Below are 72,089 nucleotides of genomic sequence, written 5' to 3' on the forward strand. Positions count from 1 at the left end.
TATTATACTAAAACTCTAATAATATATTCTTCTACAATATTCTCTGTAACATCATACTTTCGGTTATATTAATAAAATAAAGTTCGTTTATTTTATAGCGGGTCGTTATCAATTTAGTTTAATAGAATACGAGATGGACTTGTGTTGGGTGAATGGATATGGGTTATGGACTTGGGTATGGAGGAATGAAGGAAAGACCATGGGCTTAAGCCCATGATCAAAAATATATATACCATTAATCCTCCATATAATTCATTTACACATATCCCTTACACCATCCAAAACACACACTTAAGATTCTCTCTCTAGTTCTCTCTCTCTCTAAACCGATATCAAGAAGGAAACCGAGAACCGACCCGAGGTAATGATAGTATTTTATTGTTTGAGCTTAAATCCGTTAGATATAATCATGAAACGACGAGCCGACACCGTTAAACCGTTTAAGTCACGAGATCCGGGTGGATTCGGGTATAAACCGAAACTATGATGCGCTTAGGAGTCACCCTAGCTCAGATCTGGATTGAACGGGACGAAAAACGGTGAAAAACGAGCTAAAACCCGTTTTTCCAGCGAAATCGCGTTTTTCCGGTGGCTCTCCGGCAATGACGGAGCCGGAAAGGCGGCGCCGGAAAAGGTTGGTACGAGGTTAGCGATGTCAGGGAATGTTCTGACATTCCCTGACCTAACTAGCGAAGTAGGTGTGATTCGCCAGCCGATTCGCTAAGGAAAGATTAGCGAACTAGTATGTCATTCGTTAGGGAAATAAGGGCGAACTAGGCCATTCGCTAAGAGAAGGACGAATGAACCCCCTTCGTTATAGGGTTCATTCGTTGACCAGATCAGTTCGTTAAGGTCCAATTCGCTATAAGGACCAGTTCGTTAAGATGCCTGATTCGTTACAAAGGCAGATTCGCTATAATGGCTAATTCGTTATGAATTCCCATTCGTTAAGAACTGAGTGACGAATTAGAACTTTGAAAGAATGACAGAACAGTCCCTGGACTTAGAAAAGAATGATTTAATTACAAATAAACCCTTGAACTTTTAAGTAGCATATTATTCAATGATTCAAAATGCTAATGGAAAATGTGATAAGACAGTTAATGAAAATTAGAACTTTTAAGTAGCTTAACCCCAGCCAGGGGCTCTGCCCCTTGGACCCCGCTAGGGGCTGCCGCCCCTAGAACCCCGCTGCCAGGGGCGCTGCCCCCGGACCCCCGTTCGTTGAGGGTAATGATTAAACTAGAAAGGCGATATGTGTAGTGATAGTTTACTGAAACGTATAATTATTATACAGTTAGTCGTGCACAGCTCAAGAAGGGAATAACCGTAAACGGTGAACGCAACCGCATTGAGGTGAGTTTCTAGCCCCACTTTCTTGTTATGTTTTCGGGGCTGTGTGCATACTCGATGTGATAGTTAATACACTTATCTTAAGTGGTAAGTGTATGTCTTGTATGATTTATGTATGACGATTGTTTGACGGTGCGTGAACGATCTTCGGATATTGCATGTACCGTCAGGTGGTAGTTAAGAAATGATTGATAAGTATGATGAAAGATATGATGTATGTGTGAATATGTGATGTATGCATAATGTATGTATGTTATGATGATGGTACGTGAACGGTCTTCGGAGATTGTACGTATTGTCAAGGAAAGTATGTATGAACAGGTACGGTACAGCTACACGAACAAAGGGACCAGACCCTAATAATATCTGTGATGTTAGGGACCAGACCCTAATAATATCTGTGATGTTAGGGACCAGACCCTAATAATATCTGTGATGGTAGGGACCAGACCCTAATAATATCTGTGATGTTAGGGACCAGACCCTAATAATATCTGTGATGTTAGGGACCAGACCCTTATAATATCTGTAATGTTAGGGACCAGACCCTTATAATATCTGTGAAGTTATAGGGCGAAAGGCTCTTTAAAACGTATGATTATGTACGTAAAGGAAGTATGAAGGTAAGAATGAAAGTATATGCACTTACGTGTGTATGTAAGAAAGTTAAGAGGTTAAGTATGAAATGTAAGAAGGTATTGTATGATTATGTGATTAACTAGAACTCACTCAGCGTAGCTGACTTTTAGTATGCACGCATGTGAGTAGGATTAGGCAGCTCGCTTGAGGAGACACGTGGCACTGAATAAGGGGCTAGCATCGGAAGACTCAAGACGTTTAAGTTTAATGTTTTGTTTATTTTGAAAGACAAGATGTTGTTTTAAGACAAGAGGTGTTTTGTTATGAAATGTTTTATGAAAGCTTTTATATTCCGCGAATGTTTTAATTAACTCTGATATTTAGAACTGCGTTTATGAGTAAATCCAACACGAAAGTAGGGCTACCGGTAACGGGGCCTTACATTCTCTAACATTCCCCCGCAGTCAGAGCGGTAGGAAATCGGACGCTCAGACTGGAGCGTGAAGCTTCTGTAGATACACGATCGGCTGTCACGTAGAGCAGGAACTCGATCGGTAATAGGATCTAAGAAGATCACTGGTAGCATGACCGTGGTCAGGCGGCTAAGCATGATGATAAGAGCTTCGACTGCGATGGCAGGAGCTATGATTGAGTCGGCCGAAGCAACGACCTGATGGCAAAGAAAAAAAATTATATATTCTGAAGAATAAAACAAAAAAAGAAAATAAAAAAAAAACTTTTTTTTTCAAAGAAAAAACTAAAACTAAATAAAATATAAATAAAAATTTCCAGTCGTGTAATACTCTAAACAGAAAAAAAAAATATGAAAAGAAAAATAAGGAAAAAAAGTAAATATGGATAGAAAAAGAAAAAAATTGGGATTTTCAGTGTGTTGGGACTCGAACAGGAGGAGCATATGCAAGTAGCTCCAACCAAAGAGGGGTTCTACTCGTAATTGAACTGGAAGAATAACAAAAAATGGTGATCTAGAACGGTTGATCAATAAACGGCAGCGGGTAGATCGTAGTCAATGATATATGTGTCCCCGGGGCAGGACGAGAACAAGAAAAAAGAAAGAAATAGGCTAGAACCCTAAGGCTGTGATACCATGTAGAATAATGAAAACCCCGTAAGGTGTAATGTATTATTGATCAACTATATATATGGTTACAATGAGATAAATACAATGAAACACAATCAAATACAATCTCCTAATTAAGGTAACACTATTATACTAAAACTCTAATAATATATTATTCTACAATATTCTCTAACAGAGTAATTATGTAATTACATCATAGAGTAATTATGTAATTATTCTACGATGTAATTGCATAATTACTATACTTGTATATATAATTACTCTATTTGATTCTCACAATTAGTACGTTAATTTAATTTATATTTGATCCAAACTAATAAAACATATTTAAAAAGTTATTAGAATATGCATGTATTATAATTGTATTTAAGTATATGATATGTTATGTCAAATTTTGAGGTGAATTTTAGATCGGATTCCTATTAATGACTATTGCAACGTGAAAATTTTGATCACATAGGATCTCCGTCCCTGTAAGGAAACCCGAGAACCTGACTTGTAAGGAGTATTCATATACAATGAGGTATAAAATATTGGATTATCTAAAGGGCCTAAAAGTAAAATGTCACATGCACCCGCGAGGCAAACATAAAAATACCAAAAAGACTCTTAATGATGCGAAATGCAAAGCGTGTCATCAAAACATTGTCACTACTATTGAATGTGTCTTGTCATACAAGAATACATTTTTGTAAGCCCTCCCACTTATAAACTATATAACACAGGAAAAGAGGGAGAGGGTGAAAAGTTTTTCTTGTCTTTTAATTAGATTTTAAGTAGCTAATGACTTTATTAAACTCTTTTAACAACTTATAATAATGTACACATATTTTAAAGAGTTAAGGTTAAAGATAACACAACCGGATTTATAGAGGTTCAAGTGAATGTTAACTAATTCACTTTACGTCTTCTTCCCGATCATCGATCGAGAGTTTTCTTCACTAGTTGTCTCCCTGAAATGGTAGGGATCACCAATACAAAGTGTCGTTCTTCAAAGGAAGTGATCACTTTCTTCACCAAGCACACAAAGTACTTAGCTTTACAGTTTTTTCTAATCTCATTATGTCAAAACATTGAGTCTTCACTTAATATCTAATTAACTCTATATCAAGATAGAGTCCCAACCCAATATAAAACAACACTATATCATGATAGTGTGTTCCCCTCTCAACTCACCAACTAATAATGATTCCTCACTTGTCAAATACTAGAACAACCTCTAGTGTTAGACCCCTCAAGTTACAAGTAAGATGGCCGGATAATCACTTGGAAAATCTCTTCTTGTTTCTCTACACTTTTTGGTGTTTGTTTTTCTCTAAAAGCTCTTTTCCACCTCTTTTGTTTGTATGGACGTTGTGGTCTGCAGTGTGTTTCTTTTTTAGAAGACATTTCATCAAAAGTGTCTGCACGTCCTCTTATCTTAAAAAACCTGAACTAATGACTTCTAAACTCTTACTCAAACTTCTAACATATCGTTCCTCTCCTCCAAACCCAACCCCACCGTCGCCCCCCTCTCCTCCGCCCTCACCACCGCCACCCCTGCTCTCCTCCGCCCCAACAAGCACTACCTCCCTCTCCGCCACCTCTTCTCCACCTGTAGGTAACGTAACCGATTATGTTCCTATTACGTTATGTTTTGAGATTTATTTGTGCTTTATAAAATTGATTTGTGCCTTGAAAATTTGTTTTTGTTTAGGTTTGAATTGAGCACTTGGTTTGAATATATGTTTAGGTTTGAATTTAGCAGTCTGCAGAAGTTAAAATAATAAGCAGTCTTCTTCTTGCAGACTGCAGAGGTTTGGTCCACCTCTTCTTCTACAGATGTCTGTAGACGGTGGCGGATCTTGAACATCTAGTATGAATGAGCCAAAATTCACAAGAGCAAAATTTTCTTTTCCCCCTACTTCTATGTTTCAGGTCGGCAATCCGGTTCGGGTCGGGTCAAACAATAAAAACTATATTCAATCATTCAACTCAAATACTAATTCAATAATTTAACTTCAATAATTCAAATTAACGATCTTACACAAAAGAAATCAATATTTTAAACAAACAAAAACAAGATGCAATGAGAAGGATGAATACATGAAAAAGAATCACAACTCAGCCCGGCGACCTTTAAGCTCTTTAACCACATTAATTACAGAAGTTGAATCAAAACTTTCAGCAAGTTCTTTTTCGATGTAAATCGCCAAGTTATTCGCGAGATAATCATCGGACATCTTATTGCGAAGACGATTCTTGAATATTTTCACTGCTGAAAATCCCTTCTCCGTTGTTGCGGTAGAAACTGGAAGTGTCAAGATTAGCCGAACCACTCTATCAAGCAAATAATATTCGTCACATAATTGAGTTTCCACAAGAATTTTGCATAGGTCAACAATAGATGGTACACCACCTAGCTTGGGAATATTTGGCGTATGAAAATTAAAAGAATTCAGTTGAAGTCGTAATTGAATTCTTTCTTGCTCCGTGAAATCTTCGGGATAGTACTTCTCAACAAAAAGAAAAATCTGATCAACATCAATCACTTTTGGGTCTTTTTTAGAAACTAAAGTAGAACTAAGATTTAACAATTTCATCGTTTGATCATTGAATCTAGCATTCAACTCATGCAATTGTTTGTTCACTGTGGCTTTAAAAAGATCTACTCGGTAGTAATGTTCAAAAGTAACTTGATTATACTTTTTACGAGGCCGATACCGAGTAGAAGTATATGGAGCATTCATATCTGGCATATCTACTTGATGTTTGTTATAAAAAAAGTAACATTTGTAAGAAAAGAATCCCACTTGTTGTTTCTAAAATCATTTAGATCGTCTTTTGTGGCTTTAACCAACTCGATTACATTAAGAATATCTTGGGATTTCTTTTGTAGAGAATAAGAAAGTATCTTTGTACTTCCCATTACTTCCTTTATCAAGTGAAGAATAAACACAAAATTAAATGATTTTAAGTTAACATAACCTGCATCAGCATCTGCATGTTGAGTAAAATTTGTAGATGACTTATCAATAATTCCCTGAAATGAAAATGAGTAAAATGAGTTACGATAAAAGAATGGACTAAAATGAATAACATGTCAAATGGGCTAACCTGAAGAACAATACGGGTACAATCAAACATGTCAATCATACTTCAAACAGACTGATAGTGAGAACCCCAACGTGCATCACCCGCTCTTCTTAATGTCCCAACATGATTTAATCCTTTACCCGTTTTAATTTCACCAAGTTCAATTAACTCTTTAATCTCCTTTGCCTTTGCCTTTTGTAACTCATCATGACGTTTACTAGAACCACAAACTGTATTAATTGTAGAACCTAATTTATCAAAAAATTGACTCACTAGAACAACCTCCCTTGAAGAAGCTACCAAGGTAAGTTGTAATATGTGAGAAAAGAAGTGAACAAAATAAGCATAAGGACTATCCTTACGAACTAGTGCTTGTAATCCATTCCATTCCCCTCTCATGTTACTAGCCCCATCATAACCTTGGCCACATATTTTACTAACATCACATTAATATTGCAAATGTTGGTTCCACGGATGTGTTTTCAGGGTTAGTGCCAAAGTATCCCTAACATGAACCAAATCCAAAAACCTTTCTCGTTTGATCCTTTGTGCATCAAGAAATCTCAAAAATATGGCCATTGCTCTTTTTTTTAACTCAATCTATGACTCATCAGCCATGACACAAAAGAATGAATCTCCCACTTCACTAAGACTATGCTTGCGCACTTTATTGCAACAATACTAAGAATTTGTTTTTGAATATCATGAGAAGTATAATTTAAATTATACGGAGAATTTTCTAAAATAACACTTGCAACCTTATCATTATAAGAGGCTATAAATTTTAGTAGTTCAAGCAAATTACCGTGATTTATAGACTTATAACTTTCATCATGCCCTCGTAAAGAACAAGCTTTATATGTCAACCAACGAATTGCATCAATTGTTGTTGTTAATTGTAAGCGATTCGTCTCTAATTCCTCTTTATCCAGCTTGGATATGATGTTTTCAATGTGTGCATCCTGGTTCAACAAGTTTTCACTGTATACCATAGCATTTATGTGTTGTGCACTATCAACATGCTTAAGAAATGCACAATCTTTCCCGTTAACTTGTTTCCAATTGCCAAACCCTTTAACAGTAAATGTATCTTTCCCATTGCGGACACTTGTTTATCATTAAATAGATAACAAGGAAAACAATAAGCAGAATGTGTTGTTGGAGAATACTCAAACCGACCATGGAAAATATTAAACCATGAATATTGGAACCTACGAGTATGCTTACTTGTACCTTTATTCTTATATTCTGCAAGTTTTATTTGGAAAGGTCCTAAACTCAGATAAGCTTGTTTTACTTGTCCCCTCAAATTAACCAGGTACCCCCATATTGCTTTTCGTTTAACTAAATCTCTTTCTATTTGGTTAGGATCTATTTCATCGTATTCGATTGTGGTTGTTGTGGTTTTTGTCTTTGTGGATTTTCTTGTTCTTGCGATTGTGGCTCACTTTGTGATGAAACTTTTTGACGGTTATTCTCATCCTCTAGATTTTCATCAACCTTTCTTTTAGAAAATGAGTCAATCCTTTTCAACTTTACCATGCTCCACAACAAATATTTAACAAATTAACCTAACATAGTAACATTTATGAGTTATGGCATATCAACACATTCAATGAGTCAACGTATCCCTCAAATTAACATATAAAAATCCAAACCCTAACCTACAAAATTGGGAAAAAAAACATATGGTGAAATGCAATTGTAAACCTGGTCTTTTAAATTCTTCTATTGCAAATCGTTCATGGCTCCCTGCTAGTACCTCCTGAAATCCGAACCTCAGTTGCTAATTGAATTAAAGACTATAAAAGTCTAAAACTAACACAACGGCCAATCTATCTATTAGATTATCATCAAATGTTAGGGTAATAGGTTCAATTGGGCTTGGCTAATAAGTTGTTCAAAAAACAATTCCTTTGTTGGGTTTTATCTTTTAACTTTTCATGGCCAGCCCGAACTCAAATAGTATGGATGGGTCGGACTCAAATAACATGGTTGGGCCGGACTTAATAAATATAATTCTTTTTGAGATTTTTTCGGTAAAAATACACTACTAAACGAAAATCATGGTGGGGCCGCAGCCCAGTTTGGCTCAAACAAAGGACCGCCCCTGTCTGTAGATGTGGTTCGCAGACTGCATACATTTTACCTCTGAAAAATAAATTGCACCTTAATATCCTCTTTAAACAATTGAAGCTTTATTAGACTTGAATAATGGAAGAGATTAACCTTGAAGTGTGTTATAATTGTTGTAGAGCAAAAGGGTGAAAACTTATTTTGAATGGCTATTCTATTTATAGCCAAGTATGTGAGTGACAAGGCTAAGCGACCGGGGCGCTCAGTTCACTTTACATTGGTTTTACCAATAAGAGCGTTATGTGTGGAAACGTCATACGAGCCAAGATCTAGTCGCAATTGGATACATCAATGATATAAAAGACGATAAATAACGATGATCGAGCCGAATGATACTTTATTGATAACGTTAAGGATTCATACATACATACATACATACGGTTAAGCCCGATTCTAGAGAGAATCTGTTAGCATAACATTACTTGTGGAATAAATACGCACAGATCTCTATGCACATTCACTAGGGAAGGCCTATTTATAGACATCTTCCTCATTTGTGAACATCACTAACGAATGAGGCTTCCCATAACGAATGACCTCCTATTCGCTAAACACCCTTAGCGAATGGGCTCTTAACTTAACGAATGAGCCATATACGCTACATCCTTAGCGTTTGTGCTCCTAGGCTAACAAATGAGCTTAGACTATAACGAATGGACCCCATTCGTTATACAATCCATAGCGAATAGACCATATTACATTGTAATATAATGACTAAACTACCCCTAGCCTATTCGTTCAGCTACGGATAACAAATCATGCACTAACATTATTGGTGTCCATTGTCCTGGTAGTTTGGCTTCTAATATTAACCAACACATGTGAGGACATATCCAATCACTTCTCACTTCTCCATACAACACAACCTAAGTATTTCATCCATTTGGTTAAACATACTTTATTAACTTAACCAAAGCTTCAACATATTCCACATTTGCGTTTCACTTGCACCTTGTGTAGAGTTGATCGTTCAATGCATGAAATAGATGAAAGACTTACCAAGAGCGGAATATGTCTTTTAAATATGTGAAATTCAAATATTTTACATATTTAAACAATTGTGTTTAAATATATAATTTTATAAACTTATCCTAAGTTTATAAAAACTAACAACTTATCTTAACTAAGTTGTTAATTTATCTTCAATGGATTAATCTTGTGATTTATTCATCTTCATGTTAGTGTAGAAATATTGGTTTAACCCTTGGTAGACATGAACTTGATAATCTTTGATCTTGAGTGTGTAGTCTTGATTAAGTTTAGTGTTGCTTAATGCCACACCCAAACCTAAGGTGGAAATGTCGAGGCGTGAGCTGATTGCTCACAGCTCTCAAGGTACTATCATGCAAATATTAAAATGACAATATCTAATTATTTGATTTAAATATTCAAACAAATCCAAATAACCAAAGTACATAATTTAGAAATAAAGCAAAAAAATAATTGAAATTAAACTAGTCTTGGTTTATTCTTGATAATTTCTTCTAACTTAAATTCTTCACTAAGTCTTCACCAAATCTTACAACTAGTTCAAACAATAACCTGCATATGCGTATAAAATAGAAATGTTTGTCAACAACACATGTTGAGTGAGTAAAACACCAGTTTAAGACACCACAATAATAATATAATAGAAAACGCAAATTGTTCCTGTGAGATAAACAATTAAGCCATATCACATAAACAATTCACACAAACAATAAAGATAGGGTTAAACTGTTGCCATGCGAATCGAGCATTGGTTACCAAAGATGGGTTGTTAGTGAAACCATTGTAATGCGAATGAACGCCGGCTTCTATGAAGGTCGTATGATCATACTATTAATTGATGGACATCTCCGAGTGCGGTAAAATAAAGCCAGTAAGCAAATAGCAAGTTAGGCATAAACTGATATACACACAAGGATTAACAGTTGCACCTTTGAATACTTGTTAACAGATAAATATTGTAAATACGCATATGTCCCCAAAAAGGTATAAAAATAAGTAAAAAAGGGGGGGTGATTACTCACCTGATCAAATAAGCAAAGCGGAAATGAAAACGACAAGAAAGCGATAAATCACGCTCTTCGGGAATTACCGACGAGAGTCCTAATTACAATAATTACGAAAATTAAATATAATTTGAATAACGGAACTAAACTAAATAAAGATTCGGGAATTTTGATCGGGTGTTCTTGCGAAAATTACTTATCACTTTAATTTATTATTAATTTTATTATTATGCAATATCACTTTTATTTATCAAAGTTTTAACATAAATAATATGATTTTAATTATATAAAATATATAAAAATTACTTAAATAATTAATTATAAAAATTTATAGTTTATATAAAGAGATTTTTTAAATATTTCTTTAAATTAAAAATGCATTTAATATGTTTATATCCATTTATATTTATTAAAATCTTTATTTATTCTAATATATATATATATATACATACACACACACACTCACATACATATACATATAATTATAAATATACATATATATATATATATAGTTTTATGAAAAGACCGAAAACAACAATTAAACGATGTCGGTTTTGTAAAATAAAGTTTATCTATCATCCATATCAATAATATTAATTAATTAATTATACAAAACCAAAGACCTTTTTAAAATCCTTAATGTTTAAACTATTAACAATTTCTAACAACTATTATATATATATATATAGTTTTAACTAAGATTCGGAAAACGACTAGTTTAAGTGTCGTTTTAATAAAATACAAATTAATTATGAGTTTCGTTTTAATAAAATACAAATTAATTATGAGTTTTTAAATGTTTATAATATTAATTGGTGTTTAAATATGATTAAATAATAAATAAAAATTGTTTCTAAAAATAAAGGCGTTGGCCAGGACTCAAACCCGCGCCAGTGGCTGGCACAAGGTAACACACACCCACCATAGCCATCTGGGCTAGGGTGCTAACTGGTTACAAGATGGAACTGCTTATTCTTAATCATTCAGACGCGAAACAGAAATAACATGTATGAACCCTATATAATAATCGTTTTATCCCGTATGTATTTGATCAATTAACCATAGGGTTATTGATCCATATTAGATGAAGAAAAGAACCATATATTTAATTACCTATAACGATGAACAATGATGGATTAATGAGGCAATGAAGTAGACGGCCAGAAGTGGTTCCAGATCACGATACAAACATCAATGATAGCTTAATTATTTATGGGGTTATTCACGAAGATGGATAGGGGATGATGCAGTTGCAATTAATTGGACTTTTATTGCCTCTAAAGTATATTATCAAATTTAGGTTAAGGACGGTTTGTATATTCATCAATACGTAACACCAAGATCTTGTTTCCTAATTCACTATGTCGGTAGGCCGGTTATAGCAAGAAGAATAATAACCATAATTCAATTCCAACAATAGAACTACAATTGTGGCTCAAGAAACTTAAACAGGTATACTGGTTGTGAAACGGGTCGGATAGATGGGTTTGGTAATGGGTTAATGGGTTATACTATAACAAGTTTGCAGTTTAGTCCCTCTAATATGATGTTGGAAACAAAAAATAGGTTAAATTATAGTTTAGGGTAAACAATGTATATCTTTAAAAGTTAATTGATAATATAATAAATAAATATAATAAACAATTAAGAATAACATAATAATTACTCGATAAACGTGATAATTTTATTGATAAAAATTTCTAGAACATAAAACGGGTCGAGTTACGGATAAAATATTAGTTTGAAAATCCGAGTTGTTACACTTAATTGTGACTAATAATGATCAATCAAGTGTTAAGGGATATGTGTGTGACATATAGTTATCAATGATGAGCTAAAATATTTTATGCCATGTCATCTTAATTATGTCATTATCAAAACATTAACTTTTGATTAAAGTTTAAACAACTGTTTTCCCAACATAAACTACTTATAAGTTTATCATTCTAGTGATATGGGACAGCCCCATTTTCATAGTTTCAAAGTCTCAAACACACAACTTAGAGCATTGATGTCGCATTTATCTTTACTTCATTTTGGACAAGTTTTGATGTGTTGTGATTCTCTCACATATATGAACACGAATGTACCAAATAATAATTATAAAAGCAACAAATACCAATAATTACTTATGTCAACAGTAAGTGAAAACATATTTTTTTACTAAATTTCCAATAGTCCCTTCCTGATGAAGGGGGCGCCTAGCCATGTCACCACTCACCACTCACCACCAAACCGCTCCACCCCTCCCATCCCTTTCTCCTCTCCTCGCTTTCTCTCTTGCAAACCAACAATTTGATCAACTTGTGTTCCTCGCGCCTACTCCTTATCGGGAAAGAGTGCCACATCACCTTCTTATTATCGCTCGTGTTCCTCACTCCCACCATCCTAACTTGGTTTAATGCAAATATAAATCTTAAAATTTAAATTTGTATTTAAATTAGAAAACTTAGATATAAGCAAGTAATTGTTCAAACATTAATAATTTTAGACATGGATGAAATGCAAAGTTTTATCACCGGTGACATACTCTTATAAACATGACGATTTGTCTGTCAAACAAAAAATCATACCATTTAACTCCTAAGGGGAACGCTAACATATAAAGTTAAACATTGTATTAAACATGTGAATCAACTAGTGTAATTATTTTTACTATATATAATACATCAAACAAGAACAATTTAAGACGCATCTTTTAAGTAATTTACAACATTTTATACATGAGGTACAATATAATAAGGATAAAAAGATTATTGACACACTAACTATCACGTTCATTTAAAACTTATTCAAAATAATTACAATTTACATCCCTCAAAGTTACAATATACATCCTTAATCTATTACATATATATACTTTTATTTTCACTTTTAACCCAACAACCCCATGATTTTTAAACGGTTATAACTTTTTTATACGTTAATATTTTTTAGAATAAATGGCATCATGAAAACGAGCATTTTATTATCTTTAATTTGATTATAATATTGTTATAGTTTTCAAAGTAAAAAAAACATTTTATGCAGAAGCGTTTGTGGTTCGGTTTTGATGGTTTTAAATTAAACCAAGAGCCAACTTTACACGTTTTTTTATTGTCTGAAACCAAAACTGAACTGTTTTAAATTAAACCGAACTAAACCAAACCATTACTAATGATTAGGTTCCGATGTAGTTTGTATTTAGATAATAAATTGAGTTTAAAATAAGAATTATTAATTTGTCTATACATTCATTTCAAACTAAACATCAACTAATAAATTACTTAAAATAATCGTAATATAAACAAAGATAACTTTGTTCGTAGAAATGATAAACCTTATTAGAATAAATAGAAATCAAAATCATAACAAGAATAAATATTCAAAAATCATAATGGAAATTTGGCTAAATTAAAATTGTAATATACGCATTTACTCGTATTAAATAAAACTTTGTTTAACTATCTTTTAACATTATCTAATATATATTATAAAACATATCTAATATTAAATAAGTAAATAATTAAAATTAACATTTCATTATGTACAGTCAGCTCTGGTTTCAACTGTGAAACCAAATTAATGAACAGTCTCACAGTTTCAAACGGAATAATGAATACCCATAAATTTTTTACATGATTACTAAAATATGTGTTTCCCGCTGCATCGCGCAGGCACTCTCCTAGTATATATATACAAGTAGAGTAATTATGTAAATGAGTTTTTATATGCATTGTTTTGTATGTAGTGTAACTGCACTACTTGTATATATAAGTATACTATTTAATTATACGTTTAGCACGCTAATTTAGTTTGTATTTAATCCAAATCCAACTCTTAATAATGCTTTCCGTCACTGTTGGTCCATTTTTTTTTAAATTTGATTTTTAATCATAAAATATGAAAAAGTGTGTGTTTCATGCTATTGAATAGATATATTCACCTTCAACAATTTTTTTAAATTATCTTTCCTTTCTTTTATATATACATAAAGTATCTGGTAAATCCGGTATCGGATTCCCAAAATATCATCCTAGAAAGAGACAAATTGACTATAGATTTCTCCAAAAACTTTCGTCGGATCTTCCGAAATAATTCCACATGTCAGTCACCATTTCTAACTTATCCGGTTGCTAATGTTTGTTAAAATCTCTCAATGTTTAAAAATGTCCAACAATCACAGCTTTATTTAGTCCCTAAAGAATTACAAAAAAGTCTTGTATTTTATTTGGATTTGCAAAAGTCGTCCTGAATTTCTGGAAATTAATACATATCGTTAACTTTAGTAATCAATCAATATATCATTTTTTTTTTGTTTTCTACAGAAATTCTAAATGTTTTATTTTGAAAATCAGGTTATACTAATATGCACATTATGAATGACAATATAACAAAATTGCAATAAATCACATAAAAGAATTATGTAGCTGAGTTTATTTTTAAGTATGTCTTTAAAATGTACACTATTGCACATATGCATTATAAAAAAGTCGATGTATTGCATATAGGGCTGTGCAATGGTTCAGAACCGCGAGAACCGAACCGGAACCGGAACCGAAAATGAGTGAAAAATAGAACCGGAGCCGGAACCTATTATAGTAAACTGGTTTGGTTCCAGAACCGCTAAAACCGGTTCTCGCTAAACGGTTCTGGCTAGAATCGGTTCGATAATTTATTTATTAAATGAGTTATGCAAACTTTGCAAATTACAAAAGTTTATACAATTGTATGTCTTCTTTCACGGTAAAACTAATTTAGATTACAACATGAACATCCGTTATATTTTTTATTAAAACCTAAGTGAAGTTAAATAAATCATGAGCAACGATAAATTAATGGAAGATCATATCATTTTATATTAAATTACGTTGATAGCTTATTTCAAATTGATTATGGTTGCTAGTTCTTGAACGTAAAGAAAGAAGATTTGAATTAAAAAATGATTAAATGGATGCCGATTAATAAGTTACACTATACAAAATGGGGATTGGTAAATTTATTTAAAACGTTTTGAATATTTCGGTTCTTCGGTTCCAAGTCTAGAACCGCCGGTTTTAACCGGAACCGAACCGGGAACCGTTTAGTGCAAATTCTGAGAATCGAGAACCGAACCGGTACACACATTAGCGGTTCTGAGGCACCGGTTCGGTTCCGGTTCCTCGGTTCTAACGGTTCCTAACCGTTTTTTGCTCACCCCTAATTGCATATATGCATTACTCGTTAATTTTTTTATTATTTTTTTTCATTTTTATATTTTTTTTGTGGTGAAGAATAACAACATATAAGAAGGATGAAAGAAAAAAAATTTTAAAAATATTTTTTTTAATTAAATTAAAAATATTTCATTATTAATTCTCTAGTTCTCTTCATAAAAAGGAGTTCTCTCATGATCCTCTCCCTGTATATATATATATATATTAATTTAAAGTTTCTAGCAACTTTAAAAATACTATTCATAATATTTTAAAGATTGTATGGTATTTTAATGTATTTAGTTTAATTACAAATATACGAGTCTAAGATCAATTTCATGTAATTGGATAGTCATCATCTATAATCATTCACGTCTCAAACCTGTAATTTTTTTTATAGCTAGCCATAAATCCTCTCGTACTATCGTTCTGAATGTTTCAAAATTTCACGTTACATCCAATTATTCATCTAATCACTATCCATTACCAATCTTTATACTAAATAGTAATAGCAATTTGCAATCATAATACAATAGGTCTTTATACTTAATAGCAATTAGCAATCATAATACAATGTCATTATTTTCCTAAAACTATATTTTATTCTTAATAATTTTGAGCAAACTAAAACCAAGACTAACTGGTGGTTCATTAACAAAAATAAAACCTTTAAACATATGAGTTTAAGAGAGATAAGATCTTAAGTTCAAATTCCAAAAACGACAACAGTTAAATAAATTGGCGGTTCTAAAAAAACCTAGACAAACTACAAGCACAAAACACATGTGAGGGCTGAAACTGCAAAAGTAGCAAAAGATTAAGGTTTATTACACAACTATCTAGTTTAAGGACCTATAAATATAGGCCTGTGGAGTAAAGGGTCACCTTGTTTCATTGTGAATCATAAAGTATACTCTTGTTATTATTATTAATATTATTATTATGAATATGATGCCAATTTGTTAAGTTTGGTGATGATGTCTTCCATGCCTCTTTTCTAGGTTTCATCGATTTCAACTTTCCAGGTTCGATTCTTCATTTCAACCCTCATTTCGAATAACTTAAGACATGGGTTTTGTTCAAGATTCAATCTTTTATAGGGTTTCTTGCATTATTATGTATGTTAGTTCTGGGTTTCTGTAATTAACATATTTGGGATGTTTGGTTTCTTGATTTGGGTATTTGTTGTTTGTTTGATCCAATGTGAAAAGTGTTCATTTGTAGGGAAGATGTGCATTTAAAGTGAATTGCTTTAGTTGTTTAGCTTGATTTTTATGTTTGACCAGATCTGAATTCAAAGATTTGCTTGTTTGACTTTTTGTTTCATAAATTATGTTGCTTTAGGAATAAAGATCCAACCTTTTTAACATAATTAATTAACTGTTTATCCATATATGATTAAATGGGTGGTTAATGGGATAAGTGATCAATTAAGATTAGAATCATTCCCATAAATCTAAGGATTCATAAGTGATTTTACATTTCTCGTAATATAAAGACGATTATCGTAAACTGATTATTTGGAACCTAAATGATTAAAAAGTTTAGTTAGAATCATTATCAGCTTATCCAAATGCTCAAAGCTGATTATTGCAGCCTCAAATAACAATATTTAGTTTAAGTTTCACATCCTTTTACAGAAAAGGAGTCTTGGTGCACGGGGGTTGACTTTTGGTTTGACTGTTTTACAAATTGATAATCTTGTCTAATTTTAATTGGTGTTTGCTTAGTTATGTTTGTTTATATTCATTCATGATTCATCTATGTTCAGTTATATTCCTTTGTTAATGTTCATTTATGTACGTGAACCGCTTGTTTAACAGTTAACGAAAGGGCATGAAAACATTCATTTTCTTAATGAATGAAAACGAGCAGAAAAGCCCCGTTCGTTTAAATGTCCGTATTTGATCGTTTGTTTGGTTAAAGTTAAACGAACGAACACAAACATGCCCCCCGTTTGTGTTCATTCGGTTTGTTTACAAGCCTACCCCCGTCCCCCTGGGTTCCAAAAACCTTTTTTTTAACTTAAACATCGTTTACATGTTTTGTTTTTGTTGTTTACATGTTTCAGAATGTTTTTTTGAAAACTGCAGATATTCTTTTAAAACACTTATAAGGAATGGCTCCCTCAACAGTAGATGGGCCATCAAACGGTTCCGTGAAGTCAAAAGAGGAAGAAGGAAGCACAACTTTGTTTGAAATCGACGACTCGGATCTTTCAAGATTACTTGAAAAACCGAGACCACTTAACATAGAGAGGAAAAGGTCGTTCGATGAGAGATCGTTTAGTGAAATGTCAATAACCATGTCACCACCACGGAATAATTTTTATAGACAAAGTGATAATTCATCGCGTGGTGGTTTTGATAATCTTGATGGCGTTTATTCCCCGGGAAGATGGACGGGAACTCCAAGAAGCGGTTATTTTGAGCCTCATCCGATTGTAGGAGAAGCTTGGGAGGCGTTGAGACGGTCATTGGTCAACTTTCGTGGTCAACCTGTCGGGACTATTGCTGCACTTGATAATTCTTCAGAGGATCTAAACTATGATCAGGTGAAGTCGGTTTAACATCTTTTGAAAAGACTCTAAATTGGTCAATTTGGGTTGTACTTTGTTGGATAAAACGAGTCAAACAAGTTAAAACGGGTAAAAGTTAATTTAACTTGTCCACCATTTGATAATATCTACTATTTGCATAATATTGAGTTGCATGTTGCTCACATTTAATGGTCGATTCGGCTTGCATTTTGTTTGATATGGTAAAATATAAAAACGTAGATAAAAGATAAAACATGTCAAGATTAGTCTAACTTGTATGCAATTGCTTATGACATCCTAAATTATTTTATTTAATAGGAATTACATTGTTTTTTTTATAGAAATAGACAAAAAAATTTATTAGTTTGGCCCGACCCGTTTGATCCGCTCTTAAAAATTACCCATATTGACCCTGCTCGTTTGGTTATGTTTTCTTTTTTAAATTTCTTTTTGCTGTTAAAAAAAACTGTTTAATTCGGGTTGTGTTTTGTTTAATAACATGTAAAACATTAAAAAAAGTAGATAAAAATGAAGCGGGCCAAAATTAGTCTAACTTTATGCAAATGCATATATGCCCTAAATTGTATCCTTAAAAAGAGATTACAGTGTTTCTTTAATAAAAAAAAACTGAATAAAAATGGACTACAAAAAGTTGGTGGTTTGGCCCGATCCGTCTTGGCCCTCTCAAAAACTTCCCATGATGACCGCCCGGCAAATTAAATGGTGGGTTAAAGTTAGTCTTAACTTGTATGCAAATGCTTATAACATTCTAAATTGTTTTAGTTAAAAAAGATTGTATTGTTTACAAAAAAAAATGAATACAAGTTGGTGGCTTCGCCCGGCCTGTTTTGACCCGCTCATAAAAACCACCCATGTTGACCAGCTGACCCGTTTTGACCCTCTAAATCATCTCCACATTCTACAGGTTTTTGTAAGAGACTTTGTCCCAAGTGCATTGGCCTTCTTGATGAACGGAGAGCCCGAAATAGTAAAGAATTTTCTTTTAAAAACCGTTTTCCTCCAATCCCGAGAGAAGAAGGTGGACAATTTTAAGTTAGGAGAGGGGGTGATGCCTGCAAGTTTTAAAGTGCTTCACGATCCGGTTAGAAACACGGAGACCATATTGGCTGATTATGGTGAAAGTGCCATTGGTCGAGTGGCGCCTGTTGATTCGGGCTTTTGGTGGATAATTTTGCTTCGGGCATATACAAAGTCAACCGGTGATTCTACTTTGGCTGAGATGCCCGAAATTCAAAGGGGTATTCGACTTATTATGACTTTGTGTCTGTCTGAAGGGTTTGATACATTCCCGACATTGCTTTGTGCTGACGGGTGTTGTATGATTGATCGGAGAATGGTTAGTATCTTTAATGAATCTTGTTCTTTCGTGTTTATTAAAGTCAAAAGTTATCGTCTTTTATCAATCTTGTTGACTGTAATTGTAATCGTGACGAGTTGGCTGGTTGGATTGTTCAACCCAAACACGACCCATATTTTTATTTTTGTCAAAAACATCAACCCTAACCCGTACACACTTAAAATCGTGTAACCCAAACACGGATTCGTTTAATAAACGGGGTAGTGGATCGATCTGTTTAGCCACATAGGTTGGCAGATCAACATGCTTAACTAAGCGGGCTAAAGTGGTCAAACCGAACACGACCTGTCTAATAAAACAGGTCAAATATGGCAACTCAAAACATGATTATTTTTGTGTCGTTTTGAACATTACCACCCGACTTTTTTGTACGAGTTGAGTTGACCCAAAACTTTTTTTTTATCCAAACTTTTTGAAAAGGTTTACAGACAGTTAAACATAATTTAGAAGTTATATTTTTCCAATTTTGACTTTTACTTCAGGGGGTATACGGGTACCCGATTGAGATACAAGCATTGTTCTTCATGGCTCTAAGATGTGCATCGGTTCTTCTAAAGCGTGACGCCGAGGGTAACGAGTGCCTTGACCGAATAGTCAAACGCCTCCACGCTCTAAGCTTTCACATGCGAAGCTACTTTTGGCTCGACATTAAGCAACTAAACGACATATACCGTTACAAAACCGAAGAGTACTCGCATACAGCTGTCAACAAGTTCAATGTGATTCCCGACTCACTTCCCGAATGGGTTTTTGATTTTATGCCGACCCGAGGCGGTTACTTTATCGGGAACGTGAGTCCCGCAAAGATGGATTTCAGGTGGTTTTGTTTGGGAAATTGTGTGGCTATATTGTCGGCTTTAGCGACACCCGAGCAGAGTGCTGCTATAATGGATCTTATTGAATCGCGTTGGCAAGAACTTGTTGGTGAAATGCCTTTGAAGATTTCTTATCCGGCTATGGAAACCCATGAGTGGAGAATTGTTACGGGTTGTGATCCGAAAAATACGAGCTGGAGTTATCATAATGGTGGATCTTGGCCAGGTGAAAGCTCTCCTATATATATTTAACTTTTCTTTTATAGATGACTTGATTATTAGTTATTAATTTTGTTTCAATCGTAATTTCATTTTTTTGAACTTAATGGTCTAGGAAAAGTTTCCACATTTTCCACCTAGGGCTATAAATTTCTGAAAACAGGATGTGAACCTAATGCGATGTTTGTGGGTTCGTTTGTAGTCTAAGTCTAAACTACTATAACTGGGCTCGGTTTAGCTTCTAGTCAAACCCGGGAACATGTTTAAGCTAAATGGGTTGTTGTGATTCTTGGGTTGACCAGTTTATTTTTTACAAATTTAAAACAAAAGTATTTTTTATGCCGTAGCTTAAATTGGTGGGATATTTTTATGCCAAAATTTGAAAGATAAAAGAGACGAGTAATAATATTTTAGTTTTTCTTTATGTAATTGTTTTATACACCTTTTATTAAATGTACAAAAAACAAAATAATTGTGTTTGGGTTAAAGTGTTAAACTAATCGTGTTTGTGTCGGGTTCGGGTTTGGGTTCATGTGTTTGTCATGATTTTTAGGTTCGTCTAAATTTTTTTTAGTTAAGTTCGACCTTCTAACCCATAATCTGAGATCGAGTCAACTCGTTTCAATTACAATAGCTCAAGCTCGGCTTGTTTTCGAGTTCTCTGTCTAAGCTCAACCTCGAGATCAACTCGTTTATATATTTTATTTATTTATTTATATACAAAATTAATTTTTTAATATGTATTTAAAACTATAGTTATATCTGGCATTTTTTTGGGTTTTGACTGTTGCTTTTGCAGTTCTCATATGGCTTCTCACGGCCGCGTGCATCAAGGCAGGAAGACCCCAGATCGCAAAACGAGCCATTGAGTTAGCCGAAAGCCGATTACTGATGGACGGGTGGCCTGAATATTATGACGGTAAGCTCGGGCGGTTCATAGGTAAGCAGGCTCGTAAGAACCAGACATGGTCCATAGCCGGTTACTTGGTGGCTAAAATGATGCTTGAAGATCCATCTCATTTGGGTATGATCTCACTTGAGGAAGATAAACAAATGAAGCCTCAAATGAAAAGATCTGCATCATGGGCTTTCTGATTAACTTCAAGATATGTTTTCAGTTGTTTTTTTTTATTTTTCTTGTTTTCGGTATTAATACGTGTTTAATACGAGCATGCCCATTAATTCGGGTTCAGTAACAAAAAGAACGATGCAGAATTTTTGTCGGCGGATTGGGGTGTTCGGTTTGAATAATGATTTTGTACTTGGAGATTTTGCAATTCAATGGTCCAAGAGGGGAATTATTTGTATGTAGCATGGATTAGAATGGATAACATGATTTCTTCCATTTTAAGGACTTCTATTTTGCAAAATAAAAGCTCAATAATTATAAATAGAAATATTTTTTCTTTTTTCTAACTTGAAAGTAAAAACATTTTTTAGGTAACATGAGCTAAAATATGTGTCATAAAATTAGATGCTTAACATATTTTACATACAAAATGTTTCATTGGTTTACTGACAAAGGCCTTCAGCTTAAGTTAGATGTATTATCAAAATAATATTTGTATTGCTTGTACATGTTTTTATTAGTCTAAAACTAAAAAGTTATAAAAAGTGACTGTTGAATCTAAGGTAATCAATCATGTTACATTAAGGCTGGTGGTTGTGTATGATGATGAGGGGGTTATACCCTCACCACGTCAGCCACCCATTGTAAATGCCACACAATCAATCCTTCCACTTTAATTGTGGTGAGCCACCCATTGTAAATGCCACACAATCAATCCTTCCACTTTAATCTAATGCCGCTAACCATAACGCCACCCGGATACTGCTTGAAAACACCGCACCAACGCAATGTTTGGGTATAATGACGCCGCATTGGACCAATACCATGAAGGCGCTAGGGGCATCGTACGCAACGACCAACCCAAGATTTACATGCCTAAATGCCATTCCACAAGTTGTTAATGACTTGACCTTTTGGAACTACCAAGAATGTTAGTTGTGGAGTTATGCTTACACTTGATGTAAGGCCCTGTTACCGGTGCCTCACATTTGGGCGTTGGATTTACTCATCAACATAATTCTAATAATCAAAGTTAATAAAAACATTCGCGGAATATAAAAACGTAAACCATTCGTTACAAACATCCATATTTTTGTCTTTGAAAACATTACTTAAAATAAAACATCATAGCAAAATCTTCAGATGCCAACTTCGTCCAACTCTGCCATGCGTCCTCCTCAAGCTACATGCCTCAATCTATTCACCTGCGTACATACTAAAAGTCAGCTACGCTGAGTGAGTTCTAGTTAATCAAACATAATACAATACATACACTTACCTTCAATCATGCACCGAAGATACATAATAATTACTTTACTAATTTACTTTCATACTATATAAATTACTGTCCTTTTCTATCTCGGATATTATTTGGGTCTGGTCCCTTTTTCCTTTGTCTATCTCAGATATTATTTAGGGTCTGGTCCCTTTCTTGTCTATCTCAGATATTATTAGGGTCTGGTCCCTTCTATCTCAGATATTGTAAAGGGTCTGGTCCCTCATTCTCTATCTCAGATATTATAAGGGTCTGGTCCCTCTTTCTTCATCTTCGTACATACCGTCTTTACATACCCATAACATACATACTTGCTTTAATCACTCATACATATTCATATATCGTACATATATCCATCATACACATTCATCTATCATAAACATACCTTCATTGTAGGCACGTGCAATATCCGAAGATCGTTCACGCACCGACAAGCTTTCATTCACATTTAAGATATACATACATAACATTTAAACCATATAAGGCATACACTTACCAGTTAAGGTAAGTGTATTAACTATCACATCGAGTATGCACACAGCCCCGAAAACATAACAAGGAAATGGGGCTAGAAACTCACCTGAATGCGGTTACGTTCACTGTTTATCGTAATCCCTTTCTTGAGCTGTGCACGGCTAACTGTATAATATATATATATATATCTTTGTTAATTAACCGTCTAACTAATTAATGTGGGCTTCCTAAGTTGGGCTCGTTATTTATTTTAAATAGTCACAGGGGCTTAAGCCGGTGGGCTGAGTTAAGTCAGGCCCAACAACCCTTTACAGTTTATGGGTTCAGTTGGGTTTAGGCCCAAACCCAAAATGGGTGGCCGAGAACTCCCAATAGAGAACCAGCGAGTTGGCCGAGAACTCCGTTCCTGACCGAGAACCTGTGTTCTTGGCCGAGAACACATGGTTACCGAAATCGATGGTTGACCGAGAACTCTACTAGGCCGAAAACTCATGCTGACCGAATTCTCACGTTGACCGAGAACCACGAGGTTTGACCATGGATTCTCCTCCTTGGCCGAAAACCCCCAGCTCAATTCATCCTTCTATCCTTTTTCATTCCTAACAGCCCCGTAACATGTTCTATGGTTCATATTATGAACTTTTAATCATCATTCATCATCATTCTTACCCGATTACACCCATTACTATCATGGTTTCAAGATCTATCCCGTTTTAGGCATAAAGTTTGGACCTTTATAAATTTAAAACGTTCTAGGCTAGATCTAGGGTTCATCTTGAGCCGTTTATACCTATGAGTCCATACCATCCATTTTAATCATCAAGTTTGCATTTTTACAAGATATCTAGATCCAATCTACTCTAGGGTCAAGTTTCATGGCTAATCGATCATAAAACATAACCTTTAATCATAGAGAACATACCTTTTGATGCTTCTCGGTTACGGCTAGCTTGATATAGGATCTTGGACTCGTTGTCTAGCTTGTATGGTTGAAGATCTAACGTTGTTATGATCGATTTAAGGTTTGGATTTGATCTCGGCTCCTAGTTCTTGCTTGCGGCCGAAATGGAAAGGATGGGTGAGGGTTTTAGGCTTAGAGAGAGAATAAGATGAATATTATGGATGAAAATGGAAAGGATTAGGGTTTAAGGGGTATTTATATTCCCTTAAGCCCATGGACCTAAGGCCCATCTTTCCTTTTTAGTCCATAAATACTCCATCTATTTAGCCTACTTATCTTTCTTTCTATTGTTATTATTTATTTAGTAACTCTAGTAAACTTTTCCGTTTTTAAGAAATAATATATAAAATATTATTTATCGAAATTTTAGGACGTTACAAGTCTTCCCTCCTTAAAGAGGTTTTACATAAACAGATTAGGGTAAAACTTGCGCATCTCATCCTAGGCCTCCCAAGTAGCATCTGATCCCTTGCGAAGCATGCTTCCATATTACTTTCACCAAGGGTATAACCTTGTGACGAAGTTGCTTCTTCTTACGATCAACTATCTTTATAGGTTGTTCAATGTAGTTCAATTGTTCATCAACCTCAATGTCCAATAATGGCACGTGAGACGTGTCGTCAGCCAGACATTTCCTCAAGTGAGAAACATGGAAGGTTGAATGAATTCCTTCCAACTCATTAGGTAAATCCAGCTTGTAGGCCACCTCACTAATGCGATCTATAATCTTAAACGGTCCAATGTACCTCGGACTCAACTTCCCTCTCTTTCTAAAACGGATAATTCCTTTCCAAGGCGAGACTTTAAGCATCACATTGTCACCAATGTTAAACTCAATTGGTCGTCGTCGCTTATCCGCATAAGACTTTTGTCTGTCTTGAGCAGCTTTCAGACTGGCCTTAATCTGATCGAAATTTGAAGACGTTTCTTGAACAACCTCTAGGCTTCCCATTTCTTTCTAACCAATATCTCCCCAACATACTGGGGTTCTACATCGCCTACCGTAAAGCATCTCAAACGGTGGCATACCAATACTTGAATGGTAGCTGTTGTTATAGGAGAACTCTGCTAGATGCAGATGATCATCCCAACTTCCACCGAAATCTAAAACACAAGCACGTAGCATATCCTCAAGGGTTTTTATCATCTTTTCAGACTGCCCGTCTGTTTGAGGATGATACGCCGTACTGATGTTTAATCTCGTTCCCATAGCTTCATGGAACTTCTTCCAAAACCTCGAAGTAAACCGAGTATCTCTATCAGACACGATTGATAACGGCACTCCGTGCTTGGTTACAACCTCTTTAATGAACAAGCTTGCTAACGTTTCTGACGAGATAGCCTCTCGTATGGGCAGAAAGTGAGCACTCTTGGTCAAACGGTCCACAATCACCCAGATGGTTTCATGATGCTTAGCTGTACGAGGTAGCTTAGTTATGAAATCCATGGTGATGTGTTCCCATTTCCATTCAGGTATCTCTAGCGGTTGCATCTTTCCATAAGGCTTTTGATGTTCGGCTTTGACTTGTAAACAAGTTAAGCACTTGCTAACATAATCCACCACATCATTTTTCATTCCTGGCCACCAGTAATCCCTCTTCAAGTCTTGGTACATCTCTGTAGCTCCTGGATGGATCGAGTACCTTGACTTATGAGCTTCATCTAAGATTCGACCTTTGAGATCTCCATGGCGTGGGATCCACATACGGTCAAACCTAGTCTTAATTCCATGAGTGTTTTCCACCAACTCATCTTGCTGGCCATAAATTCTTTCTTTCTTTACTAACCCTTCATCTACTAGCACCTCTGACTGTACTTTGACAATCTCATCAAAAAGACTTGAGTTCATAATCAGCCGGTATGACTTCACTGTTGCGAGGACTTCCTCATTCTTACGACTTAGCGCGTCGACGACCACATTATCTTTACTAGGATAGTATTTAATGTCGCAGTCGTAATCCTTAATCAACTCCAACCACCTCCTCTGTCTCATGTTCAACTCCTTTTGCTCGAAGAAGTACTTTAGACTCTTATGATCGGTGTAAATGGTACACTTAGTACCATACAGATAATGCATCCATATCTTGAGAGCATGCACTACTGCTGCTAGCTCCAAATCATGCGTCGGATAAGTGCTCTCGTGAACCTTCAACTGTCTGGACGCGTATGCTATTACTTTTCCTCGCTGCATCAACACACAACCTAGCCCTTGATGCGAGGCATCAGCACAAACAACTAAATCCTCGTCACCATCGGGTAAAGAAAGGATTGGAGCTTGCGTGAGTCTCTTCTTTAACTCTTCAAACGCTTCTTCTTGAAACTTTCCCCAACTGAATACTACCGACTTTCGGGTCATACCGGTCAACGGTGCGGCTATCTTGGAGAAACCTCCGATGAATCTCCTATAGTAGCCAGCTAACCCTAAGAAGCTTCGTATATCAGTTGGATTCTGTGGAGTCTTCCAATTAGTTATCGCTTCAATCTTAGCTGGGTCGACGGTAATCCCTTCAGGAATAATCACGTGTCCTAGAAATTGCACTTCTCGCAACCAGAACGCGCATTTCGAAAACTTAGCATACAACTTCTCTTTCTTCAGAGTCTCCAATACCTCTTTCAGATGCTCAGCATGATCAGACTCGCTCTTTGAATAAATCAATATATTGTCGATATGAAGACAATAACTGACTTATCCATCATTGGTCGACACACCCTATTCATCATGTCCATAAATGCTGCAGGAGCATTCGTTAGACCGAATGACATCACGAGGAATTCGTGGTGTCCATACCGTGTTCGGAACGCTGTCTTAGGGATGTCTGCCTCCTTCACCTTTAGTTGATGATAGCCTGATCTGAGATCTATTCGTGAGAACCAACTTGAACCTTGCAGTTGGTCAAACAGATCATCAATCCTTGGCAAGGGATATCTATTCTTTACCGTGAGCTTATTCAACTCACGATAGTCTATGTACATTCTCATACTTCCATCCTTCTTCTTCACGAACAACACTGGTGCGCCCCACGGGGAAACATTTGGTCTAATAAAACCCTTGTCGAGGAGTTCTTGCAGTTGGGACATCAATTCTTTCATCTCGGACGGTGCTAGACGGTAAGGTGCTTTCGCGACGGGTTAGGCTTCTGGTACTAAATCTATCTGGAATTCTATCTCTCGCTTTGGTGACAACCCCGGAAGATCCTCTGGGAATACTTCTGGGTAGTCGTGCACAACGGGAACATCTTTCATTTCTTTGATCTCGGCCGTAGCATTGACAACATACGCCAGGTAGGCACCGCACCCTCGCCTTAACAAGCCCTCGGCTTTTATCATCGAAATCACATTAAGCCCCGAACTTTCCTTATCACCATAAACCGTTACCACGCTACCATCTAAGGACTTTAACCTTATTATCCTACTCTTACATACTATCTGAGCTTCATACCCAGACAACCAATCCATTCCCAGAACCACATCGAACCCTCCTAAGGTCATGACATACAAGGTAACAGGGAACTCATGTCCCTCTAACTCTATATTACAGTCTTTAACCATTTTCATTATTTTAACCGAGGTGTCACTAACAATTTCTACTATAAAGGTTTCAGACATTCGGCAACATTTCATTTTAGCTAATTTACTAAAGGGCGCAGCTACGAAACTTTTGTTCGCACCTGAATCAAACAATACTGAAGCGGATACACCGTTTACTAGAAACGTACCTGTGACAACATCTGGAATCTGCTTGGCTTGTTCCTGAGTCAGCATGTAGGCCCTAGTTCTTGGCCTAGCTTGATCGGCATCCTTCTTCCCACTACCTCCAGCTTCACCCTCGGTGCATTCTCTAGCAAAGTGGTCCGACTTACCACACTTATAACATGCAGACTTGGCGGTATAATCTGGGGCATAATGTCCCACCTTTCCACACTTATAACAGGCATTCGACCCTAGCCTGCACTCTCCTCCATGAGTCTTACCACACTTATAACACACGCCAGATCCTTTACCCCACTTGCACTCACCACCGTGCATTTTACCACACGTCTTACACGACTTCTTCTCCCACACTTTCTGCTTCTTATCCTTGGAGTTCCACAACTGAGTACCGGGTCGTTTGACATTGACCCACTTCTTATCCTTCTTCTCTTATTCTACCACAATATCATCCGTAGCCAGGTCTGCGTAAATTATCTCTGCGAGCTCAACAGCAGAGTCAAAAGTAGCAGGTTTACTCGTCCTGACTAGCATGCGGACTTTTTGTGGCAATCCTCTCACATAGCACTTGATTCTTTTAGCCTCAGTGTTGACCATATCAGGTACCAACCTAGACATTCGGTTGAACTCGGTGGTATGCTCACGATGTGTCATCGTTCCGGCTTTCAGGTTCAGAAACTTCATCTCCGCCCTCTCAACCTCGGCGTCAGCATAGAACTTCTTCATCACTAACTCCTTCAGATCCTCCCACTTCATGGCCTTAATCTCATCCCGGGTTTTCCTCTGTTCCACACTGTCCCACCAATACATAGCTTCTTCTTCAAACGATTGGGTGGCATAACCGACAGCTTGATCGGGACGACACTCGCTAATGCGGATAATTTTATCCATGGCGGTTATCCATTTAAGAGTAGCGATTGCGTCTCCCAAACCAGTCAGCTTCGGCGGGTCACTCCTTTAAAGGACTTATAGTTGCACCCACCTCGGCCCCTTTTTCTGTCATCGGCCTTCACAGACTTAACCACACTCGAGGCCTCTCTTTCTTCTTCATCATCTTTCCTACCCTCTCCTTCCGCTCTTTCGGCAGTTCTTTCACGATCTCCAGCAGACCTCTCCGAGTTCATGTTCTTCACTGCAGTGGCTACTGCTTGGACAATAGTTGCTTGGATTAAGGGATCTAGCTAAACCCCTTCATTGTTGTTAAGGTTTCCTCCAGCTGCGCTTCCTTCTTCTTCGGTGTTGGAAGCTGTTTCTACCGAAGGTTGTTGAACACGACGGGGCCTGCCACGACGTCTAGTGGGGCCCTCAGTTCTCGCAATTACTCCAGCTCCTACATCGCCTCCCGTTCCAGCCATCGTATTCTAAAAGGGAAAACACAAACGTCATCACTCAAGGAACTATTTAGTACAAGGATAGTAAGGTTAACAGGTAATAACAGTGGCCAGCTGTGATTAGCTGATCACGTTACTTTCCGTGTCCTATTCACTTCCCTTTATGAGTCTATTTGTGCTGGATCTACTTTAAACAGTTAGTCAATCAAAACAATCAACTAATCCTATCCCTATCGTTCACATATCCTTTCTTAATCATTTAACATACATCATTTAATCATACATCTTACCTTTACTGAGCTTGCTTGAGCGACACATGGCTATCTTGAACTGGCATCTTCTTTAATTTCTTACTTTAATCTCATTCTCTGTTCAAGTCTAAGCATGTAGGATGCTTAAATCTCTCGAACTTTGCTCTGATACCAACTTGTAAGGCCCCGTTACCGGTGCCTCACATTTGGGCGTTGGATTTACTCATCAACATAGTTCTAATAATCAGAGTTAATAAAAACATTCGCGGAATATAAAAACGTAAACCATTCGTTACAAACATCCATATTTTTGTCTTTGTAAACATTACTTAAAATAAAACATCATAGCAAAATCTTCAGATGCCAGCTTCGTCCAACTCTGCCATGCGTCCTCCTCAAGCTACATGTCTCAATCTATTCACCTGCGTACATACTAAAAGTCAGCTACGCTGAGTGAGTTCTAGTTAATCAAACATAATACAATACATACACTTACCTTCAATCATGCATCCGAAGATACATAATAATTACTTTACTAATTCACTTTCATACTATATAAATTACTGTCCTTTTCTATCTCAGATATTATTTGGGTCTGATCCCTTTTTCCTTTGTCTATCTCAGATATTATAAGGGTCTGGTCCCTGTTTCTTCATCTTCGTACATACCGTCTTTACATACCCATAACATACATACTTGCTTTAATCACTCATACATATTCATATATCGTACATATATCCATCATACACATTCATCTATCATAAACATACCTTCCTTGTAGGCACGTGCAATATCCGAAGATCGTTCACGCACCGACAAGCTTTCATTCACATTTAAGATATACATACATAACATTTAAACCATATAAGGCATACACTTACCAGTTAAGGTAAGTGTATTAACTATCACATCGAGTATGCACACGTCCCCGAAAACATAACAAGGAAATGGGGCTAGAAACTCACCTGAATGCGGTTACGTTCACCGTTTATCATAATCCCTTTCTTGAGCTGTGCACGGCTAACTGTATAATATATATATATATATATATATATATATATATATATATATATATATATATATATCTTTGTTAATTAACCGTCTAACTAATTAATGTGGGCTTCCTAAGTTGGGCTCGTTATTTATTTTAAATAGTCACAGGGGCTTAAGCCGGTGGGCTGAGTTAAGTCAGGCCCAACAACCCTTTACAGTTTATGGGTTCAGCTGGGTTCAGGCCCAAACCCAAAATGGGTGGCCGAGAACTCCGTTCCTGACCGAGAACCTGTGTTCTTGGTCGAGAACACATGGTTACCGAAATCGATGGTTGACCGAGAACTCTACTAGGCCGAAAACTCATGCTGACCGAATTCTCGCGTTGACCGAGAACCACGAGGTTTGACCATGGATTCTCCTCCTTGGCCGAAAACCCCCAGCTCAATTCATCCTTCTATCCTTTTTCATTCCTAACAGCCCCGTAACATGTTCTATGGTTCATATTATGAATTTTTAATCATCATTCATCATCATTCTTACCCGATTACACCAATTACTATCATGGTTTCTAGATCTATCCCGTTTTAGGCATAAAGTTTGGATCTTTATAAATTTAAAACATTCTAGGCTAGATCTAGGGTTCATCTTGAGCCGTTTATACCTATGAGTCCATACCATCCATTTTAATCATCAAGTTTGCATTTTTACAAGATATCTAGATCCAATCTACTCTAGGGTCAAGTTTCATGGCTAACCGATCATAAAACGTAACCTTTAATCATAGAGAACATACCTTTTGATGCTTCTCGGTTACGGCTAGCTTGATATAGGATTTTGGACTCGTTGTCTAGCTTGTATGGTTGAAGATCTAACGTTGTTATGATCGATTTAAGGTTTGGATTTGATCTCGGCTCCTAGTTCTTGCTTGCGGCCGAAATGGAAAGGATGGGTGAGGGTTTTAGGCTTAGAGAGAGAATAAGATGAATATTATGGATGAAAATGGGAAGGATTAGGGTTTAAGGGGTATTTATACTCCCTTAAGCCCATGGACCTAAGGCCCATCTTTCCTTTTTAGTCCATAATTAACTCCATCTATTTAGCCTACTTATCTTTCTTTCTATTGTTATTATTTATTTAGTAACTCTAGTAAACTTTTCCGTTTTTAAGAAATAATATATAAAATATTATTTATCGAAATTTTAGGACGTTACACTTAACCAAAATGTTTAACTTTTTTTAACGACTAATCTACTCTTAAATACTTCTATAAATCATCTATACGTGCACTTAGCAAAATTTGAACCCCTCGCCCCTATGATAGCGGGGAGACACTTTACTACCACATCATATTCCTTGGGAGACCATAAATAATTAACACCATATGTGTTGGGAGGTTCAAGGACCATACTTGCCTTGTCGGAGATTGCCTCACATCCTCTCTCCATATCATGTTTGTGAGCGTTCTCTCCACTCACACCCAATCTTTTCCACCAAGTGTATTCTAGATGCATGGACCGTGTTGCTAATGCTCTAAAACATTGAAGATCAGATAAACAAATATAATACACTACACTATATTTTATGTCTAATAGCACATCTACCGTCTAAATCATGTTAGTGACATTAAATTCATGCCATTAGTGTAGACACATTTCCAAAACACAAACATATTATCCTAAATGTTGTACATTCATTTATTATCTTTCGGAAATAACATTATGACACAATATTGAACTCAATGTAACTTAAGTTTGGCTTAATTTGAGCCATAGCACTAGCTGCCCACCAATTGTTTTTTCTTTCGCCAGATTTTTTCAAAATCTTCCCCAATGTGCGTTATATATTGGTATATGAGCGAGTTGTCCACATGGCAAAAGTTATCCATGCATTAAGTCAAAAGTTATCCATATATTGAATCAACATATTATAAATACTAGCTTACTGTTACAAAAATGACATGTACGCAAGACATCTAGTCCATGAATTATCAAATTAGCCACAGTCTCATAAATTATAAATATCAAATGAGATATAACATATAATTTCAAGACATGCCATTGATTAAAACAGGTTATTTTGTAATATTTGTATGAGAAATGAGAATTAGTTGTTATTGAAGATGCATAGTAAATATTTTTTAAATATAAAATGATAGTTAACTGACCAGAGGGTATTTGGTATCCGGAGGTGTAATATGGTTTTAAACCTTGTGATAGATGGATTTAATAATTAAGTGTTGGATTTTAGGAAAAAAAATAAAGACTTTATATGTAAGTGTCAAGGTTACAAAAAAAAAAAAAAGCTTCAGCATGCAACTGTGAAGGTTACAGAAAAAAAAAACAAAATATGCCAAACAGCAGACCACTAAACATCACCCCTTTTTACCTACCCAAACAATGTAAGTGACTGTTTCGAAAATTTGACTTTTAATGTGTAAATTAAATATATGTTTTACCTTGCAAGACTCTACGATGACGTGTAAGTACGTGAATGGCTGATACACATCATCACAAGCGGGGCCCCAGCTTCTAGAGCATTTATTTAATATATAAATTTATTTAGTTTTTTTTTGGTATGTATAATAAGATAAATATTTATATTAAAGAAATAAAATTGTAATAAGTTAGTTGATCTAATCCTATCTCAAATTTTTTTTTGCCACAAAGTCTCATCCATATTTTTTTCTATTGGATTTTAAAATGATATTGTATGGTTTTAATTAAAATGAGTATACAAGTCGATTGATATAAAAGTTAGTTTTAAATGGTGCTTCAAACAACTTGACTTATGTTAACGAAAGTTTAAATACATGAAATAAAACACTGTTTTATTATTTGGAGCACAGTGTTAAGTTTTATGCCAATCGGTTTATATCCTTCTTTAGATCCAAAACGCTAAAACATAACTTGAAATTCATAAAAAGGATTCAATGAGAAAACTTAAGTTTAAAACATAACCGACAACAAAAAAATTCCAAAGATGTTGCCACGTTTGTTGCCAGGCATGCCATGTTAAATGCAAAATCAGGAAAAACTATTAAACATAAGAAGACGTGTGTTGAAAATCAACACGCCTTCATTCCTTTTGCTTTCGATACATTTGGGTCTCTTGTCCCCTACTTTTCTGAAAAAAGTAAAAAAAGGCATTTGAGTAATTGGTATTTATCTGAAACAATATTTACCAAATTTGATTTAGTTAAATTAAATATTATTATTAAAGTTATATAAACAAAGAGAAACGGCACCAAAGTTAAGAACCAGAAAGAAAAACCCTGAGAGAAAAAACAATCAATGAAGGGGACGAGGAAGAAGCCGATCCAGGTGGTGAGGACATGGGTACGGAGGCAGCCACCGAAGATCAAGGTCCTCTTGGCCTTTCTCATCGCCATCGCCGCCCTCTTCTTCATCCGTACGATCGTTTACGATCACGATAACCTCTTCATTGCCGCCGAGGCTGTTCACGCTCTCGGAATCATTGTCCTTATTTATAAACTCGCCACCGAAAAAACATGCGCCGGTATAATTATTCATTGTTACTTTTGCTTTTATAATTTCTTGAATTATTTATTTTAGGTCTCAATTAAGAATTTGTGAAGTTGATTTAATATTAGAAAACATAATTATATATTTATATGAAATTTACCTATGATGTTGTTTTTATTAATTTTTCTACTAAGAGTTCACAACAACAATTGTAGTAGTATTGAAACTACCAGTTTTGGAAGAATATGGAATCTCAAAACCTTTTGATTTGAAAACAATATTCTTTACCCGTGCACCAAGAATGTGTTGTAGAATTCGTTAGGCGCTTGTCGGCGATGGAATAGGGACCAACTAGCGATTAATCAGGATTCTTAGGGATTAATCGGATTGAAATTTATCTGTAATTATTTAAATATAAAATTTTACAAATTTTGACCAAATAATGACTAAACGCCGACAGCCGACTAGTTGGTGGGGTGCCGACTGGTGATTAATTGGCGCCTAGGTACGGTTTTTACAACCATGATAACATATATCACTACTCTTGGTTTTAAAAGGCGCGCCTGATCTTGAATCTAGGTCAAAGTTTGGGTATGTGGGAGGCAGATATGTAAAAAGTAAAAACAACTAGTGGAATGAAGAAGTTATGAATTCTTTACTTGATAAAATCATAAAAAGGTTGATATGCAAAAGAGAGAGCGTGATGCAACTTCTAGTTGTATATAAAGCTTATTTGGCTGTACATTCGGCAACACTAATCGGAAACGATTCAAAGTTAGATATAGAATGAGGTTTTACTCGTTTGTGTCATATGAGATTTTTCTTTCTATGCAGTTTTTATATTAGCATGTCTACGATAAGTTTATCAAGTAACTTTTTGTTAAATAACATTTGGTGTCGGTGGTGTTATTAATCAAGTTTTTACCGCAGGTCTTTCACTGAAATCCCAAGAACTCACGGCTATATTCTTAGGCTCGAGACTCTACTGCAGTTTTGTAATGGAATATGATGTACACACGTTACTTGATTTAGCTACACTAGCCACTACAATCTGGGTCATCTATATGATGCGGTTTAACCTAAAATCCAGTTATATGCGTGAAAAAGACAACATTCCTATACATTATGTGGTAAGTTGCTGAATCATCGTATTAGCATCATCTAATGTTACTACATCGCAAACACTAAACTGATGATGTGGATGTACAATGTAGGTGATTCCTTTGGCTTTATTGTCTCTAGTGGTTCATCCCACTACACATCATCATATTATAAACAGGGTTCTATGGGCGTTTTGTGTTTATATGGAAGCTTTTTCAGTACTGCCACAGCTTCGTGTTATGCAAAATACTAAGGTTCGTTTATTTTCAGTTTTCACTAATGCGGTTGTAACTTTTGATATGTTGGAGGTTTGTAGTTTCTTATACTGACTTTGAGTTTGTTTTGGATAGATTGTTGAACCGTTCACAGCGCATTATGTTTTTGCTTTAGGGGTTGCGAGGTTTTTAAGTTGTGCCCATTGGATTCTCCAGGTATGTAGAAAGTCAGGATTTTTTAAAACTGACATGATATGTATTGCAGTAAATTCACCAGATTAAATTCACTTGACACGTTCACAGGTGTTGGATACGAAGGGAGGTTTGTTGACAGCTTTAGGTTACGGATTATGGCCTCCAGTCGTCCTCCTTTCTGAAATCATCCAAACATTCATACTTGCTGACTTCTGCTATTACTATGTTCAAAGGTTCCTTTTTCATTTATGTTTTCACTTTTTTATATTTTGTGACAATATATTACGGATTATGATTCAATTCCTCGTGATTGCAGTGTTATGGGCGGTCAGCTTGTTATACGCCTTCCGTCTGGTGTGGTGTGAGTTGGAAGATAATGGGATTAACGACTCCCCTTGATAGAGAGAGGTAGCGAGCAGCATGTTCTTGTTTTATGTTTTTCTTTATTTTTAGTTTTTGCATGTAGGTTAGCATGTGATGGGGGGTTCTTGTCCTGCTAAGATTATTAATCTGTTAAGTTTATGTAAAGTTTTTTTTTTAATTATGGAGTCTTTGGGAGTTATTTCTGTGCCTAAATCTTTATCTTCGTCATAGTTTGTTGGTTCGTTAGTTGAGAAAATCATGAAAATAGTCATTTTTAAATACGTTTATGTGTCAATAGACAAGTTTTACTACAGCCGTGTACAGATTTCTCGTATCTACTTTAGTTTTTAAAGTATAATATTTGGCTTACCTTTTACTTGTTTATTTTAACACATCTACTTTTCGTACTTTGATACTAATAGACCAGGCAAACAAGGTTGAGTCAGATTACACATCAGAACTGATTTGGGTCAAAACATGTCGATTCAAAAACGGTTGTTTTGGTTCAGGTCGACATGAGTTTTGGGTTGGAACATGTTGGTTTAAACAATTGGCAAAAAATCACAACTAATGAAAATTCAAATCATTTTACTAAAATTCCTTGATTTAATGGATTTATAAAATCCTTCCAAATGTTCTGGTTGGAACGCGTTTTGTGTTACGTAACTGGCGTCGTGTGTAACACCCCGTAACCGCAGCGGAAACGTACACGGGATGCAACAGACACATCTAATATCAACAGCATTGCTTATAAAGAAAATACCACTACATTAATTTATAACATATTACATTGTTGCGAGTTTCATTACTGTCTAGGTGTTACACACATATTTTACCGATAAGACATTAATAAATTCATTACAAAACATAGAGCAGCAAGCTTCCAGCATGTAGCACAGATAGTTAAGCACTTATCAATCATTCCAACTTGGGCATACCTAGAAAACATGTAAAGAAAACGGGTCAACTACGAATAGTTGGTGAGTTTCACTAATTTAAATAAACACTGACAAATCATTTTAATAATCATTTATTAACAATATAATCATGCTGGGAACTATGTTACCCCAGAACATTTCCATTAACTTCCTGGGAATTATGTTAACCCAGAACAATAATAACCCCTGGGAACTATGTTACCCCAGAACAATAACAACCCCTGGGAACTATGTTACCCCAGAACAATAACAACCCCTGGGAACTATGTTACCCCAGAACAATAACAACCCCTGGGAACTATGTTACCCCAGAACAATAATACATGATAAACATTTTATATATTCTGTGCATCAGACCATATATATATAAATGTACAAGTATTTCCATACGATCGGTATGTACTTAAATACTTTAAATAAGACATGTTTTCCGCCCCGGGAAAATATAATTAAAACAATTCATTAAAAGGGGCTCGTGAAAACTCACCTTTTTGTGAGTCGGTGAGTAATATAAGGAACAGCTACGTGCCTGGATCTGTAATATAATATCTAGTCGTTACTATATAATTCCCATAACTTAAATACGTATCAATCGGTACATCTGGGAACATTGTTAACCCAGTACTGTACTCGATTCGGGGACAATGTTAACCCCGTGACACTTCTAAGGACTCAGATTGTGACATTGCTTAGAGTTTGACAGTCAATTTAGTTAAGGTGATGAAATTATAGCTCGGTTTGACACCCCGTTTGGCCGTGGGGCCCGTTTCCGGTATTTTGGTGCCGGAAACGGTAAAATCGGGTAAAATTACCCAAATCATCCGAATTATCTTCGGATGATTTATTTTTACTTAATTTACTTAGATTTATGAAAATAGTCCATTTTTAAAGTTTTCGTGTACCAGTCAGCTCGCTTATGCGAACTTTGCCGGTTTACACGTTTTAAGCTTTAAAAACTTGTTTTTATGTTCTTTTTAGCACAAATAATTACCCGTTTAGTCTCGGGTCTTGAATTTTTGCACAAAACTTATTTTGACAGAAAGAAAATTTTACAAAATTTTTCCAGATTTATTTTCTTATATTTACATTTATTTATCTATTTTTAAATCTTATTAAAACGCTAAATATGTCAAAAATACCAAAACACTTTAGAAAAATCCCAAATTTTTCTGGGATGATCTCTGTCATCCTCATAACTTCCTGGAATTTTTCCAGATTTATTTTCCTATATTTACATTTATTTATCTATTTTTAAATCTTATTAAAACACTAAATATGTCAAAAATACCAAAACACTTTAGAAAAATCCCAAATTTTTCTGGGATGATCTCTGTCATCCTCATAACTTCCTGGAATTTTTCCAGAATTTAAAACTCATTTTTCAAGCCATTTTCACCCATAACCGAGCTAGAAAGCCCTAGAACTCGTTTCACCGAAAAGCCTACTTAGACTTTTCCAACTGAGCTCAAATTTTGTGGGTGACTTTTATATGTTATAAAAAGCTTATCTTAAATTTTCCAGAATTTTTCATCATGTTTAGCTATTTTTCACTATTTTTGGCCAAAACCGAGCATTAAATTCACCAAATATTCATCTTTTATCCAAAAATTACCAAAAATTCACAGATCTCATATTTTCATGTGTAGATCATCTCTGTGAAATTTCTTGACCCGACTCTAAGCACACGAAAATCTGTCCAAATCTCATATACACACGAAAACCGAACTATCTTGTGTTTTCTAGCTTTAGATCGCAAGGATCTCGGTTTCTAGCCTTTGCTAGCCGCTAGATACAACACTTACAAGCACATCAACACCACACCAAGCAAGTTATACCCACAATCAAGCCATTTCTTTCCTAGTGTCGGTTAAAACATCAAAACAACGATTTTGACCGTAAAAATCCGTTCTCGACTCTTTTTACTCATTTCTTGGACCAAGATCCTTTGTATAACATGTATACATCTCTTGATCATGCAAGAGTCGGTTTCATCTCGGGTTTTCACCCATCTTTCACTTGGAAATCCATTTTAACAAGATTTTAACCGTAAAATTTTATTCTAAACACTTTTAACTCATTACTTGGATCAAGATCCTTTGTATAACTTGTATACATCCCTTGATCATACGAGAACCGGTTCCATCTCGGGTTTTCACCCATATTTCACTTGGAACCTTTTGTTCTTGCAAAAACAACTCAACTAAGTAATTAACACCAAAGATTATGTATTGTAATATGCTTATACCTTCAAAATCTTGGTTAAAATGTGATGATCTTGGAAGAAAGCTTGAAAGAGTTAGGGATTTGAGAGAGTTTGAGAGAGTTTTGTTGTAAAAAAAAAAAAAAAAAAAATGGAATGATAATAATAATAATATGGTCCGATCGGCCTCAAGTGGGGTGGGGGGGGGGGGTCCCACAACTTCACACCATAGCCACATATTTGGATTACACAATCCGGATAATGTTGTGGATAGTCTGGTTCAGTTCGTTTCTCGTTTAAACTCGTAATTCGGCCTAAAACGAGCATAAAATGGTCGTTTTTCGGGTTAAAATGAAATTTACATAAAACTGGTTTAAAAACTTTAAAAACTTAACCCATGACATTAAAACATCATATTTTTAATAATTACGCATCTTTTTCGGCTTGATTGATCGTCTCTTGCTTGGTTTGGTGTTAAAGGTTTCGTTTAGCGTACCGACGTACCATTAAATCGAAATCCTTTTTCTGTGCTATAATTTACTTATCCCGAAGCATTAATACTTCGTAAATATCACTAAACATTATATACTTCGTCTATAATGTAATTCCCGATTCGTTCGGGTTTCAATAATCGTTCATTGGTTAATTGTAATTCCAATACGATTCACTATATAATCGAGTATGATTCGTACTATGAATCATATATACTCGTATATACGTACTATAACTCATATAATCAATATTTAAATGACACGTAAATAGTATATACCGGCTAGGGTATACCTGGATTTGCCGGAATCGTTACATTCTCCCCCCGTTATAAAAATTTCGTCCTCGAAATTTTACGCGTCAACTACTTCCTTTTGAGGAAATAGGTGGGGGTATTTCTTCCGCAATTCGTCCTTTCGTTCCCAAGTAAATTCTGGGCCTCGTTGCGAATTCAATCTAACTTTGACCAACGAGATCTTATTGTGTCTAAGTTGCTTGATCTTACCGTCCACTATTTCGATGGGCTCCTCTACGAAGTTGAGCCTATCACTTATTTGAACACCCTCTAAGGGTAACACCGATGTCTCATCCGACAGACATCTTTTTAAATTTGACACATGAAACACGTTGTGAACTGCACTTAGTTCATCAGGCAGTTCTAATCGGTATGCTACAGGACCGATCTTTGCAATAATGTCGAATGGTCCAATGTATCTCGGGGCTAACTTCCCCGCCTTGCCAAACCTGACCACACCCTTCCACGGTGATACTTTCAAATATACCTTTTCACCCTTCTCAAATGACAACGGTTTTCGACGGGTATCGGCATAACTCTTCTGCCGATCCCGCGCGGCTTTCAAGTTGTTCTTAATTTCAAGAATCTTGCTGGTCGTCTCCTGGACCAGATCCGATCTAATGACCTGCGAGTCACCCACTTCAGACCAGCAAAGTGGTGATCGGCACTTCCGCCCATACAATGCTTCATAAGGTGCTGCCTTTATACTGCTATGGTAACTGTTATTATAGGAAAATTCAACGAGTGGGAGATGTTGATCCCAATTTCCCTTAAAGTCCAGTACGCAGGCACGAAGCAAATCCTCCAAAGTTTGAATGGTCCTCTCAGACTGACCATCGGTCTGAGGGTGGTAAGCCGTGCTTAGGTCAATACGTGTTCCCAATGCTTCTTGAACAGCTTGCCAAAGTTTGGAGGTGAAATGGCTATCCCTATCGGAGATGATCGAGATGGGGATGCCATGACGAGACACTATTTCATTTATATAAATTTGCGCGAGTCTCTCGGTGTTATAATTGTTTCTAATTGGAATAAAATGTGCCGATTTGGTTAATCTATCCACGATTACCCAAATTGCATCATTTCCCCGGGATGTCTTAGGGAGGTGTGTCACGAAATCCATTGTGATTTGCTCCCATTTCCATTCGGGAATCTCCGGTTGTTGTAACATCCCCGAGGGTTTCTGGTGTTCCGCCTTAACCCTCGCACACGTCGTACACTTGCCGACGTAGGTGGCTATATCCTTTTTCATACCTGGCCACCAGTAAAATTCTTTCACATCCTTGTACATTTTATCCGATCCCGGATGTATGGAATATTTCGATTTATGCGCTTCGTCCATGATTAATTCACGAAGGTCATGGAGGGTCGGAATCCAAATCCGACTTTTGAAATAGAGAATTTCGTCCACACGCTGTTCGAAATTCTTCTCGTTCCCGAAAAGTCCTTCTTTATCCAATTGGTCCTCTTTCAACGCCTCGTGTTGAGCGACTCGAATCAAATCCGAAAGGCTCGATTGGACTACCATTCCCAACGCTCGCACGCGTAGTGGCTTAACTCGATCTTTCCTACTCAAGGCATCGGCTACAACGTTAGCCTTGCCGGGGTGATATCGGATGTCACAGTCATAGTCACTTAGTAACTCGACCCACCTTCGTTGCCTCATATTCAGTTCTTTTTGATCGAATATGTATTGCAAACTTTTATGATCAGTGAATATGGTGCACTTTGTACCGTAGAGATAGTGTCTCCAGATTTTAAGTGCAAAGATGACTGCTCCCAGTTCCAAGTCATGAGTAGTGTAGTTTTTCTCATGGACTTTTAACTGTCGAGACGCATAGGCTATGACCTTTTTATTTTGCATTAACACGCATCCTAACCCTTTACGGGATGCGTCACAATATACAACAAATCCATCGTCTCCGTCGGGGAGACTTAAGATTGGCGCTTGGCACAATCTTTGCTTTAGCGTTTGAAACGCCGTTTCCTGCTCTTCACCCCATTCATATTTCCGATCCTTTTGAGTCGGGAGGGTTAAAGGTTGGGCGATGCTGGAAAAGTTCTCTATAAATCGACGATAGTATCCAGCTAAGCCTAAGAATTGGCGGATTTCCTTCGGAGATTTAGGCGCTTGCCAATCCTTAATTGCTTCAACTTTACTCGGATCAACGTGTATTCCTTGGTGGTTTATAACGTGACCGAGGAATTGCACCTCTTGTAACCAGAAGTTACACTTGGAGAATTTTGCATACAACTTCTCCTGATCCAAAAGCTCCAAAACTAACCTCAAATGTCGCTCATGTTCTTCTTTACTTTTTGAATATATCAAAATATCGTCAATAAATACAATGACGAATTTGTCGAGATAGGGTTTACAGACTCGGTTCATGAGATCCATGAACACCGCTGGCGCATTTGTTAGCCCAAAAGGCATAACTAGAAATTCATAGTGGCCGTAGCGAGTCCGAAACGCGGTTTTTGGGATATCCTCCTCCTGGATTTTAACTTGGTGGTATCCCGATCTAAGATCAATCTTTGAGAAATAGCTCGCACCTTGTAGTTGGTCGAACAAATCATCGATCCGGGGAAGAGGATACCTATTTTTGATGGTTAACTTATTCAATTCCCTGTAGTCAATGCACATTCGAAGGCTTCCGTCCTTCTTTTTCACAAATAGTACAGGTGCACCCCACGGGGAATAGCTGGGACGAATAAATCCCTTATCCAACAATTCCTGCAACTGGTTGGATAATTCTTGCATCTCGGACGGTGCAAGTCTGTAAGGGGCCTTAGCAACAGGGCCAGCTTGAGGTAACAGATCGATTCTGAATTCGACCTGTCGGGTTGGCGGCAATCCAGGAAGTTCCTCTGGAAAAACTTGTGGAAATTCGCGTACCACGGGAATATCGTCCACCCGTTTTTCCTCAGAATCAGCGGCCGTCAGGCTCGCTAGATACGCCACACATCCCTGACGTATATATTTCAACACCTTGAGGTGGGATATAAATGGTATCATGGTGCCGGATTTTTCTCCCTGCACTAATACCTCCTCGTCATCCGACACCCGGATCTTGACGGTTTTCTTTTCACAGTTTATTTCTACCCTGTTACGTGCCAACCAATCCATTCCCACTATCACGTCAAAACTACCCAATTCTACCGGTAACAAGTCAATCAGGAAGGATTGTTCGCTCAGAATAAAAGGGCAATTCCGAACAATCCGATTAACTATCATGGTTTTACCGTTAGCGACTTCTACGGTGTAAGGTTCTATGGTTTCACCAATAGGAAGGTTTGCTATCGAAAGGAATCTAACGGAGACAAAACTTCTATCGGCGCCTGTATCAAATAATACAGAAGCGTAATGATCAGAGACGAGGAAGGTACCTGTCACTACGCTGGGGTCCTGGCGCGCCTCGTTCGCTCCCATCACAAATGCTCGGCCTCGCGCCGGATTGGACGACGATGGCTGACCCGCGAGTTGTCTCCCGTTTCCTCCCTGATTCAGTTTCGGGCAGTTCCTCTTGAAGTGATCCGTGCTGCCGCATTCGTAGCAAGCACGGCTAGTGGTCACCATCTGGTTTCCTTGCGGTTTCTGCTGTCGGGTTGGTTGAGTTCTGAATGGTTGCGCCCGAATAGGTTGTGGTTGTCGGTTCAGGTTGTTCAGATTTGTCTTACAATTCGGTGCGTAGTGTCCAACCCTGCCACACCGGTGGCACACCACCTCCTTGCACACGCCACTATGGTGGTAACCACATTTCCCGCACCTAGGAAACGTTCCCTTCTGCGGTTCTTGCCTTCCGCCCGAACTAGTCATGGCATAGCTCTGGGCAGCGGGCCTAGCTCGTTTGTTTTGCTGCTTTTCTTGGATTCTATGATCATGCGCACCCCGTTTTCCCCCAGCGGATTCTCCTGTCACCTTTAGTGATCCGCTCCGTAAGAAATCATACGTGACTATGCCAGCCTGTGTCACTGCACTTTCATACGTCCGGTGTCCCCCCGCGTTGACTATACTCCTCACTACTGGAGTAAGTTCCCAAATATAACGTTCCACCCTCTTCGTCTCCGGGGTGACCAACCACGGTACTAATCGTGACAGTTCATTAAACCGATTGGTATAACCCAAGTGGTCCGCCCCCTTCATCTCCAGATTCCACAACTCATTTTCCAGTTTCTGCAATTCATTCTTTGGACAGAAATGTTCCAACACAAGAGCCTTAAGCTCCGTCCAGGTCATGTGGTTTGTCGCCACCTGACCTCGAGTCTGTACTATGGTGTTCCACCATGTCAAGGCATGGTCGGTGAATGTACAGGTGGCGTACTTAACGATACAATCCTCGGGACAGTTGCTAATTTTCACCACTGATTCTATTTTCTCTATCCATTTAACTAACCCATTCGGTCCTTCAGACCCGCTAAACTCTAATGGCTTGCACAACATGAAATCCTTGATCGAACATCCCCTGGATGCACGAATTGGTTCCGTACGGTTTGTCTCTACCGTAGGTATAGGGCCATTGCTGTCAGTAACGACCACCCTAGGCGGTGCGTCATTACTCGGAATAGTGTTATCATTCCTTGGAGGATTAGCATTTTGTTCCCCGTCATTATTTATGGGCGTTTGATTGCTCGGAGGGGTTGGATTGGTCGAGTTATTAATACTGGCGGCGATGCGCGATACTATATCCGGTATCGCCGCCTCCAACTGTTGAGCAATCAAACAGCTCACATCTACTTCCGATATTTTCGTTGATCGTTTCGGTGCCATTCTACACAATCATCAAAGAAATACATATAATCAATACCATCTCAAATCATAAAACACAACACATATTTCATTCATTAGTAATCATGGATACATATTACACAAACATCAGTTTACATACTTTCCAGTCAACATTACATAACTAAGTTTTATTACAAGGGCCCTATGTCGGTATCATCTCGACATAACCCGTAAAAGGGTCAGTGCTTGAATGATACCCAAAAGTATCGATAATGATATGCCCTAAAAGAGACCCCCTATGGGCCAGTGGTTGTATCATCACTAAACAAGATTCACTCCATGTTAGCATCACCACTAACTGCTCACATGGAGTATCAAAAAGCGGTTCAAGATTCTACCATCTAACACATCTACACATGGTGGTAAACCAACCCCACCAACACCGCCACCAGCACCACCAACACCGCCACCATAACCCGCATTCGGGTTTCCATCTGGCCAATCAACCAGTGGGAGTATGAGCACTCCCTTTTTAACTGGTTAATAGCATACTGGTGGTCCAGTATGTTGTCCCCGAGGTACGCCCGCCTCTGTACCCCCACGACCAGGGCGGCAGAGTGCTCGTTCACCTGTTCGGTGAGAACACGTAGCCAAGCCGCCAAGTCCCGTTCCTGCCTCGGAAGACCCCACACAGGTAGGGTCGCAGGTTCGGGTTGGGGGCGGGAAGACTCGCCCCTGTAGTATGTGGATCTGGGTGGGGTAACAGTGGGCGGAACATACGGGGCACTGATCCGCGCCGTGAGACGGGGACCGTGTCTGGGGGGAATCGGAGCGGTCTGTGGTGCGGGCGGGGTAGGAGACCTGGTAACCCTAGCAGGGGAGGGTAAACTAGCACTCCTAGCTGGGGTGGTCTGTCTAGAAGTACTATGACTAGCCTCCGAAGGCTCGGAGCTGGGTGCTACACTTGGGCTTCCAGAGGCCCCGGAACTGACCTCTTCCGGGTCCTCATCCGTCGACACACTAGGTGTTCTTGCCATTTTTACCTGCACACAAGTTAACAAACATATAGTCCCTTTTCATAGTGTAATTCATAATTAAATTAATCATGCACTTACTTATACAATTTTGCCACATAATAATATTATTATACATTTACACATATGTTGCCAATTTTACCTATTTAAGTCCCCCGTGACTTCCCCTGAATTCCCTCGTGCAGACAAGTCTGTTATTATGTTCCGGACCATAATAACCCACTTGTCCATCCAAGTTCATCCCGATCTCGTCACAATATATTATTAGTTGATATTCAGATCCTATAATACTTGAGCTACTGGTTATATTTTAGGTATCTCTTTCAGACATCCTAATTCTTTATAACCAATGGCTCTGATACCAAGTTCTGTAACACTCCGTAACCGCAGCGGAAACGTACACGGGATGCAACAGACACATCTGATATCAACAGCATTGCTTATAAAGAAAATACCACTACATTAATTTATAACATATTACATTGTTGCGAGTTTCATTACTGTCTAGGTGTTACACACATATTTTACCGATAAGACATTAATAAATTCATTACAAAACATAGAGCAGCAAGCTTCCAACAGGTAGCACAGATAGTTAAGCACTTATCAATCATTCCAACTTGGGCATACCTAGAAAACATGTAAAGAAAACGGGTCAACTACGAATAGTTGGTGAGTTTCACTAATTTAAATAAACACTGACAAATCATTTTAATAATCATTTATTAACAATATAATCATGCTGGGAACTATGTTACCCCAGAACATTTCCATTAACTTCCTGGGAACTATGTTACCCCAGAACAATAATAACCCCTGGGAACTATGTTACCCCAGAACAATAACAACCCCTGGGAACTATGTTACCCCAGAACAATAACAACCCCTGGGAACTATGTTACCCCAGAACAATAACAACCCCTGGGAACTATGTTACCCCAGAACAATAACAACCCCTGGGAACTATGTTACCCCAGAACAATAATAACCCCTGGGAACTATGTTACCCCAGAACAATAATACATGATAAACATTTTATATATTCTGTGCATCAGACCATATATATATAAATGTACAAGTATTTCCATACGATCGGTATGTACTTAAATACTTTAAATAAGACATGTTTTCCGCCCCGGGAAAATATAATTAAAACAATTCATTAAAAGGGGCTCGTGAAAACTCACCTTTTTGTGAGTCGGTGAGTAATATAAGGAACAGCTACGTGCCTGGATCTGTAATATAATATCTAGTCGTTACTATATAATTCCCATAACTTAAATACGTATCAATCGGTACATCTGGGAACATTGTTAACCCAGTACTGTACTCGATTCGGGGACAATGTTAACCCCGTGACACTTCTAAGGACTCAGATTGTGACATTGCTTAGAGTTTGACAGTCAATTTAGTTAAGGTGATGAAATTATAGCTCGGTTTGACACCCCGTTTGGCCGTGGGGCCCGTTTCCGGTATTTTGGTGCCGGAAACGGTAAAATCGGGTAAAATTACCCAAATCATCCGAATTATCTTCGGATGATTTATTTTTACTTAATTTACTTAGATTTATGAAAATAGTCCATTTTTAAAGTTTTCGTGTACCAGTCAGCTCGCTTATGCGAACTTTGCCGGTTTACACGTTTTAAGCTTTAAAAACTTGTTTTTATGTTCTTTTTAGCACAAATAATTACCCGTTTAGTCTCGGGTCTTGAATTTTTGCACAAAACTTATTTTGACAGAAAGAAAATTTTACAAAATTTTTCCAGATTTATTTTCTTATATTTACATTTATTTATCTATTTTTAAATCTTATTAAAACGCTAAATATGTCAAAAATACCAAAACACTTTAGAAAAATCCCAAATTTTTCTGGGATGATCTCTGTCATCCTCATAACTTCCTGGAATTTTTCCAGATTTATTTTCCTATATTTACATTTATTTATCTATTTTTAAATCTTATTAAAACACTAAATATGTCAAAAATAGCAAAACACTTTAGAAAAATCCCAAATTTTTCTGGGATGATCTCTGTCATCCTCATAACTTCCTGGAATTTTTCCAGAATTTAAAACTCATTTTTCAAGCCATTTTCACCCATAACCGAGCTAGAAAGCCCTAGAACTCGTTTCACCGAAAAGCCTACTTAGACTTTTCCAACTGAGCTCAAATTTTGTGGGTGACTTTTATATGTTATAAAAAGCTTATCTTAAATTTTCCAGAATTTTTCATCATGTTTAGCTATTTTTCACTATTTTTGGCCAAAACCGAGCATTAAATTCACCAAATATTCATCTTTTATCCAAAAATTACCAAAAATTCACAGATCTCATATTTTCATGTGTAGATCATCTCTGTGAAATTTCGTGACCCGACTCTAAGCACACGAAAATCTGTCCAAATCTCATATACACACGAAAACCGAACTATCTTGTGTTTTCTAGCTTTAGATCGCAAGGATCTCGGTTTCTAGCCTTTGCTAGCCGCTAGATACAACACTTACAAGCACATCAACACCACACCAAGCAAGTTATACCCACAATCAAGCCATTTCTTTCCTAGTGTCGGTTAAAACATCAAAACAACGATTTTGACCGTAAAAATCCGTTCTCGACTCTTTTTACTCATTTCTTGGACCAAGATCCTTTGTATAACATGTATACATCTCTTGATCATGCAAGAGTCGGTTTCATCTCGGGTTTTCACCCATCTTTCACTTGGAAATCCATTTTAACAAGATTTTAACCGTAAAATTTTATTCTAAACACTTTTAACTCATTACTTGGATCAAGATCCTTTGTATAACTTGTATACATCCCTTGATCATACGAGAACCGGTTCCATCTCGGGTTTTCACCCATATTTCACTTGGAACCTTTTGTTCTTGCAAAAACAACTCAACTAAGTAATTAACACCAAAGATTATGTATTGTAATATGCTTATACCTTCAAAATCTTGGTTAAAATGTGATGATCTTGGAAGAAAGCTTGAAAGAGTTAGGGATTTGAGAGAGTTTGAGAGAGTTTTGTTGTTAAAAAAAAAAAAAAATGGAATGATAATAATAATAATATGGTCCGATCGGCCTCAAGTGGGGTGGGGGGGGGTCCCACAACTTCACACCATAGCCACATATTTGGATTACACAATCCGGATAATGTTGTGGATAGTCTGGTTCAGTTCGTTTCTCGTTTAAACTCGTAATTCGGCCTAAAACGAGCATAAAATGGTCGTTTTTCGGGTTAAAATGAAATTTACATAAAACTGGTTTAAAAACTTTAAAAACTTAACCCATGACATTAAAACATCATATTTTTAATAATTACGCATCTTTTTCGGCTTGATTGATCGTCTCTTGCTTGGTTTGGTGTTAAAGGTTTCGTTTAGCGTACCGACGTACCATTAAATCGAAATCCTTTTTCTGTGCTATAATTTACTTATCCCGAAGCATTAATACTTCGTAAATATCACTAAACATTATATACTTCGTCTATAATGTAATTCCCGATTCGTTCAGGTTTCAATAATCGTTCATTGGTTAATTGTAATTCCAATACGATTCACTATATAATCGAGTATGATTCGTACTATGAATCATATATACTCGTATATACGTACTATAACTCATATAATCAATATTTAAATGACACGTAAATAGTATATACCGGCTAGGGTATACCTGGATTTGCCGGAATCGTTACATCGTGTGACATGACACTGATGCACGTTAGACGATAACTGCACGCACGTAGTCCAACACTGGTTACACACTTAACCAAACACTTGATGTGTAACTGATAGTTATCATGTTCTAGTTTTAGTACTAATTGTCTTTTGTCTATTTTGGGAGGGGGTTAAGTGTAATTATATTTCTATAAATATGTATCAATAGCCAATAGGGAGAGGGGAGTATGTTTAGGTTTAAGATGGCATTGTCATGGCTCCTGCTTATGCAGTGAGATAGGGCTAGGCCCGGAACTTGTAACCTTTACATTTTTGTTAATACAATCGTTCTTCCTTTTTATCCCTACTATCTTCTCTAAATTCAGTCTATAACATATCAAACCCTATCAGTAACTGACCCCGTTACAGTAACCGAACGAGTAACCGGCTGGATACGCGCAATCCTGTATTGCTTTGCTGGATACTCACGTGGTGCAGGTTACGCGTGTGATGTTGCGTTACATGGGAACTGGTATCCAATACGTGTTTGATGCCGGGTTACGTGTGACGTTGGATTATGCGTCTGATGCCAGGTCACGAGCGTACTGACATTTGGTTACACTTCCGATGTTGCGTTATACATGTAAAGACGTCGGGGTTATGCGTCTAATGCGACATTACGTGGGGACCAACATTGGTCGCGTGTTCCGATGTCTGGCTAGGCACATATCAGTGCCAGGTTGCGCGTTTAATGTAGTCGTATTAAGCCAGTATTGGGGACGGGTTGCGTGCATGCAAGTGATAGCACTTGCATCCCATATGTATGAAAAATGATACCAACCCACCGGAAATAGTTGTATCAATCAACCCACTATGATGGGAAGCTATTTATTTTGTTTTATTTTTGTGGTAACTACGGGAATATCAACGTAGGAATGTGACGACTACATTGATTCATGCTCTCAATACTTTAAAAATCAATTTACGATCTAACATCAAATTAGTCAAAAAGAGTTTGTATTCTAAAACACTAACTATACGAGTTTCACTTGAACGGGTTGATCAACGTTTTCGAGGCACATCGCTCGTATAGATATAAGAAACCACATGCAGCATCAGCCATGATTCCTTTACGCATGTTCCAATATAGTGTCGGTTTACCTGAAATTTAAACATTAATGTTTGAAAAGGAATCATACAAATACCACATGTTTAATTAATCCGAACCCATTTTAGCCATAACAAACGTGATAATTTTTTCATAGTGGACCGTTTTGATCCGAACTAAATTGTATTTTGTTAATGTGGCTCGTTTTGACCCAAACCAAATGACTTTTTTAAGTGGCCCGAATTGACCTGAACCAAACTGATTTATTTATGTAGCCCATTTTGACCCGAACTTATTTTATTTTTTTAAGTGACCTGTTTGCAAACTCAATTCACTCGAACCCAATTTGACCTTGCACCCAATCCGACCTGCCTATTTTGACCCAAATTTATTTTTTTAAGTGGCTCTTTGACAATAACTAAATTGTTTTTTTTAAATGGCTCATTTTGACTTGAACAAATTTTCACTTGAACCTGTTTGGCCAAACCAAGTCTGACCCGAACTCGTTTCGACACATCACCCAACCTGACCCGCCCATTTTCAAATATTAGTACTTTAGTTTATAACTTTACAATAAAAAAACACACATTTGTAAAAAAAGGGATTTTTTACATACACCATGGGGTGTTTCCTAAACACCCTACCATTAAGCCGCGGATTGGGCGATAAGCCGCTTAATGGTTGGGTGTTTTGGAAAGTTGTGTTATTATGTCATTTTGCTGTTTATTTTTGTTGTTTTATTATATTTTTGTCTTTTTGTTGTCTTTTAATTTTATTTTGTTTCTTTTGCATTTTTTTTGGCTCGGGTAACCTTTTTTTGATCGGTTTTGGAAGGTCATTTTGATCGGTTTTCGAAGGTCACAACGAGAAAACAATTTTAAAATTAATAACGAACAAAATAAAACGAACGACTTTTATATAATAATAATTAGTACATAACGACTTATGTTTCTTCTTTTTTTGTATGTCGAGTGTAACAGATTTTTTGTCTGTTTTAAACTAATAACGAAACAACAATTTTAAAATTGAAAACGAACAAAATAAGCATAACGCATAACCGGGTTTATAAAATAATAATAATTAATACATTACGAGTTCGAAAAAAAAAACCAAACGAGTTTGGGAAAAAAGTAACAGCATACAAAAAAGAAATCTAAAATGCGGCACCACCCGCGTCGTCATCGCCCCCCATCTCGTCGAAACGTGGCGCTGGTACTGTGTACTGGGCTCCATGCTGCTGGGCAGACAAATAACCAACCATCCAGCTCACTAAGCCACGGATCGGGGTGTTTTGGAAACACCCACCCATTAAGCCACGGATCGGCCGATCCGCCGCTTATGGCTTGGGTGTTTTTGAAAGTTGTGTTTTTTTTGTCCTTTAGCTGTCTTTTTTGTTATTTTATTATGATTTTGTCATTTTGTTGTCTTTTCTTTTATTTACCCCTTATTTTTGTTTTGTTTGGTTTGTTTTTTTGTGGCTCGGGTGTAACCGTTTCTTGATCGGTTTTGGAAGGTGACAACGAAACAACAATTTTGTATGCCGGGTGAAAAGGAACGAGATTTATATAATAATAACGACTTATGTTTGTTTTCCTTTTTTGTATGTAGGGTGTAGTAACAGAATTTTTGTCGGTTTTAAACTAATAACGAAACAACAATTTTAAGCATAACGCATGACCAGATTTATAAAATAATAATAATTAATACATTACGAGTTCGAAAAAAAAGACCAAACGAGTTCGGGAAAAAGTAACAGCATACAAAAAACAAATCTAAAATGCGGCACCACCCGCGTCGTCATCGCTCCCCCCCCCCCTCGTCAAAACGTGGCGCTGGTACCATGTACTGGGCTCCATGCTGCTGGGCAGACATACAACCAACCATCCAGGTGATCTGACCGCGCATCTATAACACGCGACGCTCTAGTCTCCGTAGCCGGGAGTCAGTGGCCGGATCCAAAAGCACCGCGCGATGTGTACGCGGAACGCGCTGCGGGTGCTGATGCGGTGGCTGTTATGAACACGATAAGTTAACGTTAAAAAGACAAAGATACAAAAAAGAAAATTAAACGATAAAATATAACGTACCTGAACACCGTCCTCATCACCGTCAACCTCGGGGCCCTGAATTTCCACCTCCGGCTCCTCGATTTGGCGGAGGCTCAACAAGTGGGACCTCTTCGTATGGGGGAGAATTAAAGTTAGTGGCCAGGTGATACCGGCGGTTAATCTTCTTGACGATTTGCATGCCTTGTGCCCGTCCACGGTCCAGCTCTTGCGGCGGAAGCGACGGCTGAATGGGTAGGATCCCTAGTCGGTTCCCGTAGCCCAAAGAAACCTCAATCCGCATAACGAACGAGCCACCAACCAATTTCCCGCGGCCCTGCTTGTGTGAGTAATTGGTGAAGTAGTCGCCGAAACCGCGACCTAGGTTGCAGTGTCTCCCTGTAAGCAGGCATCGCAAATAAAACAGGTCACGGAGGTTGCAGTGATCTGAACCCCCGTGACGACCCTGTACGGTGTGAGCTATAAGCCTGTGTAGGTACCTATAAAAACAATAAAATATTATTATAATATAATATAATATAATATAATAACATATACATATACAAACCTGTGGATCGGGTCCCTGATGGCTGAGGCTTTGCAGTCTGGCTCGAATTCTCCGTCCTTTATAGGCCAACGTGTATCCCTAATCGCCGTCCAAAAACGTCTCAACACGCCATCTGGTGTTTCGTATATGCTCTCCGTGTAAACAGGGGCGGTTATATCCTTAATTGTGTACAAGCCTAGCGCTCTGGCAAACTCCTCCATCAACAGATGACGCCAAATCCCGAAAATACGGAACCGAACCTCCGCCCGACTGGTATCCGCACCCTCAACCAGCATCTGGACCTCCAGATCTCCCTCCGGGCGTGGCCTGAAACAATATTTACATGTTGGTTAAATAATAACATGTTACTTTATTTATAAGTTACTTGAAAAGGAAAAAAATACCTGAAAACGAATGTTGAGTAAAACTCTAGCGTGAGGACCCGGTAAGCTGGCAGCTCTTCGGTAAACAATCTCTCCCACGGTGTATCGTGTCCAACAATTCTTTCTATCCTGTCTTCCGCCCGAACCATTTTTATAAACTCCGTAGACAAGATCGAGGTAGGTTTTGGCTCCATTCTCCGAAGCGGCGTAAACTTGATTTGGTAATCGGACTCCGGGTCAAACCTCAAATCCTGGTAAATATCAAGTATGTCGTCCCCTTCAATGTATCTATCCGCCATCTATGCTTAACATATAAATATAACCCGTTATTGTCAAACTCGTAACCCAAACCCGTTTCCTTGTCAAACCCGTAACCAAAACCCGTTTCAAGGTCAAACCCGTAACCCAAACCCGTTTCCGGGTTAAACCGTAACCCAAACCCGATTATTATTAAACCCAATTAAGCCAAAACCGTTCCTCTGTTTCGGCTAAATCCAAATCCAAACCACAATCCACACAAACACTATCCAATTATCAATTCATATCATAATCAAATTCACTCTAAATTTGATCTGAACTCAAACCGAAACCAAAATTATAAAAATAAACAATAACAGAGTCTCTAATTACGGATCTACTAATTAAATCAAGAGCAATCGAACAAGGTAGCCCAAACCCGTTTATCACAAACCCAAACCCGTTAAACATCATACCCGTAACGAAGTTCGGGACTATTGGAGTAAAACATAGTTACCTTATTGTTGCCGAGTCGGAGTTGGTGACGAAGTTCGGGACTATTGGGGGACGGCGAATTAGGGTTTTAGTGTCAAATGTGGTGTTTGTTTGAGATGGAATGTGTAAACTGATGGGGGGAGGCGGGTTAGGGTTGTGTTTAACGGCGATCCGCGGCTTATCGCCCGATCCGCCGCTTAGTAGTGTGTATATATATATATTTTAATTTAACTATCTAAGGTATAAATAAATTTTATATAAAATAATATTATATATTCATAATATATAAACGGATTTATACTAATAAAAACACAAATTTGATATGGAACCAATACTAAATTACAAATTTGAATATATAAACGAATTGAAACTAATAACAATTAACAACACAAATTTTATATTAAACCAATAATAAATTACAAATTTGAATAAATACATCAAAAGGCACTGGATATTACATCAAATTCTATACATCAAATTTGAATAAATACAAGTTCAAAATAGCATCAACACAGTAGCTCCTTGCCGGCCCACGGCTACAGGTTTCCCCCACTAGAAATGGTGGATAATCATTATGCCCGGGTATCTCGGCCGGCCGACAGCAGCTCCCCAGCCACCCGGAATGTCAATTCCGGAGCACTCCTAGATAAACCGGAACTAGTACCGTAAACAGGTACCGTTATGCCACATATTTCCTCCATCAGCTTGCCCTTGCGATCTATCATGAAAGGCGACTGTTTGTGGGGACACCGAATTCATCAAAGATCGGTGCCATCTTCCTTATTACATTTGGAAACCCACCCCATGAAGGTGATACGGGACTTTATTATTACATAGCTACCAATGCTTCCCGACACAATCACCAAAATCCCAAGTAAAGGACACTGTCGTGATATTTGAAGGGGGACTACTAAAGTGTTCCGCCTGCTCACGGCAGTTGCACTGGTAGCTCAAAAGTTCAAAATAGCATCTACACAGTCACCACTATTATTTTTAAAATATATGTAAACAATCGAATGCAAAAATACAAGGTTGAAAAATATATATTTTTAAAATCTATTTTATATATATTAATAATAAATATATATTTATATATATATTTTTAAAATCTATTTCATATATATTATTAATAAATATATATTTTTATATATTTTTTTAAAATCTATTTTATATATATTATTAATAAATATATATTTATATATATATATATTCAAATTATATATATATTTTTAAAACCTATTTTATATATATTATTGTTATTTTGTAATAATAACGGACTCCAAAATAACATCTATGCAGCCACCACTATTTCGGAACGAAATTATTATGGCTGCATAGAAGCTATTTTGGACCCCGTCGTCATTATTTTCCGCCAACATATGGTTTCATTATTTTGTAATAAAAACGGACTCCAAATTAACAATCACACACGGCCACCACTATTTCTGAACGAAATTATTATGGCTGTGTAGATGCTATTTTCGGACCCCGTCGTCATTATTTTCTGGTGGTGGTGGTTTTGGTGGTATAATCTGGGGGATGTTTTGAGTGAAAGGTTGAGCGTTTATTTTGATTTTGGCGATTTGAACGGTTAGAACCCGTGGGTATTTAACATCTTCAAAAAATAAATTCGATAAGCCGCGAATCGACCACTAAGCCGCGGATCCGATTTACAGCAGAATTCGCCGCGGTTCGGCCCTTAAGCGGCGGATCCGATCTACTTTTTGAAGATATTTATTATTTTAATATTTATGGTTCTGTTATATTTTTTTTTAATTTACGTTTTTTTTAATGAAAATTTTTAATTTTTCATAAAAGTAATATTTTATAAGTTAGATTTTTTGTCATGTTTTATATTTTTAAATATCAAGTTTTATATTTTTAAATAATTTTTTTAAATTTATAAAGTCACAAATATTATTTTAAAAATTAAATTATTTTAAAGTTATATATTTTATCAAGTTATTTTTATTTAATAACACAAACATTTTAACCCTAATTATTGCTAATAATACAAAACATCTCAAACATTTAACAAATCATCCTAAATAAACTGGCTCTTTAGTTTGCACTCGCCAAGTTTCCCTTATTTGTATATACTCTTTTACACGATCTTCGTACAAAGACATCCATTCGTGCGCCGATTCGTTGGCGTATCCTTCCCATTGACGTGATGGTAGCGGCACGGGGAAATTCCCTTCTAATTGTATGTTGAGCCAATGATTATCCTTAACATTTAACACTACTATTACAGGAATATGAGATAGTGGTTCTGGACTCATTCTCATGGGAAGCAACTCTCACTGGAGGTCAGATTGAGGTTGATTAAAACACAGTCATACGTCTGAGCCACTACGTGTCCGTGCCCAGGTAACTTAAACCACCTACTCTTTTGCTGGAATAAAGCAGACGTTGAGTAGTCCAGCGAATCACGAACCGTGTCATAATTATCGGTTACCTCGTAGTTCAACCTTTCGCTCCACCAGGATTTGTTAGTGACCATCTCATTCCTCATGCTTGCTCTGACCTCCTTCCAGTTCTGTTGACGCAGGCCTAAGCTGACAGCGATTGCTCTGAAACCGCAATTACCATCTGGTTTTACATCTTTTATTCCTGAAATGAATGGGTATGCTCAGGTGGGAATGAGGTGCCTATAACATTCTATGATTGGGACGCCCTTAGGGTCACGCAGTAATGGAAAACGAAGGTCGGTTGGAGTCTCATGCTTTTTAGATGAGCGTTTCAGTGGTTTATGTATCTTAAACCGGGCATGTGACTGAGACTGGGAACGTGACAACGATTGGTGGGGGCTTCGGGTGTTGGTTGCCGTGACATAGAGAGGGCGTAGGAGCTGTGTCTGTGGGGATCAAAAGACATGGAGGGGGCGTAGGAGCTGTGTCTGTGGGGATCAAATGACGGGGAGGTAGCGTAGGAGCTGTGCCTGTGGGGATCAAATGACGGGGAGGTAGCGTAGGAGTTGGGGACGGGGAGTACGAGCTCTGTCTAGGGGTATCTCTTTTCTTGGCTTGTTGGTTTAGATTTGGACGCCCCCTAGGGTCGTAGGAGCTGTGTCTGTGGGGATCAAATGACGGGGAGGTAGCGTAGGAGTTGTGCCTGTGGGGATCAAATGACGGGAAGGGGCGTAGGAGCTGTGTCTGTGGGGATCAGTTGACGGGGACGGGGAGTACGACCTGTGTCTGTGGGTATCAGTTGACGGGGACGGGGAGTACGAGCTCTGTCTAGGGGTATCTCTTTTCTTGGCTTGTTGGTTTAGATTTGGACGCCCCCTAGGGTCGTCTCGTTTCTCAGGCTCCTCGTTGTTTGATTTCCCAGGAAGAACAGACATTATCTTTGAGAATAGACTTTTTTTTTTGCATTCGGTTGTTTAGTCCTAGAACTTGTTTTTTCACATGTTCCAGTTCCGCTTCATAGTCTGGTTCTTCGCGTCCAACAGACGCTGGACTGAAATCGAGCTTCCTCCAAAAGGGGTCTATGTCTTTTAATGGAATGTGTATATTGTTAATAGTGTGCCATTTAAGCTTACAAGCACACGGCAAGCCCCATGATGTTTGTAACTGGTGGTCGCACTCCGCCCCCGTATCTAGCAATGTGTCAAGCAAGGTCAGCTCTTTGTCAAGTTTAGTGATAGCAAAAAGTGACACCCTGTTATGTAGCTTTTCAAACAAAGTCAACTGATGTTACTTCTTGATCCTAACACGGGAGTCTTCAAGGGTCGCACTGATTTCTTCCATTTGGGAATTCACAACTTCAAGGGCAAACGCCGCAATAGAGTCTAGCGAATTGTTCGGCCCCGAAAGGTGTCTCTTCAAGTTTTTGTGCTGGCCCTCTACTCTGTTTGTTGTATGCTCACCGAAGTTTAGTCGGTCGTCAATCCAGCACGACACGAACTTCTCTTTGTATGGTACCAACCAGTTGTCGCGAATATAATACCAAGCCTCTACAAACAAATAATAAATAAAAACAATTTAGGCAATGTACAACTAAAATATAAAATCATGTTTACATAAAGGACAAAGACTTACCACGTCTGCCGTGTCAAGCAAACGCGGCTTCCATTTGACCGCAGTTGTAGTTGTACATAGATTTTGTTGGCGACTCATACAGTACTTTCCACCGGTGATTGAATAATTTAGAGATATCATCCTGGAAAAGACTCTTATGTTTTCTCTGTATGTTCTGCATGATGTGCCACCTACAAAGGTTTTTGGTAGCATTGGGAAAGATTGTTTCACAGGCATTCATCAAGGCTTGGTCCCTGTCAATCAGGATGACACGCGGCTTCCTGCAGTCGACGAGCATGTCTTTAAGGCGTTCAAGGGCCCATGTGAAGTTACACTCTTGCTCCCTAAAGATAACTGCGTGCGCAATACAGAAAGACTTTGATGTCGACGTCACACCAAAAAACTGAACAAACGGCCACTTGTACATGTTGGTGTTGTACATCGTGTCAATCAGCAACAAATTTGGAAACGCACGCCACATGGTTTGCGACTTCTCGTGAGAAAAGAAAACATTCTCCGTCCTATTGGTGGAAGGATTCTCCCATATGTAAAAGGTAAACCCATGGGTTTGAAGAAAGTTTTCAAATACCTACGTTGGGTTTAACAAAAAATTAATAAATATTACAAATATTCTTATTAAACATGATTATTATAATAAAATGATATTATTAATAATATTCTTATTAAATCTTACAGAATATATATTTTTTTATATATGATAAAACAAAACAATATATATTCAAAAATAATATATATTAAAAAGACACTTACAAATATAATATTCTGACAACAAGTACCTTCATGGGGGTGTCACCAATTTTATCTTGGTCACGAAGAACCTTCACGACGTTGTTTATATCCCTAGTAATACATTTGTTACCGGGAAAGCTTTTCTTTAGGGCTGACTTAATTTTAGCAGGCCTCTGACCCTGCCTATGCAACGTCGCAACCATATCAATTTCCTCGTCGGTCAGTTTCCTTAGTGTCGGGTGCCCCTCCTCAAACAAAGCGGGATCGTGGTTGTGCGTCTCGTTGACAACCTCTAGCTTCCAACAACCACCTGGCGCGTTGTACCTCCTGACAAGTTTAAATGGACAACCCATTTTAATACTCCCGGTATGCCTCACCATTCCCTTGAGTTTTGGTTCCCCACCTCGATTGCATACAAGTTCAACACTTCTCTCCCTTGAACGTTGGACTGAGATAACACAACCATGCTCACGTCCTGTCTTCTTAACCCAATCCACCAACTCAGCAACAGAATCAAAATACTGATATCAAGCAATGTAAATAAAGTAATATTTAGGAACGTGTTGAAAAAGAATAATAATAATTTTTTTTTAAAAAAAAATAGGTCATACATTATTAGTTACATAAGAAAATGACGTCTCCCGTATGAAACGATCACCATCATCATCATCAACATCGTCATCGCCTCCTTCGCGGTGACCCTCTTGAATGCCATCAACGACGTTGCTCGTGACTGGTCTTGACATGTATGGTTGCTCTCCTAAAGGTAACTGGTACGAATTCTGAGTTCCGTAATACGGACCGTCTACATGTAACTGCCGCGAAGACTGACCATAAGACTCCTCGACTCTGCCTCATATGTATTAGGCGATGTCCTATTATCCTCCGGCCACGAAGGGTGACTACCGCCGTATATGATATACCCCTGATAAAAAATATTTTGGCAAGACGACATATAATATTTAAAAAATAACTAACGCGTTGTTGTACTATATAAACATACTAAATAACCTGGTCAGGATTTGGTAAGTCGTAGTGCTCGATATTTCCATACCCCGGCTCATGGTTCAAGTCGGGAAGTTCATTCAACTCTGGCAAGCCCAACTGCTCCGGCTGATCGTTGTATGTGTAGCCCGACTGCTCTTCGTTCCCGTCACCAAACAAAATATCATATAAATCCATTATAGTTTAACAAACACAAAACACAAATACTTTCTATATCTAATCAACAAAAAATATTGTCTACAATATTTTGATGATATATGAGAAATGAGCATAACATGATATATGTAGAGAAAGGGAGGCAGATGTGCCAAAATTAAATTATTGACTTGATCAGCGGCGAATCGATCGATCCTCGGCGTATTAGGTATGGTTTATGACGGATTTGATCTGCCGATGTTGACGTGTACTCGATAAGCGGCGGATCGACCACTAAGCCGCGTATTTGGTACAAACATAATAAGACAAAAGCAGTTGACATAATAAGACAAAAGAGGGTGATCCTCGACGGATCGGGCGATAAGCCGCGTAGTGGGTGGGTGTTTTCATTTTGGGTGGTTTCTTAACATCACCCAAAAAAAATATAACTATGGAGTTTACTTTTGAGAATTAGTTGAAACTGTTAGTTACTCTATTTTTTTTTAATTTATATTATGTCTACATTTAGAGCTCTTAACACAAAAACACATTTAAAAAATAAAAAAAAACAAAAAACAAAGGGGTTAAATGGGCCAACCCACAAATCCATTGTGGTGACTCGAATCCGACCGGTTTAAATCAGTTGTTTCACCTGCTATCGAGATGCTCTACTGTTTTGACCTTCTCTTCTCAAGTTAATGTCTTAATTAAAATCCTCGGTTGCCCTTCCGATTAAAACCTGAATTACATGTATTCATATGAAACATAAATCACAACATGCATTCACTAAAGGGGTCTGCTAATATTAGGGGTACTTACTGGGCCAATTATCAGGTGTTTAAATCGGTATAAAGGTATTTACTTTATTACTAAATAGCATTCTAGTGGTTCAAAATTTAAAAACAATCAAAAAGGAAAAACTTTTAGACAGTAACCTTACTTTTTTTTATGAACAACTATTGTTAAAGACTTTAAGTTCGATAAAAGAAATGTCAAATGTCCGATACAAAGTTACAAAAATGTTTGAGACAAAAAGATTGAGTTTTCTGGAGATAAAAAATGTGACTTTTCTAACCAAAAGCATTTTCAGGTGACCTGCAACTAACGATGTTAGGATTCTGTTAGTCGCGGACATTTGGAACCAAATACGTTAAAAGTTGGGACCATCAGGAGCTAATTCGTTAGTTGGGACCGACAACGACCAAAAGAAGATAGTTGAGACTAATAAAAATCAATATATTTATAAAGAATGAAACATTAAGTATTGTACTGGTTATATACATAGATATTCTAGTAAAAAGGAACATTTTATGTTTTCATTATTAACTTTTTGATTTATTTTAACGGTCAACCAAACTTTATTATATAAATATAAGTATAGCTACAAACAAGATACTAACAACGACCACATAAAACCGCGAAGCCGCCAATAGTATAACAATACAGCCTAGAACAAGCAAGACAAAACCTTAAAGCCCACAAATATTAAGGGAGATAAAACCGTAAACCACATAAAACTCATTTTTTATATTATTCGTTTATAATATTTACATATATTTTGAATTTTAATTTTATTTATTGTAAGAAAGTTAATATATACTTATAATTTAATAATAATTAAAAGGTTTCATAAATAAATAAGATGTTATCACCAGGTTAAAAGCCACATAGGTTTGGTAAAACCTATGACCCGCTTTTTTTTACTATAAAATTGTTTATTAATATAAATAATATCTTTCTTTTTTTAAATCGTATATTAATTTTTATTATATCACTATTTTATAGGATTTTCATATCAAATATTAAGTGATATTAACTTTTAATTGAATTAGATGTTATAACCCATTTGATAACTATCTGGGTTTGATGAGACCCATACCTATAAATTCGGGTCAAATGCATGTGAAGTCACCATTCACAAATAATGCAATCTAGTGGCTTGAGATAATGTATGGAGCAATCAGAGAGCTTTTAAATATTTCGTTTATATATATTTTAGATTATGGTTTTCAACATACAGTAAATAAATTGTGCTACCCCTAAAATTATTTTTAAACCCGCAACTGACTCGGGTAACCGAATGGTAAAAGGCTTTCCTATACACTCGCGATCTAGATAACGCTTGGTGAGTTGATGTGTTGCCCTAAGCCTACAATCTCTTGTGAAAACCTGCCACGACCTGAAGGCCCTACCGTAAGCACTTTGTAACTAATTAAAAAAATTTTTTCTAAAGAATGCTTATTTAAAGTTAGTTGATTTGAAAGAAAAGCTGATAACCTAGCTAGCTAGGGATATAATAAATATAGGGATGTGTTATTCATTCACCCTTTATAAGGTGTATATAGGGTTTAATTTTAAATGTGTGTTAAAAGGGTGTGTGAATAACCAAAAAGATGTATGAATAACCATTGCGTAAATATATAACAACACCACACATGTTTGACAGAATCAACGTACTACATGTTCTCCCATCATACAAAAACCCTAGAAAGTCAGTCATACTTGTTCCACGATCAAAATGTCAGACAACATACCTTACGACATCCAAACTGATATCATCAAAAGGCTTCCTATCGAATCCGTGATCAAATTCCGATCGATCTCCAAAGCATGGAAGTGTATCATCGACGGCTCAGATTTTATTGCTTGTTACAGAGGCCACCAGCAACATCTCCGTCTAAAGTTTTACCATCTTACACAAAAACCGAACTATGTTTCAGTTGTTGACGATGATACTTTCCCTCTACATAAAGTTTCTTTGAGTGTTCCCCAAATGGTTAAGATGCTTAATAGTAGGTTTTTCATAGTCGGCAGCTCCCGTGGCTTGTGTTGCCTGTATAGTAGCTACTTACGCGACCTTGGTTATACACGAAGAGGGACGGCTATTCTTTGGAATGTGTCTATAAGAAAAGCGGTTGCCGTTGTCGAGCCTAATAGGCCTGATATTGTATATGGAATGTATGAAACTTGTCTAGGTTTTGGGGTATGCTGTGAGACTAATGATCCTAAGCTTGTCCAAATTACATGTATTGGTAATAATTGGGAGGATGTAAAAAGTATAAGTTGCATCCCTTGGCAGGTTGAGGTTTTTGCTTTAAGCACAGGGGCTTGGAGAAGTTCATATAGCAATCTCCCTCGTAAATCACTTCGTTTTTTCTGGCAGCCTGTAGTTGTAGATGGGTGTCTTTATTGGTTAGTGGTTGATAGGATTGCTATAGATGATCGATATAGGTATCTTAGTTTGATTATTTCGTTCGATTTGACAAGTGAAGAATTTAGAGAAATAAACCTACCAGATAGTTTAGCAAAAACGCCTCCTTGTAGCTTGTTAATATTTAAGCTAAAGGAGTCTCTTGTTGTTGTCGAAAGGGAATATATGTCTTTTTCTGTCTCATGCATGATGGAGGATGGTGTTTCAAAATCGTTTACAAAGCTATTCACTGTTAACATAGGATATCCAACTGTAAGTGGATTTACGAAGAGTGGAGATCCTATTGTATATAGATTATGTTTTGATACAAGTCGTCGTTACTTATATGCTGTGTATGATCCCAACTCAAAACAGATTAAGAATATTGAGATTTCTGACGCTGGTTATAAATTTTTTGTGTGTCCCTACATGGAAACATTACTTCTCGTTGATCAACCAGATTCTATTATATACGACGAAGGTAAACGCTACATTGAAAATTTTAAAGTGGAGAGCTAAGTACACAAGGCTGAAAAATACAAGGTATAAATATTTTGTTGTTTCTTTTTGTTTACTATACTTTGTTATGGCCATTTGGAAGTGAAAGTGACTTTCTTGATGATTTTAATTATTATTCCTAATAGATTTAGCTAGGAAGCAATGGCAAACATTAAATATATAGCTACTAATTAAAGTTGAAGTAACCTTTACATCCAAGAATTTGAGCTACACTAAATCTGTATAACGTAGATTTATTAATTATTGATCTTGGTTTTGAAAAGCATGCTTGGTATAACATATATTACTCGAGGCAATATGAAATATGAACTCTGTGTCAATACTAGGTATATATGTAGGAAACATATATGTACAAACCAACTATGATTGATTTGCTTGATAAAAAGGTTGATATGTAAACATATATCTTTGGTTGTACATGAAGCTTATTTGATTGTACATAGAGTAAGGTTTCGGCTTTCTCCTCGTGCCTCGGTTTTGGGGACCTAAACACCCCGAAGCTTCTCACTCTTAATATATAAGAGCATTCTCAGACAACTTTTCTATCTCTATCTCTATATTTAACTAAAAACACTACATTTTTCTATCATATACAATTAAAAAATACTTTTTATATCAGGATCATAATTTTTTTCTCTAGAATACTCACAACTGCTTTCAAATATATTTAAATAAAGGATGAATAGAATTCCTCCAAATTTACTTTTCTAAAATTTTCTTTCTCCACTCACAACCATTTACAACTCTATAAAAAAATTTAAAGATTCCTCTCACGTAATTATAGAGGAGCTGTTGAGAATGCTCTAAGTAAAGGTTTTAATTACTTGTCAGTTTCGCATGACCATGATTAATTTATCAACTAACATTTTGGCAAAACAACTACTAGCTTGTATGACCTTCAACCAAAAGGCTATTGGTTCTAGTCTCACAACGAGACATGGTGGAAATATTAGTTGTTCAAGAAAAGCCTTTTGGTAAATAATATTAATTGGTGTCTCACTGCAGGTTTTTCACTGAAGCTTACGACCGTGTTCTTAGGCTGACTCGATCTATTGCAGTTTATAATATGAAGTTTTACCTCTAGACCTGTTCAAATTTCTCGCATCTATTTGTTTTCCAAACTATAATAATATTTGGCATATTTTGTACTTGTTTATTGTATCTACTTTTTTTTTTTAATGTGTAGTGTAGACGGTAATAGGATATCTACTTTTCATACCTATTCTTTCTATAGGGTGTATTTTCTTTGAAAAGTAGGTTAACTTGCTTCTTTGTAAACATTTATAGCAATATAAGTGAAGTACACAATTTTCACCTATTTTATGTCTTTACATGACAAACTTTGTATGATGTTACTATATAAAAGGTATATTAGCATTTTCATGACCCTTTGTTTGATGGTAAACCCTTATAAAAGTCAAATATTTAATACATGTGTCTTGTTAATTCAAATTAGTAAATCTTGACAAGATCAAAATCGTTAAATAGTTGATCAACGTGTCTTGTAAATTCAAATAAGTGAATCTCAAAAAGTTCAAAATAGAGTTTACAACATATAACTAATAACTATAGTAAAAAGTTGTGAACAGGTAATATTTAATCATCATACCGATTAAAAAACAACTCGATCTAATACCAAAGCGCATTTGGCCAATGGTATCCAAGTGTAACATGCACTCTCTTCCTATGGAGGATGAGGGTTCAAATTCTATGTTAAGCATGTTAGGTGGATTTATTATAGATTACATGTTAAGAAAAAGTTGATATTTTCATGGATGAAAAGTTTATGGAAACGTTAGCTAACCCTTTCCTATTAATCTTTATCATTGGTTTAAAGATGAGAGTTAGCCTGATTGAAGTGTGTTACAAGAAATTGTTAATAAGTTGAGTCATATAACTGATTGAAGTGCGTTATAAAAAACTGTTAACATGTTGAGTAAAATAAAAGCTTCTATAATTTACTAGTAGAACTTGTCCCCTCTCCATATCAAATTGCATATACTTTTACAAAAGGTCTCCCACGTATTCTGTTTGAAGACTTTTGCTCTAGTCTCGACATCCGCTCTCCTCCCGCTTCGACACGGAGGTGTAATAGTCCTAATAGACATATATGTAAAATTTCTTTATTTCCGTGGTGTATATGCAAAATATATTATTGAGATCTTTATCTTAATATAAAAATTGTAAATGTAATATATAGGGATGTTAAGGAGGGGGTGAATCATGCGAGAAGTGATATTACAGCGAGAAGTGAATCTCATCCATTGATTACAAACATCAATGCTTGATAAGAAAGGATGACATTTTTGTAAATATCTTGATAATGTAATATGATGATTGTTGTTAAAAAGGGCAAAATCGTCACAATGTGTATGATTAAAATCTGCAACGTCAGTAATCCCTTGTTTCACTTCCAAACGTTCGTCAAATTCATAGCGCGAAATCTGTCCACGAAATTGCAAATGATACAAGGAATTGGATACCTTAGCTACACTAATTTTGTTTGAAAGCGTATAGGAGTCGACCATCAGAGCTAGATATTAGGTTCTTCTCAACAAGAATCGGAGATTTTTGTAAACCTATTTGGTGACGTACAATTAAAGTAAAATATAGGCTAAAAAACATCAAAAATATGGCTTTTATTATGTGTTTTTGTTACCAAAGGTGCGTATTTCAACAAAAAAAGGTTTTTAAAATTTTTTGTTTTTGTTTTTGTTTTTGTTTTTTTCAACTGAGTTGCAATAATAAAATATTGTCATACCCAACACTTGGTAAATCGAATTTTACAAAGCTTGAATACATTAAACTGTGTTATAATTTTTTGTTAGTAATATGCCTGGAACCAGTTTGATTATTTAAGAACATCAATCGCATCAAATGATTCATTCATAGCAAATTAAAAATCAAAGGTGGAAGGATTTCTTCATAGCAAATTAAAAATCAAAGGTGGAAGGATTTCTTCACAGAGCTGGTTTTGTTCTAGGGTATGAAGCATATGTAAAATGTGTAGGTAATTTTTAATATGTGTAGGGCTCTTTAAGTTTATGTGTAAGTTCATGTCTGATTATGTGTAGGTAATTTGTAATATATGTAGGGCTCTATAAGTCTGTGTAGGGCTCTGAAAGTTCATGTCTGACTATGGGCTAGTAATTTGTAATCTGTGTAGGGCTCCGTGAGTTAATGTGTAAGTTCATGTCTGACTATATGCAGATAATTTGTAATATGTGTAGGGCTCTGTGAGTTTATGTATAAGTTCATGTGTGATTATGTGTAGGTAATTTGTAATATGTGTAGGGCTTTGTAAGTTCATGTGTAAATCGGCTCATCATTTTTTGTTAGTATGTTTTGATTTTAAAAATTAGTCGATAGTGGTCATTTTGATGCCGAGAAGAAAAGAAGGCCGAAAGAAGAGAAGTGCAAACACCCATAGATCTCATATTTTGGGGCGGTCTTGAATCTAAAGAATATCTCATTATTATTGTGGATGTACTTTGTTAGCGGTTTACCGTGTTTATTGTGTATGTACTTTGTTTCCGTGTAGATTCACATACTTTTATGTATATGCTGATATATTATTAAAGGGTCTTAAAGGGTTTATACGATGTATCTTGAGAGCTTTATTATACAATATGTGTACTGTGTAGGTTTATGGGTTTGTTTGTGGAACATTTGTATGTTGGGTTTAGGGGTGTTGTATGTAGGTTTTAATGTATGGCATAATGTCTTTGTGTATGATGTAAAGTTATATATTTAGTTTATGATGGTAAATTTGTTGTTAATGTGTTTTTTTTATTATGTATGAGGTCATGTTATTTTTATAAAATTCGTAATAGTTATATTGGAATTTATGGCTTGTCATATATTAATATGACAAACCAAACATCATACACCGACATAATAAACATATAATCATTAAAGTTTATATGTTTATTATGTCAGGTGTATGATGTTTGGTTATGTGGAATATATGCTCTTTATAAATTTGGCGTTTAACGATTTCACAATCCCAAAATCGAGGGTTTGGTTTGGTGAAAAACAATATCAAGCGTATTATAAATAACGATGTGACTAAAATCACATAGCCAGCTGTATATGAAGGTGTTGCGATGTTGCTTAGATTACAAATTTTAATGTAAAATGTTTGTAAACAATGTAGGTATTAGTGTTGATTATAATTACACAAGTTATTTTTTAATTTGGTTAGTGCAAAGTTGATTAATGCATAAGTTTAATAGAGATTGCACTCTGAAATGCACACTGTGTTGGAATGGTCATGTTGTATGTATGATTAAAAGACAAAAATATAAGATTTGAGTAAGTTTAATTAAGGAAAATAGCATTACTTTGTGTAAGTTATATGTGCAACAAATTAGCTTATTAATATTACAAACTAGGTTTATAACCCGCCGCTTTGCGGCGGTGTTGATGTATGCAAGTGGGTGTGGTGTGGAGGTAGAGCTGCGGATAGTACATGGAGATCGTCATAGGCCCGATATATTTTTTTTCAATGGTTTACATAGCAAACTATTTCATATTCTAATATTCCATGTTTGTACCCCCATGCTACTTGCAAAAGGCCCAGTTGGGTTTACATAGCAACCTTTTTCATATCCTAGTACCATGTTTGTTTACAAAAGAAATGATAAACTACTGGGTGGTACCCCCATGTTACTTACAAAAGACCCAATAGTGTTTACATAGCAAACTACGTCATATCCTAGTACTACTGGGTGGTTTTAATCAAAAAAATTTGGCCTTGTGTTGCCAATGTCGTGTGCTTGTTTTCTTCAATGCATTTTTGGCTTCTTTTCTCCTGGATCTGTAATCAATGTTTAGTTGGCATTAGTATGTTGATTTGTCATAGTAACTGGATCTGTGTTAATACCTGTTGTTTGTTGTGTTGGTCTTTTGGTTTTTGGGGCTGGTGTTGGGGCGGTAGATTTTTTATGGCTGATGAAGTTGATTGTCCTATGTGTGGAGGTATTTTTGAAATCCTGGTGATGATAACCGACCTGTGTCCCCTCACTGTGAGGGTATAGTTCATGGTCATTCCTATCAATGTGGAGATAGTTGGTGGTAGTGTTTTTGAGTCGTAGTATCCCATATCTTCTACCATCACCTGGCAATCTGTTTTGAGGTAATCCAACATTGTTTCATTGTATATTACAGCATCAGTTGTGTCAGTGTCATCAATTAGTATGTTGTTGGGGTATTTTATTTCTTTAGGATAATTGGTTATTATACTTACTCGAAGTGTGGAGTGAGAATCTTGTGGTTCCTGCATGCGAATGTTGGTTTCCCGTTATGTTGTATCAGCAGTGTTTTTTTGCATTCAGAACACCGTGCGAAATACCAGTTTCGGTTGGTCTCAACTTCAAAGATTCTTGCGTTGCAGCTGTATTTAGTTATTTGATGCTGCATAAGTGTTAGATGTTGTTATGACATATAAAGTTGTTAAAGAAGAAAGTCGTTTTGAGATATATTTATTTGCAAATTTCATACGAACCTTGTGAGCTTTATTGTGTTTTCGTTATGTAATTTGTTACCGCGCTGTATTGAATAATCCAATTAAATCCAACAACAGTACACATGTGATTCTTAGGTATATTAATTTTGATATTATGGTTGGTATAGGGAGAGCTAACGTTAACCTAAATTCATTTCCAAAATTTAATAACATTATTATATTTATTGATGGAAATCAGAGGCCGAGTATTGATTAATTTCATGTAAATTACATAGAAAATCATGTGTACTATCCATCTCTTTTAGCAAATTTTATTGTGTTTTCGTTATGTGATATCTTACCGGGCTGTATTGAGGTGGTTTCTGTAGCAGCTGACGGATTGTTATAGGTGTTGTGTGTTCGTTGTCTTGTCGATCCAGTGGTAGCTCTAACAATCTGTTTTTTTTTATCAACTTCGTGTAAGTTTTGAACGTTTTATGGTTGTGAAGGATTTATTTGTTAGTTACTTGTCAATATGTTCCTGGAAGTAGTTTTGCGGTTGGGTTGACAATGGTTTCTGTGATATGGGTTGACTCGAGTTGTAGCGTACCTGTTTCAATAGATGAATGATGTTTAATTCTCCGTATGTATCAGTGTTACATTTAGTGTTTTTAATTTTATTATATACCTTCATAATCTGTGACTCTTGCTGATGTGATTGCGATTATGTCCCCGAAGGTAGTTGTTTGGTCAACCAAGTCTGTCTTTTCTGGCCAAAGGGTTATGAGAACATTCTTGTTGCTGTTTCACATGAGAATCAAGTGAGTTACATGTGTTGTTGCTGCTGTATATAATGGTTTGAAAGAGTGTTGGGGTTTACCTTGTGCCTTGTATGTTTATCTTTCTGACGACTGCTTTGTTATTCTTTATGTTTACTTCTGCCAGTTTGTTAGTGATTACACGTCCAATGTAATCTGGAAGTTTCCGTTAAAAGTGGTAATTAAGTACTGTATTTTTTTGAATTTATTTGTATCATGTGTATGTTACCTGTGAGTATCTCCCATGACCCAACACGTTGCTTTAGGACGTGATGGTTTACGAAATCGAAGTAACATTTCGGTATATTGTCATCAGATGTAAGTTCGAATTCAGCCTTGAGTCCAATTTGTATAGAAGCAGTGTGTGAAGTGACTGACTGTAGGTTCCCAGCCGGATCTACACGGAATATCTCATTCTACGTAGGTGCGGAATCCCTACGTAAGACGATACGAGCGTAGAATCGATATACGTTAAACACAAGCAAACACACGTTACAATAAACAAAGAACACGTTGTATTGCAACTAATAACACGTGATATATCAATCACCGATTACACGAACTGAACAACAACTCTATCAAACAAGCCGTAACCTCAACCTATAAACATTCGACAACTTCGCCTAACATGTTTAGGCGAAGTTGTCACTAACTTCGCTTGTTCAACAAGTTCGCCCATATCAGGCGAACTTGTGAGACAACTTCGCTTAATTCTAAATACAAAACATACTAACTCGATTACAGACACTAGATACTGAACTACTGACATCATGTACCAACAGACTCCCCCTTGGCAGTAGCTTCATATCTCTATCTTCAAACACGTGTCTCGTAATCCCAAAAATTTTGTATCTTCCATCTTCAAGCATGAACGCCTTCTCGTACACAAACTGAAACTACTCTTTGATATTTCTTTGCTTCTTCTTTCCAAGCAGGAATGTAAAATATCTTTTTCTCGTTTAGCACCTGCAGATCAGCTTGAGACAAATTCACTAAATGCATAGGATCATATACTCTCATCAGCTCTTGTTCATCTTCATCTTCCATTACTGCTTCAGCTGTTTCACAATCAACGTACCACCATTTCAGATCTTTGAGCACATCCTTGGGCATTTGTTTCATCGGCACTTCTTTTAGACACCGGATCGGCTTATACTTCATTATCATCCAAGGCTTGCCATCTGCTCTCATTCCTCTGTCTTTGTCTTCAACGAGCTTTCCTTTCTGTGGTTTCAACAGCTCGAACTTTTTCTCCTTTATGCTTTCCTTCCAGACTATCTTTCCAATGATCCTAGCCATGTTATCATCACTCCTGTTTATCAACCCCAACCTGGCTAAGTCCTTCACTTCACACTCAGGCAACGTATTCAACGATCTCAACATCCTCTTGAAATACTGAACCCCATCATACTGTTTAATCACAAAAAGCCTTAACTGCTCATCATATAACTAGCATATAATCCCCTTTTTCGATTCAGCATAACCCCTGATGTTGTAACTTTTCTTGAACATAGTAGGGACCGCCGGTTTCTTAGTCTTTACGAACCATTGAGCGTAGCCTTCTTTCCATCTTGGCTGCTCCTCCCATTCTGTCTCATCACATCCCGTATCTTGACCCAAATCTGACTTTTCAACCGTTGGAATTTCATGTTCAACGTTGTCCTCCACAATCTCTCCTTCTTCAACTTCACTATCAATCACGATCTCAGCCCCATTCTTCTATATCTCCTCCAACGGTAACACATCCTCATCACCTATAACATCATCTAACACCTCCTCAGCATCCACAACCACCACATCATCGCCCCCTGAACCGCCAGCTGCACTCGTTGACTCCCCCTGAGATGTGGAAGTCCCAAGAGCTTGTTCAGTTCTTGGCAACTCTCCACCTGCACCTTTCGATGCATTGGGATCATCGTCTCGATCGTTGCTCTTTTTTGTCCTCAGCTCGTCACCCTTACAGCTCGTCTCCCCCTGAGATGCCAAGAATTGTTTCAATGCATCAATTATTTTACCATGCTCGATCAGGAGGGACGACTTAATCTGATTCTCCACAACGAGGCGCTGAATAGCATGAGTCTGGATAAGATTTACCCTTGATTGTTCTGCCACGACCCTTTCCAGCGCTGCTATTCTTTCCGAGTCGGATAAGGTTGCATCGAAATCAAACCTCAGATGTGATATGTCTTGAGCGTACGGAGGAGGGATTCCCAATGTAACCAGCACCTCAGAAACAGGTGGAAACATAACCGCAGGAGGTATCGTAA

The 72,089-nt window shown here is 36.9% G+C and overlaps 5 protein-coding genes and 1 long non-coding RNA gene across 6 annotated transcripts; 3 read left to right on the forward strand and 3 right to left on the reverse strand.

Annotated features, from left to right (window-relative positions):
* Positions 1-5,130: 5,130 nt before the first annotated feature.
* On the reverse strand, positions 5,131-5,763 carry LOC143626741 (uncharacterized). Its single transcript, XM_077096727.1, has one exon. The coding sequence runs from the start codon at positions 5,761-5,763 to the stop codon at positions 5,131-5,133; it is 633 nt and encodes a 210-aa protein (XP_076952842.1).
* Positions 5,764-5,774: 11 nt separating this feature from the next.
* Positions 5,775-7,101, reverse strand: LOC143626742 (uncharacterized). The gene is made up of 3 exons (XM_077096729.1): positions 6,915-7,101; positions 6,179-6,339; positions 5,775-6,056 (listed from the first exon to the last, which is right to left on the reverse strand). The coding sequence occupies exons 1-3, from the start codon at positions 7,099-7,101 to the stop codon at positions 5,775-5,777; spliced, it is 630 nt and encodes a 209-aa protein (XP_076952844.1).
* A 9,176-nt stretch (positions 7,102-16,277) lies between these two features.
* LOC143626723 (putative alkaline/neutral invertase D) lies at positions 16,278-21,671 on the forward strand. The gene is made up of 5 exons (XM_077096714.1): positions 16,278-16,438; positions 17,507-17,967; positions 18,878-19,309; positions 19,813-20,371; positions 21,164-21,671. Exons 2-5 carry the CDS (start codon positions 17,533-17,535, stop codon positions 21,457-21,459), a joined length of 1,722 nt encoding a protein of 573 aa, XP_076952829.1. The 5' UTR covers positions 16,278-16,438; positions 17,507-17,532; the 3' UTR covers positions 21,460-21,671.
* A 12,035-nt stretch (positions 21,672-33,706) lies between these two features.
* On the forward strand, positions 33,707-35,982 carry LOC143626702 (uncharacterized). The gene is made up of 6 exons (XM_077096695.1): positions 33,707-33,943; positions 34,840-35,039; positions 35,124-35,264; positions 35,361-35,441; positions 35,529-35,653; positions 35,737-35,982. The coding sequence occupies exons 1-6, from the start codon at positions 33,718-33,720 to the stop codon at positions 35,783-35,785; spliced, it is 822 nt and encodes a 273-aa protein (XP_076952810.1). The 5' UTR covers positions 33,707-33,717; the 3' UTR covers positions 35,786-35,982.
* A 26,292-nt stretch (positions 35,983-62,274) lies between these two features.
* On the forward strand, positions 62,275-63,558 carry LOC143626743 (putative F-box protein At1g32420). The gene has a single exon (XM_077096730.1). The coding sequence runs from the start codon at positions 62,368-62,370 to the stop codon at positions 63,556-63,558; it is 1,191 nt and encodes a 396-aa protein (XP_076952845.1). The 5' UTR covers positions 62,275-62,367.
* A 5,195-nt stretch (positions 63,559-68,753) lies between these two features.
* Positions 68,754-70,189, reverse strand: LOC143626703 (uncharacterized). Its single transcript, XR_013152471.1, has 3 exons — positions 70,052-70,189; positions 69,367-69,978; positions 68,754-68,973 (listed from the first exon to the last, which is right to left on the reverse strand). It is a non-coding gene; the product is annotated as an uncharacterized LOC143626703 (long non-coding RNA).
* Positions 70,190-72,089: the final 1,900 nt, after the last annotated feature.

The sequence above is a fragment of the Bidens hawaiensis genome, unplaced genomic scaffold (genome assembly GCF_021521415.1).
Source record: "Bidens hawaiensis isolate Kalapana, Puna unplaced genomic scaffold, B.hawaiensis_p1.1 tig00004478_1, whole genome shotgun sequence".
Classification (NCBI taxonomy): domain Eukaryota; kingdom Viridiplantae; phylum Streptophyta; class Magnoliopsida; order Asterales; family Asteraceae; genus Bidens; species Bidens hawaiensis.

Excerpts from the sequence above, each read along its gene's own strand:
- LOC143626741 (XM_077096727.1), bottom strand. The coding sequence starts at position 5,763 with ATGAATGCTCCATATACTTCTACTCGGTATCGGCCTCGTAAAAAGTAT.
- LOC143626742 (XM_077096729.1), bottom strand. The coding sequence starts at position 7,101 with ATGGTATACAGTGAAAACTTGTTGAACCAGGATGCACACATTGAAAAC. Across the intron at positions 6,340-6,914 it reads TTATAAGTCTATAAATCACG|TTTGTGGTTCTAGTAAACGT; the intron begins GTAATTTGCTTG and ends CAATTAATACAG. Across the intron at positions 6,057-6,178 it reads GGGGTTCTCACTATCAGTCT|GGAATTATTGATAAGTCATC; the intron begins GTTTGAAGTATG and ends TTTTCATTTCAG.
- LOC143626723 (XM_077096714.1), top strand. The coding sequence starts at position 17,533 with ATGGCTCCCTCAACAGTAGATGGGCCATCAAACGGTTCCGTGAAGTCA. Across the intron at positions 19,310-19,812 it reads GTATGATTGATCGGAGAATG|GGGGTATACGGGTACCCGAT; the intron begins GTTAGTATCTTT and ends CTTTTACTTCAG. Across the intron at positions 20,372-21,163 it reads TAATGGTGGATCTTGGCCAG|TTCTCATATGGCTTCTCACG; the intron begins GTGAAAGCTCTC and ends TTGCTTTTGCAG.
- LOC143626702 (XM_077096695.1), top strand. The coding sequence starts at position 33,718 with ATGAAGGGGACGAGGAAGAAGCCGATCCAGGTGGTGAGGACATGGGTA. Across the intron at positions 33,944-34,839 it reads CACCGAAAAAACATGCGCCG|GTCTTTCACTGAAATCCCAA; the intron begins GTATAATTATTC and ends TTTTTACCGCAG. Across the intron at positions 35,265-35,360 it reads GTGTTATGCAAAATACTAAG|ATTGTTGAACCGTTCACAGC; the intron begins GTTCGTTTATTT and ends TGTTTTGGATAG.
- LOC143626743 (XM_077096730.1), top strand. The coding sequence starts at position 62,368 with ATGTCAGACAACATACCTTACGACATCCAAACTGATATCATCAAAAGG.